Below are 72089 nucleotides of genomic sequence, written 5' to 3'. Positions count from 1 at the left end.
TGAGTTAATCAGCTTAGACATCTCAAATTCTAAAATTAAGTCTTGTTTTCATTTTTAAAATATGCTATGGTATTTAAAAAATATTCTCCATTATAAAAGCAGATATCTGTGGTGTAGAATTAAAACAATTGCTATCAGGAGCTAGATATGGATTATGTTATGTTATGGATTGTTAGATATGTTATGATATGATATATTAGATATGTTAGATATATTAGATATGTTAGATATGATATATTAGATATGTTATGGATTGGGTGCTTGTCTTGCATATATTAGATATGTTAGATATATTAACATATCTTGTCTTGCATATGTTAGATATGTTAGATATATTAACATATCTTGTCTTGCATATATTAGATATGTTAGATATATTAACATATCTTGTCTTGCATATGTTAGATATGTTAGATATATTAACATATCTTGTCTTGCATATATTAGATATGTTAGATATATTAGATATGTTAGATATGATATATTAGATATGTTATGGATTGGGTGCTTGTCTTGCACCTGTATGAGCCAGGTTTGATCACCAGCACCATATATGGTTCCCTGAGAACAACCAGTAGTGATCCCAAAGTGCAGAACCAAAATCAATTTTGAGCATCATTGAATGAGACCCAAACACAAAAACAAGGAAGCAAACAGATAAAATAACAGAAACAATTGTTATGAGAGAAATCATTTCTTTGTATCAACTATAATGAGATAATTCAACCATTCTTGCAAAAGAGTTTACTCATCAACCTCCTTGAAGACAATGGCTGTTATGGATTTTTATTATAAAATATCATAACATGTTGTGCTCCAATGTTTCACTATTTTCTCTTCAGACTTCTATAGAAATTGCAGTATCCGGTTAATATTAACAAGTTAAAATTATTACTGGAAAATAATTAAAGTTTCTCTACAGTATCTCAGTTTCTTAGGCTTTAGAGTTGCAGTGCACATTTCTATTCTTGTAGAAGACAAAATTATTCCAAACCTGAATTAGATAGAAAGGTAGGAAGACCAATCATTGTTCAGAAAGGATAATTAAATTTGCAACAGATAAAAGATTATAAACAGTTTTAAAAATTCACATTTTAATCTCAAATAAGTAATAAAGAACAAAAATGTTCAGATAATGGGTCCCTGATTAATAACTTGAAGAATGAAATATACATTTATATGATAGAGAATGTGAGCCTTAGTGTTTTTTAACATTAAAAACAAGCAACAAGATTTGAGCAAAAATAATTGAGAATAAATTGATAAACTACTTGGGATCAAGTCTAAAGAGGAATCTGATGATTGTTGGTGTGAATTTAATGAGAGTCCAAGTCTTTTTTAATTTATCCCATTTCTTCCATTATATATAACACTTTTAGTCACAATTATGGCCTCTATTGTTAAAATAATTAAGTCATATTATTTGTAAAATTGTTTTTTGTTTAAATCAGCATATCATCTAACAATGAAGAGTATATCAAAGTCTTATGGGATCTATAATCAAGTAGGTTTGTAAGAGTCTTAAAGAGGTCATTAATAATTAAATGTATGTAGGGCCCCACTCCATAGTTACCCCCCACTTTATTATGACAAGACAAAAATGATTACAACCCACCTACCAGGCACTCTATTGGCTCCAACTGCTTCATGTCTTGTAAATATTAAGAATCTTTATGAGCATTATCACATTTTAGTCAACATAAATTACCAAACTCTCCCACCCTCATCTTCTAGAATTTATTTGGAGGGTCTTCAAAAAGAAATCAGGCTGAGTAAAGAAAGTTTATTCTATTTGCTTCATTTTGGGGGTGTTTGGGGGCCATATCAGATAGTGCTCAGATATTACTCCTGACTGCACTCAGAGACCAGTACTGTTGGAGCTCAAAGGACCATGTAGAGTGCCAAGGGTTGACCTTGAGTGGTCTGTATACAAGTCAAGTGCCCTACATGCAAGTGCTCTACCTTTCCCAAACACTCTGTTGATTTTTGTTTTGTTTTCCATCGAGTTACTCAATACTCTCTCAGAACATAATCAATAGATGCAATGAAACTTTGCACACTTTAAGTTCATCTTAAGAACTTTTTTCTTTTTTTTCTTTTTGGGTTACAGCTGGCGATGCTCTGGGGTTACTCCTGGCTCTGCACTCAGGAATTACCCCTGGCGGTGCTCAGGGGACTATATGAGATGCTGGGAATCGAACCCAGGTCAGCCGCGTGCAAGGCATATGCCCTACCCGTTGTGCTATCACTCTAGCCCCAAGAACTTTTTTTTGATGAGTAAACCAGGCAAACAGCATGTGTAATTAAATGGTTAATAAACTAACTGACAATACTTAAAAGACTAGGTAGCCAAGAAAATAATTGGTTTTTATAAACTTAATAAAATGTGCTGATATAATACTGACGTGCAAGACAGTTATGGGAAGAGATGTTAGGACTTTGGTGACATTTCTCTCTTAAAAATAAGAAAAATAGGTTTTGCTAATATTTCACTTGCTTTCTGATAGTTCAATCCTGGCTCAGACCATGTGTCTCACAACAGATAGGATGACAAGAATGTGAGAAAGGAAGGGTGCAGTCCACAGCCAGTGGTTCCTTTCTTTAAGTTCACTTACGACACATTATAAAATGTTATAGTTAAGATTACCAGAAAATAATATTTAAATTTTGGGAACACATTCTGCAGTGCTCAAGGTTTAGTATTGGCTTCGTGCCCAAGAATTACTCACTCATTGCAGGCTCCAAGACCATATGGGGTGACTGGGATTCAACCTGGGTCAGTCACGTTCAAGGCAAGTGTTTTCACACTGTACTATTGTTCCAGCCCAAATATTTGCAATTTCTATTAATTATCTAGTATGATATAAAGTAGCTTTAAAAGTCTAAATTAAAGTTATGTCCTGAATTGTAACACTTCTCCTAAATCAATATATCAAATACTTTATTCTTTTCTGTCCTATCCCATGTACCTTAAGATGATATCTTTGTAACAGAATGATTAGATGAGTTCATGAGGATGGGGATTCTGGTATAATGGGAATTATTTTTAAAAAAAAGAGACACCAGAGTACTCATTCTCTTTATACCAGATAAAACCATGTGGTCATAAAAACAGATATTATAAGAGTTAAGGAAAAATTCTTATTAGAATCTGACCTTGTTTGCACTGTGATCTCAGATTTCAGCTTCTAGAACTGTGAGGAAAATTAATTTCTGTTGTTGAAGCTACACAATCTTTTGTTTTGTAATGACACTCTAGTTTCTTAAACACTTGTTTACATATATTTCCTATAAAATCATGAACTAAGAATAATTCCCAAGTGTAACACAATAGAGAATAAAATGGTGTGGTTGAGACCTCAGTTCTACAACAAATCCCCCTTCAACCATCTTGGATGTTAAAAAAAATGTTACTCATAAAAAATGTACACACACATACATCATTTGTAAACTTAGTAAATCTCTTTAAAACTCTTTGGGATAATAGAGAGATAAACAATATATTATTAACATTACTCTCCTATTGCATGCTTATGTTTCTATGTACTTCTGCCAGATGAGTATTTTCATTCTTTCCATGGATGATAGAATACAGATATTCTACAGCATAGAATAGTTGATCTAAGAAGTGTCAGATTTCAATTACGTTATGGATTTGTCAATAGAGAAATTAATGTTGTCAATGATCTCCCACGGGAGACTTATGTGAGCCAGAGAGGAGAGAGATGGCCACTTTCTCCAGATCACCTCTGCATCCTGGGACTGACTGGGAAGGTTAGGATTGATGAAGTTTGCGATGAGCCTCATGTGGCATGGACCTTAAGTACTGCCAGCCCCACAAGTTTGCCATCAAGCCACATCTAACACTCACTTAGTATTATTGGTATGGGAGTTAATCCCCATCTGGTTTCTTGGAAAGCCACAGTCTCAGGCTGAAGCGAGGAATTGCTCTTTGCAGGAAAAGAAAACCAGTCTTAGGCCTTACCTTTCCCTGTCTACCTGCCTACGTTGTTAGGAATCCAACTTGCTAGGAGGTAAACCAAAAGATGATGACTGCTTTTAAAGCTGTATATTGAATCAAGTAGTCTTTGTTCAGGGTCTTGACGAAGAAGTCTGACCATATCATAGGTGGGCAGCTGGGTGTTCTTTTGATGTTCCGTAGAATCCAGTTTGTAACAGCTCTAGTCCAGCGGTCGTCTCCAAATCAAATTACATGTCCGGACCATCTAATTTTTGATGCCTTGGCAAATGAGAGCATCCCTGACTCTTGATCATAGATGAGATCGAAACTCAGGATTCCTTCTCTCACTTGAGTGAAATGTGATATTTCAAGCATAGCTCTTTCAATTCCTCTTTGGGAGACCCGAATAGCATTCTCATCCTGTTTTTGTAGGTCCCAGGTCTCTGAGGCATATGTTGGTGCAGGAAGAACAGTGGAGTCGAAAGGATGTGCCCAGAGCAGGAGGTTCTTCATCTTCTTAACAACTTCTTCAATGCTTTTGAAGACGTTCCATGCTGCTTTCTTCCTCCTGTGCAGTTCAGGTACCAGGTCATTCGTCATGTTGAGTTCTCGACCTAGATAAACATAACTGCTGCATTCAGAGATGTTTATTCCGCTGAGAGCAAATGGAACATCAGGAACTAATCTGTTTCTCATGAACATTGTCTTCATGAGATTCAGCTGTAGTCCGACCTTTCCACACTCATGGTCAAAGTCGGCCAGCATTCGTGTGGCTTGGCTAATGTTTGGTGTTATTAGAATGATGTCATCAGCGAAGCGGAGGTGATGGAGTTGCTGACCATCTATCTTCACTCCCATTCCTTCCCATTCCAGTCATCACATGATGTTCTCGAAGGTGGCACTGAAGAGTTTCGTTGAAATGGTATCACCCTGAGGATCCTCTCTCTTAACATCGATGATAACTTCCTTGTAGAATGGTGAGATTTTGTGGTGAATCCATAATACAGCTTATGGAGAATCCTGATATACTTAGTTTGAATGCCCTGTTTGGCTAGGGCTTCGATGACTACTCAGTCTCAACATAATCAAGGGCCTTCTTCAAATCAATGAATGCTAGACAGAACAGCATCTTGAACTCTCGCAAAACCTTGGTCACCATGTGGATATGGTCCATCATGCTGAATCTTTTTCAGAGCCTGACTTGCTTGCATGGTTGTCCTACATCTAATGTTCTGCCAATATTATTCAGGATGACTCAAATGAACAACTTGTAGACGACGGACAACAGACAGTTTGTTGGTTGATAGTTCCCAATGTCATGGATGTCTTCTCTTCTTGTACAACAGAATGGTCCTGCTGGTTTTCCACTGGGACAGAAACTTGCATTCAGACAGATAGCATGTGAAGAACCAAGCCAGTGTATTAATGAGTACTGACAGCAGATTCTTCAGGTGTTCAGGTCTGACCTTGCCTGGACCGGGTGCTGTACGCTTCTTTACCGATGAAATGGCGTGTCAGATTTCGGAAGGAAGAACACTGGGAATCACATATCCATCCTGGAGAATTTGGTATGTGGGCAGGTGGACATGGCTATCAATGAGATCCGAGTAGAAGTTGTGGATAACTATCTCCATTTCCCTTAGGGAAGATATGATAGGTCCATCAGAATGTTGGAGGGCAGTCATATTGGTCTTACGGTTGGCAAAAGACAGGCAGGCATCGTGAATACTTTTCCCGGCTTCTGATGCATCGGCCAACACTGCTGCTCTTCTCTCTTTGAGCTTTTCCTTTATCGCTTCTCTGCACAGCTTTTTTGAGCTCCCACTTTAGCTTTATAATTGCCTGAGGCTCATGCCAAACCATGTTTGCAAATGAGCTCGAGAGTTTCTGAAGACAGGCGTCATTTTGTGGCTTTCTCTTGGCATTCCTCACACTACATGGAAGTGTTGAACCAGTCAATCGTATTCCTCGTTGATGTTGTCAACAACGGCATCTTCTCATATTGCCACAATAGCACCAAAGAGCTCCCAGTTGGTGGTCATTCTGGGAGTTCTCTTCTTAAACTTTGCAGCTCTTTCTCCCTGCTTCATGAAGTTTCCCCCTCAATGGTTCACCACCTCATCATGGTGAGGGTGTGGCAAGAGTGCCAACTGGCAAAGAGGAAAACAACATGCTGCCCACATGAGAGAGCCTGGCAAACTACCCATGGCATATTCCATATGCCAAAAACAGTAACAAAAATGGGCCTCATTCCCCTGCCCCTGGAAGAACCCCTTATATGGCAGCTTTGAGAAGGACAAGCAAGGAGAGGCTGTTAAAATCTCAGGGCCTAACTAGGTTGCCAAAACGAAGAAGGACTAAGATGACTGTTTGCACTTTTAACATACATACACTGACACAGAAGTATCCATCAAGGTCCTGATGGTGAAAGTGCAAAAGATCAAGTAAGACGTCATTGAATTGACCAACACATGAAGGCAACGTTCACATCATGCTGTTTTTGACACTGGAGAAGAACTCTTCCTCGGAACATGCGACAAGAGGCGTCGGTGGTGTTGGTGTCCTCATCTACACAAATGTGGCCATGAGCATTGATTAGTTCGAATGCTTAACAACCTGAAATGGACACTTACATTTGAATAAATGTGGCTCATTGCCGGCAGTTTCTATCTTCGTTGTCTATGCACCAACATCAAACTACGACAAAGAAGAAATTGAGGAGTTCTACATAGGGCTGGAGAAGTTATATAAAGAATACCACACATTCAACAAGGTCATTGTCAGTGATTTTAATGCCAAGATAGGACCAGGAAGATTGCCTGAAGAACTCCACATCGGGACCCATGGTCTAGAAGGGAATGAACAGGATGAGAGACTGTCTGAGTTCATCATGTTGACCAAGACCATCCATGGTAACTCGCATTTCCAGAAGGCCAAATCTAAACGTGGACATGTGAGTCTCCCGATGGACAGTTCCACAATGAAATTGACCATATCATATTCCATCGATGGTTTTGCCTGACCGATGTCACTGTTGTCCCAAAATTCTAAACAGGATCAGACCACCATCTTGTTCATGAAATGATTATATATTCCACCAAAATTTCTGCATCTATCAATACAGTCCCTGCTTGTTAACATGAGAAGGTTATATAAATTCTCTATTTGATTGATTCAATTCACCCACCTGGAAAATGTGTTTTTAAACTGAGAATGATAAAAAATTAGCATGACAAAACTACTCTGCAGTACTATTTCAAAAGCATTAAATCAGTTCTATAGATATTCCGAGGTATACATTGCCCTCAATTAAAGATCTTGTAACATATTACTCTTGACAAAAGTTCACTTCATATTAGAAATCAATCAGAAAACATATTGAAAAAGCACAGAAGCACCATGAAAGCGGGCCATAGCATTACAGGGCCCCATGGGAGAGAAGCTTATTGAGAAGGCAGAGAGAAGATGGTGTGGGCAGGGAGCAGAGAAGCCATGAAGGAGAGAGGGAGGCAGTGGAGAGTGACAAGTAAAGAGAACTGGGAAAGTGAGATGGTCTCGCAACTCAATGAGAGAGTGGAGAAAGAACGTGTGAAAAAGAAAGACAGGAGCATAGAAGAAAGAGCTGTACATAAAGTACATCTCCCTATCAGTCCATGCACCGGCAGGAATTTTAGTTTGCCATGAAATTCCAATAGTCAGAGCATTGATTTTGAGGTCACTTAAGATCTTCAACAGGGGAATATCTAGGATCAGATGGTCAGGTTGATCAAGTGCCTTCGGGGAATGCAAAAAGAATCCCAGAGGTATGCAAGGTTTAGGTTTCGATTTTAAGTTTCCCACCTGAATCTATCCATGGACAATCACAGGAAGGAACAGTAAATAATCAGGAGTCCCGAAGAGGCACTGATGTCCAAGCACCAGTCCTATACTTCCAGGAAGCAGCGTGTCTGATTAGAGAGGGAGAGAGCATCGAGGCGGGCTCCCACTGGAAAAAATGGGAGGAGAGAGGGCCAAGCAGGTGTTCCCCATTGCTTCCATTCCCCAGATTACCCTTGTGATTTCCAGATTTATGGAGCAGCTCCAGGTTTACCGAACAGGGCAACCAGGTGAAGAAGAGGTCATGGGACAAAAGCAGACAAAAGTAGATTTCCCCAGGCCAGGTCCAGAACTCATGAAGTGATAATTGTTGACATGGACCAAAGTGAGAAAATGAAAGAATGTCTGTGACCAGAATAAGGGCCGGTTTCAGGAGCCATCGTGACAGATCAAGGATCACACCTGGCATAGACAGAGGGACAGACGTGAATAAAGTTAAGAAATAGGAGTTTGTTGGCGTGAGCGCCTGGGTAGGCCCTGCTGGCCCTTGGAGAGACTGGGTAGAGTCGCACTTGGAAAGGCTCAGCAGGATTTTAAGTTATCTTGGGCGGGAAATTCGAATAAAGCCCAGTGGGACTGGTGTGTTTGGTCTGGTTTTCTGTTATCTGTAGGGGGTCAATGTGAGGAAGCATGGAATGCAGCCTGGGAGCTTCCTGGCTCCGGCAGGCCCTAAGTCCTGTCTTTTGCGCTGTGGGTCAGGGGATCTTTCATTCTGGGAATGTCATTATTTCATCACTGGCTGCCATTTGGTCTGAGCAAATCTTACACACCAGAGATGCTTGAAATGGTTTGCTCTGTCCCTGTCATTTTCAAGTTTAGTTGAATCAAAATTGTGCTGATGGAGGACAGAGCTGTAGCACAGTGGGTAGGCTGCTTGCCTTGCATGTGGCCAACCCAGTTTCAGTATCTGGCATGTCATATGGGGGTGTATTAGGGGATTAGTTCCTAATACAGAGCCAGGAGAAACACCTGAACAATACAGGGTGTGACCCAAAAAGAAAATAAACCATGTTGAAAACCGAGAAATGGAAACACCACCAGTGATTTCAATATTGTCAGGTAATGTTTAAGCGTTGCATTATATCCCCAACTTTAGGTGTGTTTTCTGGGTGCTGAGCCATGATTAAAGAAAAAATTAAATAGTTTTTAAGAAGTAGAACCATGGCAGGAAAGAGGAATTTTATGGTAATGCCATTACTTCCCATTTTGTTCTCTGTAGCTACTAGTGTCACATCTCCCAGCTGTGTGAGTTCCCTGTGGGCCTTTTCTCAGAAAAGCACTGATTGCCACTTCAGAGCACCTCCAATCAAGGGCCCAGATAATGAAGGCTCACAACAGGCTTATCCCATGACTCAAGGTGGGACCAATTGGTGGTTTTTATAGTGTGGTCTTAGGCTTTCCTCACAAATTCTCTGAATGCAGTATATTTCTCTGGAATAACAAAGTTTTATTTTTCTTCTTTTTGATAAATAGTTGTCACTTTGTAGAATAGACAGGGACAGTAATCATCTAGAAAATATGAAATTGTCTATGCTATAAAGAGGGAAGCATGTCATCATATCCTACCTAGATCCCCTCAGCTCTTCTGAAATCCACCTAAAAACTCTTCTTCACAAACCACAGGTTTCCTGACTCTCTTGCGGTTGACCTATGGCTTTAGGAAGATCCTCTGCCACAGATAAGGCTGTTCAGAAATACCTGTGGTTAGTATATCCCTAAATAAATAAGGAACATTGGGTCAGTATCTAAATTTCTTTGTGCCTCATTATTCTATACAGTCACTAAGGGGTTCTTAGCTGTGAATCACATCTGTCCTAATTGATAACCTATCACAATCAATTATCTTTCTTTTCTTCTCTGACTCACTTCCCAAATATGTTTTCTACAACATCATTTCAAATAAACTACTGTAGCACTGTCTGTAGCACTGTCATCCCGTTGTTCATTGATTTGCTCAAGCAGGCACCAGTAATGTCTCCATTGTGTGACTTGTTGTTACTGTTTTTGGCATATCGAATATGCTACAGGTAGCTTGCTAGGCTCTGCCAGGTAGGCAGGATACTCTCAGTCGCTTTCCAGGCTATCTGAGAGGGACAGAGGAATCAAACCTGGATCAGCCATGTGCAAGGCAAAAGCCGTATCTACTGTGCTATCACTTCAGTCCAAACTACTGTACCCACATTTTTTATCATAGTGTGTCTTGGAGCAAATGGATTAATGGTGGCCCCTCCCATGAAGGTGGTATTTACTAGGACTAGGATAAAACATAGTATTTGTCTGTACAAATGTGTGTGAACTCCTTAACCTAATATTCCTCATCTCCCCACATTATTTACAAAATGTTTAGACAAAAAAATGATTTGTCTAAAATTGGTGGTAATATCTAGGCAATGGGTGTTGAATAAAAGTGCAGTTCCCCTTTAGAAATTATCCACCCAAGAAGTCAGATAATCAGTCTTGGAGAGTCTGCACTGGGAGTATGTCCTAAGAAACCACTTGTCAATCACTGAGGAAGGTCTTCCAAATGTGACTTGCTCCTCAAACATGTTGTATCTTTCTAAGTTTTTACAGTCCTTGGAACTTCTGAACCTCTGACATGATCTTTACCACCTCACACCAGAAAGGAAGGTTTGGGGGACATCTTTAAATTGAAGATTTCAGGAATTCATCTAGGAAACTTCTACATATAAGATCTGGAGATCAGAAAGCAAATCCATAAAGAACAGTTACCATGAGGGTGAGGCTTCCTGATAAATGGATCCTTTGGCATAATAAGGAACTTGCCTGTACTTTAGGAATGATTTATTGAAGCCTTTCTCATCTGAGTAGCTGCAAGCTGCAGCCCTATATAGAAATTGAAGGCAACTCCCTGCCAGACACTCATAAACCCCTACTAAGCAAGAAATCAGTGGGAAGCTCAAGGAACAGTGTTTTTGGTCTTCCTTCTAGAAGTGGATATTCAAACCATGCACTCAGAGAAGAATAAGCATTGAAGTCTCTTCACCCATGACCCAGGACTTAAATTTTCCATTGCTTTCATCTTTATTCAGTTTGTTTGTTTATTTATTTATTTATTTATTTTGGTTTGGGGACCACAACTGATGGTGCTCAGAGTTTACTCTTGGCTCTTTGCTCAGAGATCACTCCTGGGGGGCTCTGGGCCATATGGGGTACAGGGGATTCAACCTGGGTTGGCACTGTGCAAAGCAACTGACCTGACTGCAGTACTCTCACTGCCTTAACATGTTCAGTCAGATAAAAAGATACTAAGCCAAGTCATAGTTTCTTACTGAGCACCAAAGCAAAAACAGAGAGGAAAATAATCTAATGGTTTAGCCTGACTTAGAAAACATTGGCTTTTAAGGAGAAACTAGTCTAAATTGTAAATATTAGAAAACATGCTTTTTTCTAGTTTCAACATATGACATATTTCCAATACATTTCTTGAAATTAAAGTCAAAAAATAGGTATGGCTTAATATTTCAGAAAAATAAAGAGAGAATCAAAGGGAGTAGTTGGGAATAGACTCCCATCACTTCTGTCAAGTCAACTAAGAAAGTTTCACATGGCAAAGTGCTCTAATAAATATCCACTGAGCCTTCTGCCACATCAATAAGGCTGTAAAAAACTGTAATCTTGTGTCTTAACTGAGGTTTCAGAATTTAGGATGACTTTTAAAAAATTTTCCAGTTATCACCCATTCTATAGAGTTGCCACATTCTATGAAACATGTAAGGTTCACTAACTTATGAATCAGCTTTCTAAAATTAAATCCCAGGCAAATATAGAATTTCCTTTGAATTGTACCAAAAAGAGACTTCACAGAGGAAGGGTGCCATTTTGGTTCTTGAGCTTTTATCCATAAAAAGTCTAGTTCTAATTCTAGCATTTATCTATGAAATAGTTTACTATAGAATAGAGCTCTGAAATTATCCACACAGGTTATAAACAGAAATGAGACTAATGCAGAGGCTGCAGGAGAGTGGATAGCTCTAAATTAGGTTTCATAATTGAATCCGAATGGCCTTTTCATTTGTCTCCTATGATTTCACCATCAATTACAAACAAGTGCTGGGATTACACAATCTTGCTTATACTTCTCTCCATTGTATTTCTTACTCCTGCACTCTAATGACACTAATATCTAACCAGTCATGCTCTGGTTTGTCATTTCCTTCTGAGGACCCTTGGCAGAACATAGGTAGAGATAACATTTGGAGGAAAACTACCAAAATTAGCAGCTCAACATAGTTGTTATATCCACATAGATAGTTTTCCAGGTCATCATCCTGAATGTAAACACTGCCTTCTGATTGGTAAATCCTAGTCAATTATTTAGGGACCTTAAGACTGTCGTCTGAAGCTGTTAGATCCTAGATTGAGGCCATGAACTGAGTTTAAACATGTTACCACATAAGGAATTCCACAGAAGTTTCTGGAGGCTAGGCTCTATGGGTAAATTACTATTGCAGGACCAATGCAAATACTGTGATTTTACCTCTGCACAGCTAAGTGAGACAGGGCTCTCAAACTCTGTCATGCTATGAACAATCTACCCTTGAGTTTTGATATGTCAGTGACTAATAAGAATGTAACAAACCCCTAACAATTTAGAAGCTTAAAGCAAAATACTTTTTTTTTTGCCTACAAGCATGTATAGGTGAATCGCATGTATAGTCTGAGATAGTTCAGGTTATGCCCTGTTTTTTCAATGGTCACACATTCACCTGAAGTCTTCTGATGGGTAAGCTGATCACTTACTGCCTAGGACAGGGATTTCTAAACATTTCCACTAGTGAAACTTTTTTTTTTTATTAATTGAATCACATAGCACAAAGTTGTTCATGATTAGGTTTCCGTCAATGTTCCAACACAAGTCCCTTCATCAGTGTGCATTTACCACCAGCAATGTCCCCAGTTTCCCTTCTGACACCATCCCTCTCCACCCTGCCTCTGCCTCCCTCTATGGCAGGCACTTTTCTTCTTTTTCTCTCTCTATTTCTTTTTGGGTACTATGGTTTACAATACAGGTACTGAGAAGTTACCATAGTTGTTCTTTTCCCTGGCTTCAGCACTCAGTTCTTTTCCAATGTGATAATTTCAAACTCCCATTGTCAAAATGGTCCATTCTCTACCCCAACTTCCTTCTCCCCCCACCTCTTGAGGCAGCCTTCCAACCATGGACCCACTCTCCTGGTCCTTGTTTCTACTCTCCTTGAGTATTAATTTCATACAGTTTCTTTGTATTACTCAAATGAGTGCAATCATTCTATATCTTTCCCTGTTCCTCATTTCATTCAACATGATACTCTTCATGTAGATTCATTTAAAATTTAGTTTTTTTACTTTATTTTCCCTAACAACTGCATAGTATTCCATTTTGTAGATGTACCATAGTTTCTTTACCCAATCATTTTTTTCTCAAGCACTCAGATTTTTTTCAGATTCTGGCTACTGTAAAGAGTGATGTAATGAACATAGACATGCAGATGACTTTTCCACCGTTACGTTTTTGGCCCCTGTGATATATTACCAGAAGTGGTATTTTAGGTCATATGGAAGCTCAATCTCTAGTTTTTTGAGTATTGTTTTCAATAAAGGCTGGCCCATCACATTCCCACCAACAATGAACGAGGGTCCTTTTCTTCACACTTCCACACCAGCATTGGTTGTTCTTATTCTTTTGGATATATGCCAGTCTCTGTCATCTGAGATGACATTGTTGTTTTGATTTTCATCTTTCTGATAATTAGCAATGTAGAGAATTTTCATTTTTGGCTATTTGTATTTCTTCTTTGAGGAAATTCCTGTTCATTTTTTTTTTTTTTTGCTTTTTGGGTCACACCTGGCTATGCACAGGGGTCACTCCTGGCTCTGCACTCAGGAATTACCCCTGGCCATACTCAGGGGACCATATGGGATGCTGAGAATGAAACCCTGGTCGACTGCATGCAAGGCAAACACCCTACCCGCTGTGCTATGGCTCCAACCCTCCCTCCCCCGTTCACTTCTTCACTCCATGCTTAGATGGGGTTGGATGTGTAGCATGAATGAGTACTACCAAACACCTCAAACAACAGGTTAGTTTTTGATAAACTTTTGGTCATTGTGCATACAGAAACTCTTTACTGTTAATTTTTATTTTAACAACTCCCACATTAATTTATGTAATCCACAGTATAAGAAGCTAGTATCTAAGATAGCTTCACTCACAAGTTCAGCAACTGACCCATAGCTGGAGTCTCAGCAGTAACTGAGTCAAATATTTATAACACTCAGAAAGTTACAAGCTTGTCATAGGACCACGGGAAATTTTCAAATGACAGTTTTGGTGTAGTTTGGTATCAATCAAATAAAAATAAATATTAATACTCAGATTTTAATTTCATAGTCGTACTTTCAGCCATATTAAATAAAACACATTTTCCTTATGTAATTCTCTGTGTTGTTCCATTTGACTCTTCTTGACACATCTGTCCTCCTCTATAGCCACAAAGCAACACAGAGCCGTGTCTTGTAAGCTCCTGAGGTCATGCGTTCAGCTAATATGCCACAGTCATTTATGCTGCCCATAAAGGAAAATGGACTAGGCTCTTGTGTAGGGAATACCTGATGTGCAGAGAGAGAAGCAAGTCTGCTTTTCAATATCTACTATGTATCCAAGATATGCTGAGTACAAAGGAAATGTCTCCCTGATGCCTATCTATATTTCACTTGTTTCCCCAGGAATTACCGACATTTTAAGCGATTCTTATTATTTAATAACTTAGGGTTAAAGCAAATGCCAATAACCTTCAAAACAAACAGTAATCAGTTATACATAAATTGCCCTATAGTAAAGAGTGTTTCAAGGTAAGAAGAAGACTGCCATTTGCTCTAGCAGAGAGAGAGGGGAAACAGAGCAAAGGAAATTATTTATATTCCTATGACAGCTCCACAAAGCTTTCAACTAAGTGTTATGTTTCCTTCCATTCCCATAGGTTGCCGATATCATTATCACTTATGAAAAAGTGGTGATTGTCAACCTATGCTATTTCCCTGATTTTTTCTGTGAAAATGGAATATCTTAATTGGATCAGGAGATATGGAGAAGGAACAAAGACTACCTGCTTCCTATACTCTGACTTCAAGCTTGATAAGCCCGCATCTGAGAGTACAGACATACCTGATTATCTTCAGATTCTAAGCCTCCCCACTACTCATTCCTGGGAACAAGAGCTACCATGGACATGACCATGATTCTATGTATAAGTCTCTGGAGATGTTTATGAAGATAACAGGCTACACAGGGAGAGGGGACTGTAAACTAGATATATAACTGACTTTCAAACTCAAAGAAGTTGTGGTCTCCAACATGGTTTCTTCATTTCTGTCATTATTGTAACCAAGACATTTCTTCTAAAATAATGATTATTTTCGTACAAGTTAGATGGTTTCTAGAATGATTGTTTTTCTTAACTTTAAATCTAAAGATCCTATATATTGATCTCAATCATATTTTTATTCATCCTAAAACTGTTCTTGAGTATTTACTATGTGCTAATCAATGTTTTAGGAGTTAGAAAGCAAAGGTTTTTCTAAATCCAATGTCTTTGACTTCTTGGTGTTCTATTGGAATAGTAATTTATTAAAATTATTTTTACATAAACTGCAATACTTGCTCTAAAGAAAACTTAAGTCAATAAGGGAAGAGAGAATAGGATAATCTCCCAGCTAGTTGTTAGGAAATGTTTCTCTGATAAACTGAAATTTGATCAAAGACCTAAAGGAAATAAGAGTATGTTTTTTGGGAGTGAATAATTCCAGGAAGAGAAAATGTCTTTATTGCTTGAATTTACAAAATCACTCAGGAAAAAGAACTTAAAGCCCAAATCTGTTCTACTTATTGCATGATAACTAAATTATTTTTAACATACTTATATTTATATTTTTGCTAGAAAACATTAATGAATATATTTTGACTAGAAAAAGTGTGAAACATTAGGGTCAGGCCTGCCACCCCAATACATTCTCCTTCTCCCTATGAAGAGAAATGGTGTCCTATTTTTAGTCTGGTGTGAATAAAAATCTCTTAAAAATATATCCATTCATTAAAAGAATAAAAAGCATGCTGTGTTCACTCTTCATACATGTGATCTACAGAAAATGAGAGTAAAAACCTAGAGATCAATCTCAGCAATCAAGATCTCTCCAAACACTTGCTCAAAGAGAACTAAAAGTCAGTTCTCTGCTTTCTAAGAATGTATGTGCAACAGACCAAAAGCAACGCCATTGACACTATCTGCAGATGTAAGTCCTGCAAAATATCAGAAGGTCTAGGTGGATTGAATCATAAAAGAAACCGAACACTAGGTGGTACCCAGTCTGGAATGAAGTGGAAATTTGTAAAAGACCCTCCTGGAACTCTCACACCCATGCTAAAGATCAGGCTGGCCACAAACAGTCCCCTGAGGCAGCCTCACTATTTAGTTGTAATTGTGTGGTTAGAGACTGTTAGTCCTCTCTTTTCTTATCATTTCATCTTAACAATCTAATGATTTTTCCTTTGCCTCTGATTTTCCTTACACTTGCCCCATGACCTATTTCAATAGCTTTCTTCCTCACCAATATTAGTATTGTTTCCCTCATCATTTTGTTCAGAAAATGTTTTTTTGAAATAAAATCCAGCACCCCCATTCAGATAATCACCAAGTTGTTAGCCTCCCTCGTGTGTTAGGGCACCTGCTTCTCAGGCTCTGTTCACAAGTCCCCACTCACCTCAGTGACATGAGTGTTTTCGTGTCCCCAGCTGGGCCCAGCCTCACAGTCCTTAATCCCAAACCCACTTGGAGTGCAGGTACTTTCTCAACCTCATCAGTTCTCATCAGTACATCAAAAGGATCAAAACAACTATCAAGTGGCATTCATTCCAGGGATGCAATGATGATTCAATAAACAGAAACCAATTAATGTAATACATTATAATATAAAAGGAAATATGAGAGTCATATGCTTATTCTAATGGACTCCAAGAAGGCTTTTGACAACATTTAACATTCATTCATATTTTAAAAAATAACTGGAATAGAAGAGACATATCTCTCCTATTTACAACAAACCACAGTGGATATAATACTCAGTAGTGAAAACAAAACACCTTCCTTCTGAGATTAGGCACAAGGAGAGGATGTTTATTTTTTTCACCATTATTCAACATAGTTTTGGAAATCCTCCACAGCAATTAGGCAAGAAGAATAAATCAAAGAAATGCAACTAGTATATGAAGAATATAGACTATTGATATTAGCCAAGGATGTGATAACATTGGTAGAAAATCCTAAAGACTCCATTAAAATCTCTTAGAAACAATAAGACAGCACAACAAAGTAGCAGACCAAAACATAAATACAAATATTTGTTTCACTTACATATGCAAATTATATACTAGAAGAGAAAAGAAATGAAACTATACTTAAAATAATTTCCCAAAACATCCAGTCTTGGAAAAGTTAAATATTAGAAAACATGAAAGGTAAAAAAGAATAAATAAAAGTAAGAATACTGGCTTTTCTTTCCTTAAAAGACAAAATTATATACTATTTTAAAAATATTTTAAAGTTATTGGGGCTGGAGCCACAGCACAGTGGGTAGGGCATTTGCCTTGCACGCGGCTGCCCCGGGTTCGATTCCCAGCATCCCATATTGTTCCCTGAGCACCGCCAGGGGTAATTCCTGAGTGCAGAGCCAGGCGTAACCCCTGCGCATCGCCAGGTGTGACCCAAAAAGCAAAAAATATATATATTTTAAAGTTGTTATACTTTCATTAACAATAAACATTTAAATAGCATCAATATTAAAACTTTATAGGGAAATCTGACATGAATCAATCATATTCCTAACAAGTTCCCAACCCAGGTATTTATTTTAATGTAATTTTAGGGATTATTTTCACATAAATATCATACCAATATCATTCTAGGATCAACTTTCAGGCAGGAAATAAACTCCAACTCATTCTGTTTCATATTGGATTGACCTGTGCCATATCTTCCAAATCATTGTTTCACAATATACAAAGAAGCTTACCATGCACATTTCCTCAATTTTGTCTGCTCTAGCAGTGACAGTCTCTTATATATCAGCCAATTAGCTTTCTTTCTCTTGGCTCAAAAAGCTCTTCCTATTAGCAGGTGGAATATCATCTTCTTTTCCTATATCTTTAAATCCTACCCACCCTCTAACCTATAACATATCTCTGATCTCCTCAGCCCTTCATTACTTCTTCAGGTTTCAAATTTCTATAGTTTGATTATCTTTACCATATTCAATGATTGTTTCACAATATTTTTATCAGTCCAACTCCATTTTAAAACATTCAAATGTGGAAACTATAGTTATGCTTGACCTTCAAGCAAAGCTCTAAATCTTATCCCATAGTTACTGAGTGATCAATAATGGAATAGTAATAAGAAAGCAGATGGGAATTTATGGTGAATTTCAGTACCTGTTCTGCATCTCATCTACCTTTCAAAACCATATCTGAGTACACAAAACTAATCCTCATTAACTGTTGCAAAATTGCATGTGGACATCCATAAACATGAAGCCATCTGTAGTTCATTGTTCAACCTATTAGTCATCATAAATGAATATGTATGACTGATAGTATCAGCACCTATTTTATAATGTTTTAAAGTATATTCAAATTTATAAGCAATATTATTATCTTATTAGTGGAATAAATTTGTAGATTTAATGTTATCATTATAAGGAATAGCAAAACAGTTTTTAAAAATATAGATGTTTTGACAATTTGTCTGAAATATTAACCATGAAAAGATCTGAGTTAGAATTGCTTCATAAAATACTAAAACATGCATATTAGATGAATAATATCTGTGACCTTTCTAAAGCAATGTTATTTATCTTTAAATGGGATATTTATGCTGTAGAGTTAATATTTCATTTTGCAGATTCATTCATCATTGAGGATGCAAAATTATTCTTAGTATGTCAAACCTACACCAAAATTAATATAAAGTCTATGTAATTTTTCAGCTGGACACAGCAAAGACAGTTTTATAGTCCTATTGCTATAATGAACCCAGCCTAATGACTGCCCCCCCACCATCACCACCATTTCTACCAATACAGCCTATTAATAGCAAGAGCCTTTAATGGAACAATAGTGCAACAAGGAAATGTCTTTTCAAGAAATCATAAATATTATTGATTTATTTTTCTTTCTCTTCCTTAAGAAAGCTAACTGGGAGTATGTTCAATCTTAATGCACTGATGCAATAGAGATTTGTTTTCTCTGAATCAGTCAGAGAAAGTTTATCTCAATCCATCATCTGTGAACAGAATTTTACCTTCCTGCCCAATGAACTTCTGGAAAGACTGGATTCTATCCCCAAGCGCCATCTATTACATGACTCTTAATACACCACCTGGAAAAATATTCAGCTTTAATTAAACTTGACATTCTCCAAATACAACGTTATTTAAGCAGCAAAAACTGAGTTTGTTTTCAATAGGAAAAAAAAACAGCAATTAGTTAAAAAGGGACCCTGTTCAAGAATACAACCTCCCAAGTGTGATGTTTTGGGAGACAACTAATGAGAAAGGAAGAAAACAGAGAAATGTTTACCCAAAATCCTTGTGGAAACTAATTCTAATTCTCTGAACCAAAGAAATCATGAGAACAGAAGAAAATAAACGTAGGAAGTTCTTTGTAACAATAATAATGATGTTAGCATGGTTATAACTTCACACTGCAGAACAATTTTAAATTTTTTAATTTAAATTTTTTATTTAAATTCAATTTTTTTAATTTAGAATACTGTTTCACACACTTTTATCACACACATAAAATAAAATGTCCTGACAGGTTAGCATGATCCCATAATAACCAAACCATATGGCTCTGATCTGCCCCTGTGTGGCTTCCAGGACTTGCTCATGAGGGTCTCCCACTACTTGGTTTCCTACGTGGGGGGGAGAATTTCTTCACGTCTTCCTAACTCACCTCTCCTGATTTGCCTGCTAAAATTCTGAATCCCAAGTGTAAGGTTCTACCCTAATAATTGAAGACTGTATCACTCTTTCCTACATCATCTATCAATTCCATGAAGACATACAAAACTATATTATTTTCTAATTTGTTGTATTATACTTTAGGTAACATGATTGCAATAACACAAATGTTTGCAACATTTGTATACAAAACTACTGCACCACCCCTCCCCCATCACTACGAAAGAACCCAGTACTCTCCAGTAATTCATTTAGGGGGTTTCTCCTTCATCTCATAAAAAATTGCCCTCATTCACCCCTACTCCTTGGTAATCTATAACTAAAGGTGAAATGTTTGTCATTGTGTGGTACTACTTCCTTCTTTTGTCTCTATATGGACCAGATGGGTGAAATCATCTTGTGTGTGTCAAATACCAAAACAGTATTTAAAGTTTCAGTCATTGTCTGAATTCTATGTCTGGGATGGATTCATGGAAAAGACAAGGTTGAATTATGTTTGTATATTAGTCAGATACAAGCAGTCAATGAAGTAGAGATGAAAAGGGAATGTTTATGATGGGACAGTTATCTTTAGCAAAGTGCAGAAGTGCAGAGCAGGGAAAGTTAGGATGAAAGTGAAGGTTTGCATGGAATCTTTATGTTTTCAGAAAAAATATATACTATGTTTAAGAAGAGGGACTTTTTCATCTTTTTTGTTGAGGACAATTTATTTTTTATTTTTATAAAGTTGTTCACACTACTTGATTACATTTAATATGCAAACACCAATCCCACCACCATTACATCTTCCTATCACCATATTTTGCATGTTTCCATTCTGAACCCCAAACCCTGCCCCAAAGCAGAACCAAAATAATTTATTTAGTATTGTTTGTTATGAATAATACACTAAAAATGATCCAAAAAAGGTTTCTTAGAGCAAAGTGTGTGAAGATTGTTGTATTTCACCCAGGAGCCATTAAGCCCTTCTACAAGAGATTAGTAACATGTTAAAAGATGAGCTGTGTGTGTGTGTGTGTGTATACACACATATCTGTATAAATATATTTCCCCCAAAGATTGATTGCCTTCTACTTTAAGCACAATCAAATATGGTATGCTACTCTTAGTATGTCAATGGTGTGAAGTATGAGATTCTCGGCCAGGAAGAGATTCACTCATGGGTGAGGCTCATGGGAGTGTGTGGAGACCAGCCATGAGCCTGGTGGTGGTTGAATCCTGGAGGTTTTCCGCTGCTTGGGCTGGCTCCATTGGGGCAGGGAGGGGACCTCACTCACTCCACACTGGGTTGCCCTGAATGAAACACCAAGGCATGGGGTCTGGTGGCATGTCTGTCTTTTTCATCTTCTAAGCCTTTTATTTTCCTAAATTCCTCAGAGCACTTTCTATGCATATAATCCAAATTTTAAATATGAATCAAAGGACATATAAATTCTTCCCTCAATATGAACTTTGATGATACAAAAGAAAAATCTCAGCTTTCCTGGGGACATCTGACATCTCTCCTGCGCATATATCACCCACATTGCCTATATTCACCAGAAATAGTCCTGAGTCTAGAGAGACCGATATAATTTGTTAAACTCTTCCAATTCTAAAGTTGCAGTTTGTCTCAAATTAAAATGTTGGTCTTCAGATTTTTTTTTCTTTCAAAGAAAGTTCATCTAACAAATCTCTGAACTTTTATTTCTTGGGGTGGAAGTGAAGAAAAATGTTTTTTTATTGAAACTTTCTTTGATGTGAGGGAAGTTAGAAGAGAGGAAGTACATGTTCAAGAGAAAACATGAGTTTCTTCACAGGGCGAAAATCAGAGACATAAAGACAAGCAAGTAAGATATGTGATTTTCATAGTCTTGAAAATATTTCAGAATAACTGGCTCAGATCATAATTCTTGCTTTTCATCTCTTCATGAGCAAGTTTCAGACTATATAAAAGTAGGTTAAACATAGTTAAATATATTCCATGCTTCAAGCACATTTAACTTCACAAAATATATTTTAAAGCTATTTGTAGATTCCATCGCAAAAGGATAGAACACAACACTCTTTGTCTCCAATAAAGGTCTATATTTGGTAATTTGTTTTGGGTTATATATAGTATACACATCATATATATGTTTCAAAAAACATATATTACCCTCTTAATACCACTCTTATCATGTTTCTTTACCAAAAGATATCTTAAGATCCACAGTGAAAGTATAAGCCATATGCTTGTTGCAGACTATAAAAAATTATCTACTTACATCTGTTTTTGGTTATGGTGCAAATAGTTCCAAAGCTAACTGGGAAATCAGATAAAATACTAAAATACTGACATGAAGGAATTGGAGAGCTGCCAAAGTAGCTAGGACTTGAGAGTCAAGAGTTTAGAGAGAAGTTAACTACAGAGCAATGAATTCATCTTCTCTGTATTACCTCTCTTTACCCAACAGACATCCTGAATCTTGTCATTCTGATGATATAGAATCTGAGAAAGTGGGCAGAAGGTTATGTCTAAGAAATAAGGACGCCACTATTTTGGTAATCTCACACAAGTGAAGAGATAAAAATCTCAGGTCTAAACCTAAGCTATCTGATATCAGTACTGGAGTGACAAAGATGCAAGAAAACACAGGTACATGTTCTCAAACTTCTCAAAGCTCCAGGCTAAAAAAATTTAGCACAAAAGCTAAAACTACTTTAACATTTTAACAATATTACTTTCTTATGAAATGAAAATTAGGAACATAACTTAAGATGGAGAGCACAGTAAATGTCTCCTGTTTCCATCCATAGGAATAGAGTACCAACGGAGCTTTGGTAACACTGCAACTGAGGATTAGCTCAATACCGTGACTGATTATTTTAACAGATTCTGTCCCCTCTCCATCTATTACCAGAAGACAGGGGCTAACATTCTGAGACTCTACTGTTCTTTTGTACAATGATTGATGTTTATCATTATCTCAGGCATAACAGAAAAAAGAACATTAGGAGGATAAAACAGACACTCAAGACAGACACATGCTTCCTCATAATAAAGGGGGGAAATCCAGACATAGATGTTTTAAGTAACCATAATCAGTATGGATTTAAAATGTAGAGCAATATGACAATTTTACTAAAGCACTGTAAAAGTCCTTTAGAATTTATCAAATTGAAATTCACTATATCACTGTATCACTGTCATCTCGTTGCTCATCGGTTTGCTCGAACAAGCACCAGTAACATCTCCATTGTGAGACTTGTTGTTACTGTTTTTTGCATATCGAATACACCATGGGTAGCTTGCTAGGCTTTGCCATGAGGGTGAGATACTCTCGGTAGCTTACCGGGATCTCTGAGAGGGATGGAGGAATAGAATCCAAGTGGGCCACATGCAAGGCAAACGTCCTACCCGCTGTGCCATTGCTTCAGCCTATAGTAACTGAAACATAATATGAAAACCCAAATAGATTTCACCATTCACTGAATATAATAAAAAAGAGATAAATAAGTTGAGATAGAAGACAAATAAGTGTAAAATATTCAGACTGAATTACCAATACAAAACTACTGAAAATCATACAAAAAGCCACTAACAAACTCAGGAAAAAGGAAAATAACTGATCACAGAAAGAAACAACATACTAATGCAGCAAGAAATAAAGAATATCAGAGAAGGTAAAAATATAGAAAAAATTTTTTCCAGAGCACTAATCCATGCTATTTTGTCAGTATACTTAATTCATCTTATTATGAAGGAATCTTATATATCATACTACAACCTATATCTTGTAAGAGATAGAATAGAATGAGGATGTGTTTGATCTTTCTTATCACTTAGTGGCAAAATCTTTAAAGTAATTGAGTTACACTATCTGTATATCCATTTTCACTAACCATAGTTATCAATTAACTTTAAATTACTGATGCAAAAAATTCTAGTCTTAACAAATTTGACTCTTAATTCTAACTATAATCACTACATATGCTCCTTCTTAAACTTAAACTATCATACTTAAACTATCATAATCACTTTATTTATTTATTTATTTACTTTTTGAGTCACACCCAGTGATGCACAGGGGTTACTCCTGGCTCATGCACTCAGGAATTACTCCTGGTGGTGCTCAGGGGACCAAATGGGATGCTATGAATCAAACTTGGGTCTGCCATATGCAAGGCAAACTCCTTACCCGCTGTGCTATCACTCCAGCCCACTTTTTAAAAAAAAATTTTTTAATGAATCACCGCTAGATACAGTTACAGACTTACAAACGTTCATGATTATGTTTCAGTCATACAATGATTGAATATCCTTTCCTCCACCAGTGCCCATTCTCAACCACCAATGTTCCCAGTATCCTTCCTGCTACCCCCTCATTCACCCCCCCCACCTCTGTGGCAGGCATATTCCCTTTTATTTTCTCTCCTTTGGGTGTTATGGTTTGCAATATAGGTAATAAGTGGCCATCATGTTTGGTTTATAGTCTGCTTTCAGCATGCATCTCCGATCCCGAGTTAGCTAAAAATAACTTTTGACATTAAAAATAAAAATCTCTTATGGAGTTAAGACAGATATAAATCATATATAATATACAACTCACATGTAACTTTAGTATTCATATTATTAACAAATGTATATATTTTGTATGCATATTTGTTATAACAATATATTACTTGAATATATTTTAATGTTTATATATTGAATATTATATTATGACCATATAAAATATAGAAATAAAATCAATTAATGTCTGTTAGGAAAAGTAACATGAAAATAATTCAATATATGGTTTTGCAATGTCTATACTGACTGCTGAATAATACTATAAGATTATATAACTAAAAAGTTAACAAAGAAAGAAAACAGTATATATGGCTTTCATAAGAAGGTAAATAGATCATGGCTAAATATAACTAAAAGGTAATTATTATTGATAAATACCCAATGAAATGCCAACATTAAAAAACAGAGAAAAATGCACAGAAAAGTAATTTGATTAACTCACAAATATATAAATCATATTTGAAAATATTCAATGTCTACGCACAGTTTAAACTAGTGGACACTAGAAATAAATGAAAACTTTCTTTCTACCAACAGAAATCTGAAACAACCCATAATATGCACATAGTACTGTGTGATGAAGCATTAAAAGTTCTTCTACAACTGGGAATGAAACAAGAATGCAAGAGATCAGCACTTGCACACAACATTGATATAAAAGTGAGGAATAAACATAAATCATGGTACTGACATGGTACTGAAGAAATAAATAATTTTTCAGACTATATTATTGCATATGTAGAAAACCAAGATCACATTTTTATAATTAATAAGTAAATTTTTAAATGTCCAGTTATTATTTAAACGATCAACTGAGGAATACAAATTAAAATACAATGAACAACTATAGCCATCAGAATTTCTAAAATAGACCAAAAAGGAATGTGTAATATGTTGGCAATTATATAAAAAAGCAGGAATTCTCATCAACTATTGTGTAACAATAAGAGACTAAGATTTCTTAGACTTATGGATTCTCTTATTCTCTTCAGATAGAAATTACGAAGAGGCAATGAAATATAAAAATTAGGTTTTAGTTGAAAATACTGTTACTTGAGTAAAAGGTACATAATCAAGGGAATAAATAAATTATAGTGTATTAGAGCAATAGAATAGCATATGAAAATATAAAACATGCAGTCCCATGAATGGATTCCACAAATTAAATGTTGAGTAAAGAAACCATACACAAATTCACATATACCATTAATTTTATTTGCAAAATTTTTAAGTCAAAATAAAGCTTAGTACTAAGTGTCATGGCAATAATTTTGTTTTTGGTAATAATTTCTAGAAAAATGGTATCTGGATACTGGTAACATTTTATATCTTGGGGTTGGTCGTTCTTATATGAGGGTGCTCTCGTTATGAAACTGTGCTAACCAATATGCTTATTACCTATATTTTATGAATTAATATTACTCTTCTAAAAAAAGTGTAGACTACCTCAGAAAGAATGAACCTTTTTTTCAGTGACTATCATCCATGTATGTAAAAAGAGTCTGCTAAGATATAAGAAAAAATAAGACATTTCAACTGAGAAAATTTGATTTTGGAATACATATAAATATGAAATGTGAGTAATAACACAGAATTTGAGAAAAAGTGAGTAGACATCTCTAATATTATGGAAACATGAATATCTCAGCACCAAGTGTGTTCTGATTCTCATATCTTTTGTATAACTCTAAGACTTTTTAATAGAATTATCAAAAGTTTATATCAGTCAGATAAGGACTCCATTTCTCTTTTTCAATTGGGACAGTTTGTCTTCCTTTCTGGGGATGCAATTAACAAAGATCTTAGAACCAAAATCAAATTAATTGGATTCAAGTCCTGACACCTATCTTGCAAGGTATAAGATTGGACAAATTGATTGCCAAAGTATGCAACAAGTAAACATTAATCTTAATAGTGGTCTTCACTGTGGATATTAAATTATTTGATGAAGTATTTGGTCCACAAGAAGTTCTTAAGTATTAGTTATTGTTTATAAGCTCATGATAATTTGGGAAGAAAGGAGTCACACCATGAAACTTATTCAAGAAACTCATACACAAAGAAACAACTAACTTCATGAGGTCTGATGAAAGTTGAGTTGTGTCCATTGTTCCATAGGGAAAGTCCCTTTCTATTACTTTATATTACTCATAGAAAGTAACATCTAAGGGTCAAAGATGCAAAGAAATTTACCTGTGAAGAAAAAACCATGGCAATGGAGAAACTATTAGTTGGTCAGAAGAAAAGTAGCAAAGAAAGTTTAGCTAAGCATGATCCAGACAATAAAACCAAAAAGGCTGAGTACATGTTTGGGAAACATCAGTGTGCCTCAATAAAGCAGAAGGTCTCTCTGAAGACAGATTCATAGCCAGCTAAAGCCCAGCCAGATACCAGGCATATCAGATGTGAACTGACCTATTAATGTTTTTATGCATAAGGATCCATGCAGCATCTTGACCTGGAGCCCTGGAACACAAATGGACACACACCATCATGATTCAGTTAGCATCGATAGTGTGCACAAAATGGGAAACCCAATCCCCAGTGCTGCCTTAGAGAGTATTCCAGTGCTACCAACTTCTACCGTCAGACAATTTGGGGCCCAAGTCTGGAACTGGAGTAAGGTGAATGAGAAGAAAGGAGAAGAAGGGAAGACAGGAAGGAGATAAGAGCTAAGGAAGTGGGATTCTTTCAAAAGTTTTTAAAGAATACTTTAAAACTTGCCAAATTCTACATACAACTCAAAGGATAAGATAACAAGCACATGTGATTCTTGTCCTTTAAGGCTCAAATTCTGAGTGGATAGAAACAATTAGAATATCATCTGACACATCCTTCAGTGGAAATTATTACACTATGCAGTGAGAAGGTAAAGGGATGATCCAGTCATCCTAAACTGTTATCTAGGTAAAAAGAAATGCTGTTGGAATTGGTGTTGAAAGCATGAGTGGGAGCTTACCCACCAGAAATAATAATATACACAAAGATTTGGATGTATGCGGTGTGCATGTTAGCTCTGAGATCATCACACACTCCATCTAGTTGTGCTACTTCCAAGCTGGTTAATGCTTACCATATACATTTAGGATATAATAACATGTTCTGTCCTGGGACCAGAAGAAGTGATTAATTTGAAATAGTGTTATTGCTGGGTTCCACAGACAGCGTTATGGAAAAAAGAAGGAAAAGTCTTTCCTTCTTTCTTTCCTTGGTTGCAAACTTGTCAGTGTCCTGTACAAGGGCCTGATTTCATTCCTTTAACACACTGAGTGTTGAATCCCACAGTGTAATTAATTGTGTTTAATCCTTCCTGGAATCTTATATTTGAAGGTGATGAGTCATTTACACCAACCAATTTTGTCATAAGATAGATTTTTGGTTATTGACTACTCAGAAACTCAATATAAACATCTGATATGTAAACTGATATCACTGGACTTGAAAATTAAGTTGATTATTTGCTTGAAAGTGCATATACCTAATTTTCTGTCAGTGAAGAGAGAAACAAAGAGTAAGAATAACCTGACACTCCTGTTATTGCAAAAGGAGATCCAGTGCCCTGGGGAACTGAAAAGCAATGAGAGGAAGTGAAAAGGTAGTACTTAGGCTTGCTGCAATTAGAGATTATCTCTAAAACTTGGAAACATTAACTTGAGTTGATATTTTTGCCATGGTATTGTGAATAATATAAATCTACGTTATATTAAACTAATAATATACCAGTCCACAAATGAATTATTAGAAATCTGTGAGCTTTAAAATATTAGGCATTGAGACCAAAGAGATGGTATGAAGGTAAGGCACTACCTCTTGGATAGACGTCGGAACATTACATGACTGAAACTCAATCATGAACAACTTTGTAAATGTTCATGTCACAGTGATTCATTTTCTAAAAGCTTAAAAAAAGAAATCAATAAAGGACACTTTTTTACATGCAATCAACCCTTGTTTGATTCCTGGCTTCAAATGTTACCCCAAAACATAGAATGAACCCTCAAACACAGAGTCAGAAATAGCCCCAAGTGCCTCTGGCTGTGCCCCTAACACAAATATATATTCTCATGACTATATAAGGCATTATCAAAATTTCTGAGTTGAGAGATACTACTATATTTCAAAAGATAAAATAATATTCCCCAAAATTTAAAGGAGGGATATTATAAGAAAAACATTTGTAAACTTCTAACATAATATGTAAAAGGGAGAATTGAAAGAGAGAAATTCCAGGAAAAAACTATTACAAGCTTTCACACATAATATAGATATATTCTACTACAGGTAATGCCAATGATCTTGTAAACTGGGGGGGGGAGGAGGGAGACATAAGATAAACCATAAGGGTAAGATCCTCCAGTGGTACCATATCAAAGAAATTTAAACTCAGTAAGCAACAAAAAAAGTACTGAGTTCTACATTTACACTGCAACAAGCAATATTTTGAAGATGTGAGAAGGACAAATGTTTAAAATCTCATAAAAAAGACAAAAGCCTATCATGCATCTTCTACCCTATTATTTAAGGAACTTCTCTTTTTTTTAACTTAGAGGAGAAAAATTGATATTATGTATTTATTTTTAAAATTTTTAATTGAAGAATCACTGCGATGTACAGTTACAAACTTATGAACTTTTGTGTTTGCATTTCACTCATACAGTGATAATTTACCCATCCCTCCATCAGTGCCCATTCACTTCTACCAATGATCCCAGTATCCCTCTCACCATCCCCACCCCATCCCCCACCACCCCACCCTGCCTCTGCGGCAGGACATTCCCTTTTGTTCTCTCTCCTTTTGGGTGTTGTAGTTTGCAATAGAGGTATTGAGTGGCCTTCATGTTCGGTCTATAGTCTACTTTCAGTTCGAATCTTCCAACCTGAATGGGTCCTCCCAACATCCTCTACTTGGTGTTCCCTTCTCTATCTGAACTGCCTTTTCCCCCGTGAGGCCAGTTTCCAAGCTGTGGGGCTCTTAGTAGGCCTCAGCTTTCTCAGAACTAAAGAAAATTTTAAAAGCCACTAATTTATCACCACAAAGTCTACCAAGGACTTCTCTACATCTCTTCACAATTGCTTGGTGCTGATCATCAGGTATTTGTACCTCCAAGGTTATTCAATGGTCTTTTGAAACTGTAATTTGTTTGGTTCAAGTTTTTTTCCTCTATTTTTTATTCAATTTTTAGTTCTCAGCCTTCGTATTGATGGGGTCCTTGGTGTGAGAGGTAAAGGACCTGGTTCCTGAGAAACAGCAAATTCACTCAAAGGTCCTGACCTCTGTGAAGTGTGTTCAGGCCTGTAAATAGGTCAGAATGACATTAGCGGTATATTTACAAAGCAGGGCCTTAAATGGGTCCATTATGTCTGGTCTAATGGAACTGCATTCCTCTAAGTGCTTTATAAATTGTGTAGACTCACAGGCCAATATCCCTCCAGGGCACAGGGAAGCTGGACTGCCATAAATAGCAACCTTGCTCCTCCCATCCCATCTTTGGTGATCCTAAGTCCTTGAGGGGGACACTGATATAGGAGGAACTTGTCCATTTGGCTAAGGCTCTGATATCCTTTTTCACTCAACTTTCCTATCTTAGAGAGCAAAGTACAAACTAACATCACCATCCTTCCCTCAGTTGACATTCCATGTATAGCTCTGTTCTCATTACACTAAGTCTTCTATACTAAGTTATGATGAGATCGGTTACAAAGCTTTCATGACTGAACTTCAGTCATGCAATGTTCCTGCACTGGAGGATAACATTGGTTCATCCTATCTCCTCTGCTGCAAGGAGTTTGAGTTTACTGAGTTACACACATCACAGTTTCCCAGGCAATCCCGTTCCTCTGTGTTTATGTTTAACTTCTCTTTTGTGCTCTGCTTCCCCTATCTCTTAATCACTTACATCTCCAAATCAGACCCTGTGACTTGTAAAGTCAGATTCTTATGAGATCTGGAATTTGTATTTGTAAGTGAAATATTTCTTTTCTCTTTCCTTTATATCCTTTGTAGTTCATTTTAGAGCAATGTCCTTTCTGTATAGATTCATAAATACAGTTGATGCTATGCTCTTGTTAGTTGAGAATTGACTCTAAATAATATTTACTCCTGGCAGTTGTCATATTTACTCAACTTAAGCCTCAGTTGTCCTTAGTTCTTAGTACACCAAAAGAAGGGTCCCTATGGAGGACTTGGATGGACCCAGAGCAAGCCATAAGCTACCCTGGCATCGAAACCGGCAGATTAAGTGCTATAAAACTTATGATAAGTTAAGAACACAGTTATGCACAAACTCTGCCATGATCCAAAAAGAATTTGACTGAATAACGACCCTGCTGTGTTTAGGAAAGACTAACCTGGCCTGAGGACTGTGGTCTGGGCTATATAGCAAGATGTCCCCAGGAGAGCCACCCTTTAAGCTTTAATATATCTCTTACTGTGTCTATACAAAATGACTAGAAAGATTATTAAGAAGTAAATTTAAGATGAGTGTTTAAATGGATTTGGACAAAGGAAAGGAGAAATATGCCCTTAGATGAAATTCTACCGTTGAGCAATTCTACCCTCCTGCAGGGTAGATTCTGTCCTTAGAAGAGCTTTCCTGGAAGGAAGGGTTTTTCATATGTTCATTGTGCTACCTCACCTACTTGTAAACCCCCAACTTGCTACCCCCAACCTTTGATGATATTTTATCTTAACTAATGCTGGGAGACAGGAAGTCAGAGGTGAGTGAGACTGGGAGGAGAGGAGTGTGAGTCTAGTATGGAGACTGCGATTGGAATAAACAGCGGCGACTGACCACCAGCCAGCCTGGTTCCATGCCCTCCTTCTTGTATCCATGATTGGCAGCAGTGGTGGGGAAGAAGCTCCTGGTCACTGAACACACACAGAGCATGCCCACACTTTTTTGAACACACATAACACTCATACACTCATCCCTCCACCAATGTACATTTCCCACCACCAACATCCCTGTATCCCTCCTGCCAACCTACCCCCAGCATACATCTATGGCGGGCACTTTTCTTCTGTCTGTCTGTCTCTGTCTGTCCCTGTCTTTGTTTCTCTGTCTCTCTATCTCTCTCTGTATCTTCTCTCTCTCTCACTCTCTCTCTCTCTCTCCCCCTGCCCCTCTGTATCTCTACTTTTGGGTATTTGTAAAACAGATCCTGAGGGGCCATCATGTTTGGTCATTTGCCCACTTTCATACTATGCTAATTTTAACTACTTCATCTCCTAGTTAAGTTCTAATACTGCCAATATTTTACCATGAGAAAACTGAGCATCTAGAAAATAAACTATAAAAGTAGAAAGAGAGAGATTGCTAATCATCATTAATTTCTTTGTGCAAAGCAGGAAATTCAGCTTTGAGAAAATTAAGCTTGTTCAAATTTACAGACTTAGTAACTTCTAGACATTCCTAAAGTCTATCCAGATTCATTCTTTCCTCAAAAGTTTTGTGACAGGGGGCTGGAGGAATAGCATAGAGGGTAGGGCATTTGCCTTGCATGCGGCCAACCCGGGTTCGATTCCCAGCATCCCATATGGTCCCCTGAGGACCGCCAGGGGTAATTCCTGAGTGCAGAGCCAGGAGTAACCCATGAGTATCACCAGGTGTGACCCAAAAAGAAAAAAAAAGAAAAAGTTTTGTGACATTTTGACTCTGTGTATTAAGGTTATATACAGAGAGTGATATAACTCAGAATGATCATTAAACTGATTTCCACTTTACAAATAGGGGTTTTAGCAAGACTAGTATCACATATAGCTTGTGGTCAGCACACTATAATTCAATGCAGATTTGATACCAACAAAGACTATCAACACATTGCCTGAGCACCCACCTGACTTTTCACCTGTTAAAAAAGTAAGTAGAAAAAAATCTAAAGAAGGCAAAAAAAGTACAAACCAGCAACAATCAAAATGCAATTACAGAGGAGTCATTGAGTAAAGCATTTGGTCTTGAATGCACATGACCTAGATTCTATCCTCAGCATCACAAATAGTCCCCTGAACCCTACTAGGAATGAATTCTGAGCACAGATCCATCATTAAGCCCTGAGCACCACTGGGTGTGGTCCCCAAACAAGAAAAACACACACACAAATGCAATTATAGGATAATTCTACCTGTGTATTTTATATGCATATACATTCTTTTATATATGTATATATATATGTATTTTCACATATGGAAGAACATTACTAATGTCTTTAAATTCAGAGAGTTATTTTACACAAATATTTAATCTAAATGTTTATAATGTAAACATTCTCAGTATTTGTTGGATAAATATTTCTCATTCCCTCTGGTTAAAAACAAAATTCTTATAAGATAGACAAATACCCATATTTCACACATGGCTTGGTTCAGACCCTGTGAAATTTCCAATTTTCACAAAGATGAAATTCATGAGACAACATCCAAATGTTACAAGAAGGAATAAAGTCACTCAATTTGCCGACTATGGTGAAAGTATTAGCCCATAAGACCCCAAGCTCAGGTTCTGTGTGATGTTGGTCACTAGTGATGTCATCACAGGTCAACTTTTGTTACTGTAACTGAAGACTGAGAAATGACAACATGGTAGAACTGGACCAAGGAAGTGGGGAGTAGTTAAGCAAGAAAGGTCCCAAGTCAAAGCAGCAGTGTGGCTGCCAGAGGAAAATGATCACCCTCCCTTCCTTTACTTTCTTACTGGACATTTGAGAGTGGGAGAGTGGAACATACCAAGGAGTACTCAAAGGCTCTATCCTGGCTCTGTGCTCAGGGAGGACTCCTGGTGGTGCTCAACGGACCATGTATGCCACATTGCAAGTTTTTCAAGCCCAGTACTAGCTCTCTGGCTTGAAGAAACCACGCTTTAATCTTTTATGTGAAGCCTAGATGCAACAGTTTCCTGGCTTCAAGGATTCTTTTACCTTGAGGTAAATATGAATTCAAGACAGCATGGTTTCAAGAAGTGATCAGCTATTAGGTCCTGTCTTATAACATTCCATTTTCTTTTTTTTTTTAACTTTTTATTAAATCACCATGTGGAAAGTTACAAAGTTGTCAGGTTTATGTCTCAGTTATACAATATTCAAACACCCATCCCTTCACCAGTGCCCATATTCCACCACCAAAAACCCCAGTATACCCCCCGCCCCCGCCCCTACCCCCTACTATATAACTAATGAATTTCACTCCATTTTCTCTTTACCTTGATTACATTCCATAATTCAACACAAAACTCACTATAGTTGTTGGAGTTTCCACCCAAGAGAGACAGACCTACTACCAAGGAAGCATTTGATAATTAGTTTTCCATTGCTGGAAATGATGAGATATGTAGCCCCACTGCTACCAGTACATAACTCTTTTTTTTTTCTTTTTCCTTTCCCCCCCTTTTTTTTTCCCCCTCATCCCCCTTCCCGCGCCTCATAGTATGGTGTACGCCACGCCGCGTTGGCCAGAGTGGGGCTTTTGCTTAGTTCACAGTTCAGAGAGGTGGCTGCTACATTAATAACCTTCAATATTTTAACAAAAACTTAGTTATTATTTGGAGATTCCCCCCCAAGTCAGACCTGTTCAAAAGGAACCGTTTCACATTGCTGCCAATTATAAATGTTAAGTCGCACGGACGCTGCTGTGTCCGCGCGGTTTTGGATTTCTGTATAAAGTCCAGGGAAAATTCTGCCAGAAATTACATAGCCCAGCTCACAGTCCCAGTGCATTGCAGTAAGAAGTCTGGAATCAAAGTCTTTAGGCGCAGAGGGTCCGCTTCACGCTCAGCGGCTCCGGATTTATCTGGGCGGAGGGCGTGCCAGTTACGCCCTCTTCCCTTGAGTCCCTGGGAGCCCCAAGTGTAAAAATCAAATACCTCTGGGTTTGGAGTCTTAGAAGATGGCGCTTGCCATGTGGGTGCCGCCAAGCCACCGTTTTCTGTGCAGGAAGACAGGGTGGGGAGGAAAAAATCCACCCCTAGGCAGCACAGAGTTGTAGCCCAGTTCGCAGTCCCAGTGCATTGCTATTAGATGCTGTGCTGGATGCCCGAATGTGTTACATCTCTGGAATCAAAGTCTTTAGGCGCAGAGGGTCTAACATTCCATTTTCATCTTCATCCATTTCACCTTCTCAAATGCCAGGGTGTTTCTTTTTCCTAATCTTAATCTTTTCCTGACCTTCCTAATCTTACCCATTTCCTCTTGGCCCTTGTTATTCCCTAAATCAGTGAATCCCCTAAAATAAACCTCAAACTCATGACATAGCTAAGATAAAGCTTCCTAAAAATGTTTTTAAAAAGGGCCCAAGAATTATTCTAGACAGATACTTGTTTTGCTAGAAGTAGTGCACCGAGTTCCTCTGACCAGTGTAGGCTTTAAAAAATTTTCTTGGCTCTTGCTTGAACATCTTGCTAAAGTATAAATTCTTTTACCTACTCAGTATTGGAGCCCCTTGGAGTCAGGGTCTAAAGAACATCTAATATGTTAAATTTCAACTTGCAATTAGTCACTGGACTTATAGCTATAATACATTACATAGGCAGAATATCCTAAAATTTTAACAAGTGCTAGTACAAATATGGCTTAAGACACGGGAAGTACTGCCTTTCAGAACAGCAACAACAAAAAAGATGCTCAGATGTTCTTGAAAATCACTCTGCTCTGGGTCTAAAAATTACCTTGTATACTCAGGAAAAGAAATAGGAAGTAGTTAGTTTTACCAACCTAAAATAAAATAGAGTGAAATGCAAACATAAAAGTTCATAAGTTTGTGACTGTACATCACAGTGATTCTTTAATAAAAAATTTAAAATAAAATAAAATAGACTAAAGAATTTGATTCCACTATTTAGTAGTGAAATGTGAAGACAAACCTACTATTAACCACCCCCCAGGAAGCTGCTAATAAACAACATTTAGAACTCTACACTCTTTCAAGGTTTCCAATTAATCAATTCTCCAGATTCTAAGAATATATAAATTATCTCATGTGTTTAAATAATCTTTATTTAAATTTTATGCACAGTTTCAAAGTGTTAAAAAAAATCTTTTACAACATCCTAAAGTCTCCAAATAAACTTACAGGGAAGCCTAGATCTTAGGTCAGTATTGACATATGGTTTTGGTGAACTCCAACTGAAAAAAATAAATATAGCTTATATATAAATATGACAATACAACCAACCACATAAGTTTTTTCAGTGGCAGTTCATAAAATAAGAGTCTCCATGATGTAACCAGGGAAACACATTTTACTAATGAGCACTTTTTATCAATGTTTTATTGTGTAGAGAGTCCATAAAAAAGGCAGCATAAAAATAAATTATCTGAGGATATAAGGTCTTCCTTTCAGAAATAATACTCTACAAAAGACTAATTCTGCTATCTGACTGTAGCTGGATCACTGAGGTCTCTTCCACAGAGCACATCTTCCCGTTTTACAGGCGATCTGGTTCTGGCAAAGATAGAATTCTTCCTCCACACTGAAGTTTCAGGACTGACTCCGGAGACATGCTTGGTGCGATTGCTGATCATCTACAAAGGCAAGGCTTGAAACAAACATACAGAGCAAAGGCTGAAATGAATCTTGACCTGTCTGTATGAAGTAGAAACTTGTCAATGAGGTGCTTGGATGACACCGCCACTGGAATATGGAGTTTAAATTGAGTTAAATAGAGAAAGGGAAGCGCAGAGCCATGTGGGGACGCTCCTTTCCGGCCCCGTGCGAGATCGACCCCGGAGGCAACTGAACCACTTTGGACATGAGTGGCGCCCCCAAAATGCTTCCAAACTGTGTGCTAGGAGCTTCTGGCCCAGGCGCTGCTGGCGGGGTATGCTCTTTTCTCTCTCAACTCTTTCTTTTTGAATGCAGTGAGGCAATAGCCGGTTTTTAGACTATGCAGGAAGCCCGGGAAAGCCGATGGGGCGGGACTTCCGGATCCGCCCTGTGCCGGCCGACATTTAAGCACAGAGCTATGTGGGGATGCTCCTTTCCGGCCCCGCGCGAGATCGACCCCGGAGGCAACTGAACCACTTTGGACATGAGCGGCGCCCCCAAAATGCCTCCAAACTGTGTGCTGGGAGCTTCTGGCCCAGGCGCTGCCAGCGAGTGATGCAATTACCAAAAGAATTTTCCCTGGACTTCATATAGAAATCCAAAACCGAGCGGCTGCTATCGCAGCTGCGCGACCTAATATATCTTGATTGTCAGCAACGTGTAAATGTTCCTTTTTGGCAGGGCTTACCGTGGGGGGAAACTCCAAACAATAGTACTGAGTTTTTTGTTGAAGGGTACAAGATTGTAGTGATAGAATTTTAGGCAGAATTTTCCCTGGACTTTATATAGAAACCCAAAACCGCGCGGCCTCGGCAGCCTAATGTCATCTAATCATCAGCAATATGAAATGGTTCCTTTGTAATGGGTTGGACTTTGGGGGGACCATAATAGGGTTAAAGTTTGTAGCGACATGTAATTTCTGGCTGTACTTTCCCTGGACTTTATACAGAAATTCAAAGCCGCGAGGCCGCTGCCATGGCCGCACAACCTATTGTCATGTAATCATCAACAATATGAAATGGTTCCTTCTTAACGGGTAGGACTTTGGTGGGAAATCCTAACAAGAATAGTAAGTCTTTTGCTGAAATATTGAAGGCCACCAAAGTGGTAGCCATCTCTATAGACTGAACTAAGCCATATCCCCACGCCGGCTGAGAAGAAATATCCTTCTTTCTCGGGAAGAAACGCGGCATGGCGTTAACCATAGTATGATGTCCATTAAGCTGACACGGACCTGGTGGCGTGGGAATCGGATACAAGGGAATAAATTATTATGTACTTGGAACAGCGGGACGCTGGTGGAATCTCGAGCCGGGGCCAATACCAGCGTATTACCTTTGGTTCCAGAAACTGCTTGCAGACATTCTACCAGGCTATCAACTAAGCCAGAGCCCCACGCCGGCTGATGATGGGAAATAACCATCTTTTTTGGTTTGTTTTCCCTTTGTCAGGCAACATGGTGATTACTAAACAGGCGTGATCTCGATGGCGTGGGACGAGGGGGGAAAATAATAGAAAAGTTATGTAACAAACAGCGGGACTTAATATCTTTACATTCTCAGCAATGGAGAGCCATCAAATGCTTCCTTGACAGTGGGACTCTCTTTTCGTTTTTGGGGGGAAACCCTAGCAACAATAGTGAGTTATGTGTTGAAACGTGGACTGTAACCAAGATAAAGCGTAAACGAAGTGAAACTTATCACTTACAAGGGCGGGGACTGGGAGGGTGGGAGGGGGTGGGAGGTATAATGGGGTGGTTGGTGATGGAATATGTGCACGGGTGAAGGGAAGGGTGTTTGAGTATTGTATAACTGACATAATCCCGAGAACTATGTAACCCTCCACATGGTGATTCAATAAAATTTAAATTAAAAAAATAAAAAAAAATATAGAGAAAGGAAGTTCTGACACGGAAACGTTACAGGGTCAGGAGTGACAGCACATATGTAAGCAAAGATGGCCAGATGGTAGCCATCTTGCCGTCCTTCTTGTCTCAAGACTAGAAGTGGTCAGAAAAATAACTTGCCTAACAATCAAAATGACCCTAAAAATGTCAGATGAGTCTAAACCTAACCAGCTAAACTTATCTAAACTTAATTAGAAAATTAAAAACTTGCTTGCCCACCTCATTAATTAGAACTATATAAAATGGGGAGGGAAGGCAAATTACCATTAAATGGACCCTGCTTTGGAGACCCCTCATATTTCTGTCTGAGAGCTGCCCTTCTGTCTGTCATGTTGAACAATGAGTGCATCATTGGTTTGCTCTCCACAAAATTTATTCACATTATTTATACTGAAACCTTTGATAATAATTAGGTGCAGAAGATGCCCCCAAATTATTCTGCAAGGTCCTCTCAATTTTTATATTTTGGAATAGATCTTCAGTACACCAACCACGTTAATGTTCCCCCATTGAACTTCTAAAATGATCTCCTATCATTATTTGCTAGATATTCACCATAAACTACTTACATTCATCGTTATCCTCGTGGATACATAACATAATCATTAGGATTTTCTGAACAACCACATCTATTCACAGCCTCCAAGCAAATGTTTCTTGCCTTCTGTTTCACTTGGGCAAGGCTTGTTAGTCAGATCTATGAAAATTCATATCATGGATTGGGATGAAGAGATTAGAAAGGGGTGTTGACTCACTTTATTATTGCTTGACCCCTCATGGAATGATTTATAGAAATGGAGATCATTTAGGACAAAAACATAGGAAGACAGCAGAGTCCTGTGGAGAGACAGAAGTGCTGAGACCAATGACTTACTTTAAGAGTTAAATCTAGTTATGTTCCAAATTAGCTTGTAACTTGAACTTTCCAGTTAAGACACAGTCATATGATTTCAACTATGTTATTCATATTTTTATCAAGCCCATTGGGTTGAGTATTTATTTACTTGAAGCTGTGATGGTTAAATCACTGTTCGTTTGTGGGCCATACCCTGTGGGATTCAGGACTTAATCTTGACTCTCTGCTCAGGCATCACTCTTGGTGGGTCTTGGGAGAACCAGAGATGATATGGGGATGGAAGTGGATGGGGTGTGTGCAAGGCAATTGCCTTACCTAATATACTATCTCTCCATCACAATGATGTTTCATTTTTATGTATCGACTTTACTGTGTTAAGGGATCCTCAGGCAGCTTATGAAGATATTATTTCTGGGGAGGATATAGAGCATGTCCTGATAAATTTAATTTATTTTTATTTAAAAATATTTTTAAAATATTTTAGTCATGGTGATTTGCAACACTGTCAATGGATGGGGTTTCATGCATACAAAGTTCCAGCATCACACCCCTCACCAGCGTGTTCACTCTCTCCCACCTTTAATTAGTCACCTAAGTATAGCAAACTCTCTGTCACCAATATTGTTGACATTGGGCACACCATCCATATTTTTAAGACTTCTGTAGAACAAAAATGTGGAGAAGGACAGATTTGCTCAATTTACCTGAGATTAGATTTCCAACTTCTCTTTCCCTGAGACATTGAAGCTTTGGACTCAGACCAAGACTTTTATCATTATCTGTCACACAAACTTTATGTTTTAGATTGAGATATATGCCACTGGATCCCCAAGCTCTCAAGCCTCCAGACTCCAAATTTTCTTATTCTCCAGCAAAAGATACAACTTAGGATTTTTTTACCATCTTGTAATTCAAATCCTATAATAAATCTCCTCATATGTAGATATGTGTATGGGCAGAGAGAGAGAAAGAGAGAGAGAGAGAGAGCGAGAGAGAAAGAGAGAGAGAGAGAGAGACTTACTGATACAAATTGCAATACATCCTACTGGCTTTGTGTTTCTAAAAACCCCTAATAAGAAACTGAACAAAACAATTCTAAAAGCTATCTGTTCCATATTTCTCATCAAAATTTTACCTCTTCATAGAAAGGATCATTCTAATTATTCCCCATAGTGAAAGCCTGATACAAAATATATAGTAATATCTTAAAAGTGTGATTTTTATTGATTTGTCTGGATTGTACCATTTAATAATGTGACTGAAAAATAAACATAAAAAATAAAAATAAACCCACTTTGTGACTTCAGTAAGCCTGATCATCCTTAATTCAGACATTTGTTCTGAATTCTTAATATTCTACCTAAATCCTGATCAACTATACACTATTATCTTATTATTAAAAATTCACAAGTTATACTGAGGTTGTATTCAAGAAATACCATCACTGTATCACTTTTATCCCATTGTTCATCAATTCGCTTGAGCAGGCACCAGTAACATCTCCATTTTTCCCAGTCCTGGGATTTTAGCGGCCTCTCCTTACTCATCACTGTCAATGATTGGAGGCTCTTTCAGGGTCAAAGAAATGAAATCTGTTATTGCTACTGTATTTAGTATATCGAATACGCCACAGGGAGCTTACCAGGCTCTTTCATGTGGGTGGGATACTCTTAGTAGCTTGTCGGGCTCTCCAAGAGGCAAGAAACACCATACTTATATTTTAAATTATTTAATATTTTATTTACATTTGTAAGTTATAAAATCTTCTGAACCTAAAAATAAAGGTATGGGCATTTCTGTAAATTGCTTATTTCTATATATGGAACAGATAGCTTTCCACCTATTTATTTAGGTTATTTTATGTAACGTTTAGCAATTAAAAACATTTTTTCTAGGCCTGAGAGATAATACAGAGGGTAAGACATTTTCTTGCATTTTCCTTACATGCAGCCAACCCAAACTTTATCCCTAAAGTCCATAATATCTCCTAGACCTACCAGAAGTCATCTCTGATTTCAGAGTCAGGAGAAAGCCCTGAGTACATCCAGGTGTGACTCCAAAACAAAAAAAAATTTTTTTCAAATTCTAAGACTATTCAGCATAGAGAGAACCATTATTTCACAATTACCTAGTAAGAGGTTATTTAAAATATTAATATGTACATGTGCAAAGAAGATGCTTTACCCTCTGCACTTTCTCTCAGCATGTGGCTGCTGAGCTGACCACATCATCCTCATCATCACCACATTGCTCAGAAAAGCAGCCAATTCACTTTGTCCACATGAAAATCCGTTGAGGAGTTGCTTTGTGAATAGCTTTTTCGATTTCTCTGAAGCTATAGCACTTCACTAAACATAATTATTTTGGTCTTCTTTGTGAAATGCTTGTGGGAAATTGTCCCCATAACAAGAAACTCCCAAGACTGGGATATTGGCCTGGTTAAAATGATTAGGTCTTTTTTTAGAGTAGAGTACAAATAGCATGCAAAATTGCATCCAGGAAAAAAATTGTATCCAGGAAAGAATAAACAGCTTAGGATATTTTAGATGCCTGCTGATTGGCTATGTAAAATACTCCAATATGTTCTCCATGTACCAATGTATGTTGATGTACTTACTTACTGTCCTTGATGTCTCTGTGTTGAGAGCCCAGTTGGAGGGATAATATTGTGGAGAATCAATAGCCTGTTAGACCACTGATGGCTGCCCAGGTGACCCTAGAGCTTTGACAGTCCATGTGTGCAATCCTAAGCTATTTGTCTCATTCTCTGTGACCAGCCTCTGCTAATGGAGGTCAAAGGTGTCAATCCAATTGTCATTAGACAAACGTTGATATATTCATGTTCCCATCTGATATATATTGATGACAACTTTGTCAGGAAGTATACCCAGCTATATAGATGAATGAGGTAGGGCTGGAGTAAAGTGGGTAGGGTTCTCACTTAGCAAGACTTGGATTCTATCCCCAGCACCCCATAAGTTCCCTTGAGTAAAGCCTGGAGTAATCCCTGAGCACAGACAAGAGTGAGCCCTGAGCATTGCCATGTGTGTCCCAAAAACACATAAAGAAATTTTTAAAAGATAGTCAAAATCCTAGCCCTCAAGGAGTTTCTCTTCTAAAGATTGCAAGCTATAACAAAAAAAAGATGCTCTCTGAGAGTGCGAGGAATTGTGAAGAAAACAATGCAGGCTGGTATAGAGTGACGTGAGTATGAAGAAAAGAAATATTTCACTAGCAGTCTGCTTTAAGCTATCATTTCCTGCCTCTCCCATCTGAAAACCTATGTATATGTGGGCCCTCAGTTATATATTTTGCTTATTTTATTGACTTGTTGGTTTACAACATTATGAAAATTGAGGTGTTTTATTTTATACCTCTGTAGGTTTATATTGCATGTCACGACAACTGTGGCAGGAGGCTGAAGGAATCTAGGTGACTTGCAGAGTCTCAGCCAACCAAGCTAGGTTTGGCCACAGTTTCTTTAAGTCTTTCAGAGAAATGCTAAACTTGCCACTTTGAGTGAGGAACCACAGCTGAGAACCGGAGCAAGTGATCATGAGGAAAAAGGCCATCTGAAGAAGCAGAGCTTTCCCCTATATGGTGCTGTTGCAAGAAAGAACAAATCATGTGATTTGCAGCAATTGCATGGAACTAGATGGCAACAATTGTGTTGGTTTAGGGGTTCTTCCTAGAGGGAGGTGAGTACTCTAGAGATGGATGTGGTGTTATAATTATGTAGTGAGAAACCATTATTAATAGTATTGCAAATCACAGAATCTCAATCAATAGAAGTTTTTTAAAGTAACATTAACTTTTCTTTTGTCTCTCTGTAAGCCTGCTCACCTAGGGTTTAAAAGGAAATTAACTCTCATTTGCTCTCTCAGTATTTTGAACATGAATTCTGAATTCCCCTGTCAATTTGTTTAATAAGACTGTATTTCCTGAAACCCTTGGTGTCCTGAATCAGCTACTGCACCACCAATAACTAGTGCTCTCCTACCTCTCAGAAGACCCTTCTCCTCATTGTTCCCACTTCTCCTTCCCTTTCCTTCTGGTAACATCCATATTTTTTACCAAATCAAGGAGTTAGTTTTGTTTTGTATTATTAGTTTGATTTGCTTTAATTATTCACCTTTCACACATTCAGAAACAAGTAATTTTTTCTTCTTCCTTACTTATTTCACTTAATTAGTAACCTGTAAATACATTCATTTAATACTCAAAAGGCATAATTTCATCTTTTTTAAAAGGCAGAGACTATTCCAATATTCCATTGAGTATATAGACCAATTACTTTATCTAGTCATCTATTGAGGCACATGCAAATTCCGTGTTTTGGTCATTGCAAATAAAGCTGCTATGGACAAAGAGATGCAAATATACTTTCTAGCGAGTGGCTTCATAGACTTTTGATGAAATGTCTAGGGTTTGTATTGTTGGATCATGTGGAATTTTCATTGTTATCTCATTATGTAAATTTCACGTGATTTCCCATAGTGGCTTACCAGTTCTCATTTCCCTCCTATAGTGTGTCAAGTTTCTTTTCTTCCACACCCTCACTGATACTTGTTCATTTCATCTTTTAACCCTCAGGTCAACAGATATTTCTCAGGTACAGTAGAAATAAAAACATTATTCATTCCACTGGAAATTTCCTGACACATCCTTCATTTTCCCCTATATATTTTTTTCCACTAGAAATACCCTTTTCCTTGCTTTGTAAGACTTCCCTAGGAATTCCGGTACTGCATTCTAGCATATACTAGCATAGTATAATTACACACATGCTCTTAGATTTTAAAATACCTGATGATCAGCCCTTCCATAAATGGGTGGTAGGTTTACCAGCAGACAGCTGGAGTCTGAAGGTCACAGCTATAATACATTGGCAAAAGGACAGAAGCTCTTAGAATCCCATATACATATAACTTCTATCAAATGTAGCCATAGATGCAATATGAATGGCTAACCAATCCCCCTGAAGTTATTTTATAAATGTATCTCTTCCAACAAGGCTCCAAGTATGGACTAAAACACCAGTGCCCTCTCATGGATGAGTGGTATAGCATCTTGAAAGGAACATGTGCTTCGTAATTCTCTCAATGACAGAGTTGGCACAACACAGAATACCTCTCAGTCACTGTTCTCCAAAAAAGTGAGGAATTTCATGGAGAGCTGTTTCAGAAAAAGTTAACTCTGCTTATTCTTCATGTACCTTAAAGATATTCTGCCTTTTACTTGCTGTCTCATTCCTTAAATAACTATATTCACATATTCTTTTATTTAGAGGTATGTGATATCATTCCTTTCTTCCAATTTTTATTGATAAGCCATGGTTTGCATTACTAGCAATGACAGTTTCATGTGTATATCATTCTAATACCCCTTACCAGAATATTCACTTCCTTTCATCAATTTCCCAATGTCCAAATCCCCACCAAGGGAAGCTAATACTATAATATCTATATTATATGTAATATCTCTATATAATATATAATATCTATATATCACTGTCACTGTATCACTGTCATCATATTGGTCATCGATTTACTTGAGCTGGCGCCAGTAACATCTTCGTTCATCCCAGGCCTGAGATTTTAGCAGCCTCTCCTCACTCATTTTTCCCAACAATTGGAGGCTCTTTTCATGGTCAGGGGAATGAGACCTGTTATTGTTACTGTATTTGGCATATCGAATATGCCATGGGGAGCTTGCCAGGCTCTGCCGTGCAGGCAGGATACTCTCGGTAGATTGCCGAGCTCTCTGAGAGGGATGGAGAAAGTATATAAGAGAATACAAGCAAGTATGTTAAAACCAAACACATGTTATATATTAATCCTATATAAAAATGTATAAAAATTATTATTCTAACATATTTTGTGTGAGAAATTAATTCCTAACACCAAATAACAGATAATGTATTCAATACTCGAGAGATTATTCACGTTTTTCATTAGCTATTTTACATAGGCAAAGTAAGTAGTCTAAAGTGAAAGCTAAACTATGGGGTCACTCTCTTTTAATACTTAATAGATATGCAAGCAGAAAAATAATGGGAGAAACAGTGGAACAAGCAATCACAATTTCTGACTGAAGTTAATCTGATATTTTAATCTATTTTTTCTTTTTCTTCAATAATTTTCAAAAAAATCTGAGGTTTATATTAACAAAAGGCATTATAGGGCTGGTAAGATAGTACAGCAGTCAAGCAATTACCTTTGTCTGCAGCCCTCCTAGCACCATGTCTATAGCACCATGTACAGTCCTCAGAGCTCCATGGTAATTATTCCTTAAGCAGAGTGTGAGGAGCAAACCTTGAGTACAACATGGTGTGGTGGGTTTCTATTTTTACATTAAATCTAAGAGACTTGTTTTTTTTATTTTGTTTTATGGCCACACACAGCTGTTCTCAGTACTTACTCCTGGATCTGTGCTCAGAGATCACTTCTGTTGGTGCTGAGGTAGCATATAGGGTGCTTGGGATAGAATGCATCTTGATCACTTAAAAAAGAGGTGCCCTTGCTACTGTACTACTTCTCCAGCCCCAACAGAAACTTTTGTTAAACAAAAATGCTAGCTAAAGACATTACCCACCTTTATCAACAGTTAAATTAGCATATAATCTTTCAAAGAATAGGTATAAATCTCATCAATATGTCAGGTAAAATCTTTTACCTAATCCTAAAAAGTGGGTTAAAGGAAGCAAGTATATTCTTATCAATTCTAGAATCTAGGGTTGCTGGAAGATCAAAACTATCCTTACACAAGCAGTAATGTTATTATTTGACATCACTATCATTATACTTATTACATTAATTTTTATTGGAGTCTATGATAACAAGCAAGAGGTAATATTTAATGGATTTTGTAGGACAAGAAATGCTTAACTTCAGGAAGCTATGACTCTCCATGGGGAGATTTTCTACATTGGGATATTTTATACTTTATATATATATACATACAGATATATAGGGAGACTTTTCTCCCTTTTGCTCCTTAAAGAATGAGAATAAAGGGGCTGGAGAGATAGCACAGCGGGTAGGGCGTTTGCCTTGCACGCGGCCGACCCGGGTTCAAATCCCAGCATCCCATATGGTCCCCTGAGCACGGCCAGGGGTAATTCCTGAGTGCAGAGCCAGGAGTAACCCCTGTGCATCGCCAGGTGTGACCCAAAAAGCAAAAAAAAAAAAAAAAAAAAAAAAGAATGAGAATAAAAAATTCATCTAACTACTTCTTTCCACAAGTATACTAGATTTTACAATGGGAAAACTCACTTTAATAGTCCCAGTTTAATAAAAGCAGAAAATTTAGAATTAAAAGATAGCATGAAATCTACCTTATGAATAACTTAAAGAGATGACCCAAATATATTTTCCTTAGCTTGAATGACAACACTTCCTTCAGTGAAATCACTTTAGGGGTTATAATAGTATTGCATATCCCTTGTAATGTCTTGTAGAGATAAATTGCCAGGAATTAAAAGTATAAACTCCCAAGGTAACACAGTAGGTAAGTGATAGCACCTGATGAACTCTACTCTGGGCTAGTTTAGACATAGCCAAATACCTTTTTGCTGATTATTTTTATATACTCTGCATCATTTTAATACAGTAGAGAAGTGTTTTAGTTATCAGCCACAGAGCAGAGCTATAGAGTCCTATTTAACAGTATTCCACAATTTTTATGTTATGTGGTCAGTGTATAGATGGGTAAACTACGTGACTTGTAGTCATGCATCATAGTTACAAGTGAAAAGAGTCATTTGTACATGAAATCAAGTTACACATACATCTTAATTTGTAATATCCTTTCTCAACTATGCAAAGTTTGTCTTCATCTTCATGTACACACACACATTTTATAGACACCTGACTGGTTCATAGTTCCATGAATAATAAGTTCTTTTGACTAAGAAGCAACTAAGAACTGTTTCTCCAGTCCAGTTTAATATCCTTTGTCATGGAAAACATAACAAAAGAGTGTCATATTTCAGTAGACTGTTTTTTTTTTACCCTTAGAGAAAAAATGTACTAGGAGAGAGTAATATGGTGAAAGAGGTAAAGTAACTTTCCACATACCTAGACATTGGGAATCCACTGGGAAATAAAAAAGATTAGCAAATGAATATTCTTTGCTAATATTTTGGTCAATCAATTGATAAAAAAATTTGAGTCATCACATGATAGACTAGCAAATGACAGTTTCCTCAAGTTCATATCTATTATTACAGTAACATATGACATAAATGAAAAAAGCTTTCACTTTAGAGACTTGAGACTGAGTAGTTAATAATGGAATACTAAAGTTGTATGAAATTCAGAACTTTTCTAAGCACATAATACTTCCCCACTCTTGATGAATGTGTAATATCTGTATTTTCTAAGCTTTATTTTCCTGGATGCCCTTCTGTTTCCCTTTGCTCTATGGCACAATTTCCCAAAGTGGGTGAAATTACATCTCTGGGGATCACATAAAGGTTCAGGTATTTTATAGCAATCCCCAGGTACCTGGACTTTTATAAAGACCCCCAGAGATGCAGAAAGGTACCTGGGGTACAACACGGAGGCCCTTTATGTTTGTTTACTTAAAAAAGATTTTCATGGGGCAGGAAACCTGAGTAATTTACTTTCTGAAAGGGGAGATGATAGACAAGATAAGTTTAGAAATTCCACTAAAGGAAAGAACACAGAGCATATTATCAAGGACATTGAGCTATAATTCTGGAGAAAGTGTTATTGAAGAGTACCTAAAAGATCTGATTCATTATCTGTCTCTACCCTGGTAAACTGAAATTTATTTTTAACATTTATTTTTATTTCACAAAAGACCAATAAGCAGCTATAAATTAGGCAGATACTTTTTAACTTCACAAAGAAATTCTTAACTGCTACATTGCTTTCTGCCAAGTCCTAGCTGGATTCAAGGTCAATGATTAACATCTTAGCATTCAGACACTTTGACATCTGTGAATATGTTGACTGAGAAGACTGGACCATGTGATTTCTAACAGATGTAATTTGATTGCTCAGCTCAGTTCTTCCCTCTCTTGAGGTCTGATTTTTGTCTTCATCACTATATTAAGTTAATGATATTCTCTCTTAAGTCATAAAAATGCTCTGATGAGTCTTATCGATCCTAAATTTAAAACTGAACAGATAACCAAAGTAAGTGTATTATGGAAAGCGTTTAACCTACTCTATAAGACATACATCTATCAATCTAGAGACAAGAGTTCATGTGGTACATCTCATTATAGATCACTTTCATTTGTTTTTACATTATTAATTACTATATAAAAAGTACCACAACTTACTCTTCCACTCTGCATTTATTTTTGTTAGTCTCTAGTAAGAATAAAAACCATTATACACAGGAATTATTGAAATTCTTACCTTAAAAATTCTTAACTATAAAAGAGTTGAGAGAAAATGATGAGATATCAACAATATATATTCACTACCAACTGCCAACCTTTAAACAAGTCTCACATAATTCAACTCAGTGTTTAAAAAGTATTTAACTTTCTGTGTAGCGAAAGATACAAAAGTCCCAAGAAATAAAATTATTGATCTCTGGAATAAAAATCATGACTAGGGAGTCAGGCAGGCTGGACACAAATATTGACATCAAGGTTTACCAAAGAATTATGTGTTATTGGAAAAATTACTAGGCAAGTCTAAGTATAAATTTCCTCATAGACACAATTAGGATAATATACCTTGGTTATTGGGGGGAAAAACACCTTTCCTATATGTTTAAATACAATCCCCAACGAGACACTGAAAATAAGTTTTCATTCACAAAATTCTGTTTATTTAGCCCTATACTCAAATGAAGAACAACTATATAGTGACATATTATTTGTTGTTAGGAAATCTTTCTAGAATGATATAGAAATATTACTTGGGAAAATCCTCTCACGTGGTCAGATAAGATTTAAAAAGAAGGTGGAAGAAAAGCATTACATCATTACTAAATAATCAAAATCCTCAGGCAGGAAAATATATGTTCTAGAAACTAAGAGCACATGGACTATGGTGAGGAATTTGACCGAGATGGTAAAGAACATGGATTGTCTCTAACTACAGTGGAAATAATATTTTAAAGTTGATAGTAGAAGCTTTGAGTTGCTCTCACTCAAACAATTCTTGGATTCTCCAGGCTTGGTCATTTTGACCCTTCAGCAGATTTATCTTTGCTGCTGGTCCTTGCTTTATTTTCCACATTATTTTTAAGGATTCACAGAGCACCTAACATATAAGTATAACAAGAGAAATCAGAATTACACTCAGAAATAGGTAAATAGAACACCACCTTCCCTTCCTCTTTGATAGAACCTAAAATTCTTTTCAGTACAGTCCTTTTATCCCAAAATAGTGAGTAAAATACTTAATTGTTTTAGACAAAGTATTGATAAATATAAAAACTGTCAAAATATAATCAATGATGACTGGTTAAAGAAACTTTGGTACATCTACACAATGGAATACTATACAGCTGTTAGAAAAGATGAAGTCAAGAAATTTGCATATAAGTGGATCAACATGTAAAGTATCATGTTGAATGGAAAGTATCATGTTGAGTGAAATGAGTCAGAAAGAAAGAGACAGACATAGAAAGATTGCACTCATATGTGGAATATAATGTAACTGAGAAGTACAAGTTGGCAATGATGCAACTTCTGGCAGATATCTCTCTGGACTTAGTTACTAAAATACTAAAATACAGAAACTCAAAACCGAGAGGCCGCTAAGTGTGGTCACTCGACCTCATACCTCTTCATTCTCAGCAATGGAAAACAAATTATCTAATGCTTCCTTTTCAGCAGGTCCGACTTTAGGGGAGAGACTCTCCAAACAATAATAGTGAGTTTTGTTGAAATATTGAATGCAATCAAAGTGAAAGTAAAGTGAAATTTATTAGTTACACAGGCGGGGGGGCTAAGGGGGGACTAGGGGCATGGGGGAGACTAGGGGTGTGGGGGTGCGGGGTGGAGCTATACTGGGATTCTTGGTGGTGGAATATATGCACTGGTGAAGGGATGGGTGCTCAAGCATTGTATAACTGAGACTTAAACCTGAAAACTTTGTAACTTTCCACATGGTGACTCAATAAAAAATTAAAAAAAAATAAAGTATCATGTTTAGTAAAATGAGTCAGAAAGAAAGAGACAGATATCGAAAGATTGCACTCATATGTGGAATATAAAGTAGCAGAGAGGTATGAGCTAGCAATGATGCAACTTCTGGCAGAAATTTCTGTGGACTTAGTTACTAAAATACTAAAATACAGAAATCCAAAACCACGCAGCCATAATAGTGACCTCATATCTCTTCATTCTCAGCAATGGAAAACAAATTATCAAATGCTTTCTTTTCAGCAGGTCTGACTTTGGGGGGAGAAACTCCAAACAATAATAGTGAGGGGTTTTTTGTTGAAATATTGAATGTAATCAAAGTAAAGAGAAAGTAAAGTGGAATTTGTCATCTACACAGGCGGTGTCGGGGACTGAGGGGTTGGGGGATGGGGGAGGTATACTGTGATTCTTGGTGGTGGAATATGTGCACTGGTGAAATGATGGGTGTTTGAGCATTGTATAACTGAGACTTAAACCTGAAAGCTTTGTAACTTTCCACATGGTGATTCAATATATATATATATATATATATATATATATATATATATACTCAATGAGTCAACAAGTGTTAATGACTGGTTAATAAATCTCTTTGTGTTTTGAGAGAGAAAAGAAACAAAGGGGATGAGACCCTCTGAATTGAAAGGTAAAAACTGGTCACTACTAGAGGGAAAGTTTTTAGAACTTTTTCTTACATCAAAATTTTGCCTCAGGTATCCTATTTGACGGGGGAGTGGGGGCAGCCAACATAAGCTTTCTGAATCCTTGGATTGATTTGGGAACACAAACATTTTTAAAAATTACTATGCTTCTGGATTGGAGCGATAGCACAGAGGGTAGGGTGTCTGCCTTGCTGGTGTCCGACCCAGGTTTGATTTCTTCGTCCCCCTCAGAGAGCCGGCAAGGTACCGAGAGTATCCCCGCCCACACAGCAGAGCCTGGCAAATTATCTGTGGTGTATTTGATATGCCAAAAACAGTAATAACAAGTCTCACAATAGAAAAGTTACTGGTACACATTAGAGCAAATTGATGAACAATGGGATGACAGTGCTACAGTGCTACAATGCTATGTTTCTGATTCATTAGACATTTATAAATATCACACTTCTTCAGTGATTGACATGATACTTCTTCTTGCTTATTTTTCACAGAGTTTGATTCCTCCTCCCCTCTCAGAGCCTGTGAAGCTACCAAGAGTATCTCGCCCGCACGGGCAGAGCCTAGTAAGCTATCTGTGGCATATTCGATAAGCCAAAAACAGTAACAAGTCTCACAATGGAGACATTACTGGTGCCCGCTCAAGCAAATTGATGAGCAACAGTATGACAGTGACAGTGGCAGTGATTTTTCACAGGGCTGATTGGTTTTTTACTGAGAAAAAATAAATAGATAACCTATGAGATGGTAGCTTAGGTGCTGGAATTGAGGTTCTAATCTCCATCACTTGTATCTCTTGTCTTCCTGTTGATCTTTGGTTTGCTCGAGCGGGAGCCAGTAACATCACCATTTGTCCCTGTCGCATGCCAGTGTAGCCCAATGATATATGCTCACTCCAGGGACAGGAAGTGCCTCAAACCGTTCATTCAGGGTTTTGACAAAGTCTGACCATCTCATTGGTGGGCTGCCACGCGGTCTTTTGACGTCCTGTGGAATCCAGTCTGTAACAGCTCTAGTCGTTCAGCGGTTGTCTCTGAATCGCATTACATGTCTGGCCCATCTGATTTTTGATGTCTTGGCAAACGAGACAGCATCCCTGATTCTTGACCTTCAACGGAGGTCAGAACTCCGGATTCCTTCTCTCATTTGAGTGAGACATGATACTCCTAGCACAGCTCTTTTGATTCCTCAATTGGTTGATAATCAATCTCCCTCATCTGCTTTAATATTCTTAAAGATATAGTCACTGAGTAGTTACACAGATCAGATTCAGTTGCTCCTTCAGTCGTTAGCTAGTGGCAGTAAGAGAGACAATTATTTAGCCAATTTGCTAAAATCAGTCTGACTGTCAGTCAGGCAGCCAAACATGTAGGCTTATGCTTACACCTGTTCTTACAGCTAAACCTCTTTTTCTCTCTTAGTATTTTAGATTATCTTAAAAGAGTTGTAAGTGTAAACTAGGTTTAAAAATTGTTTGTTTCTAGTGACCTAGAGTTAATATCCAACCAATTATAGGCAAGGTTTCAACATCTTTTAACAGTCTTTTGAAATGCTTGAGGCTGGAGAAAACTAAAGTTCTATGAAGAATATATTGATTTAGATGTCGTAAGTGCTTGGTAATGTGAGTTACATAATAGGACTTATTATATCAACTATAGTAGCAATTTAAAACTTTAATAAGTTAGCACAATAGAAGCTTTGTTTCCTTCTGCAAAGAATAATACTTTATTCCAAAAGTTTGGGCTGACAAAGGCTATTCGATACACCCAGGCATACATAAACAACAGAGGATTTCGTAGTAAGTTTGAATGGGCCAAGCCTAGAAGGTGTTCACATATTTACCCCACTTTTTTTTGTCTGGAACTCAGTCATGGATCTATATAAGCCACCAAGTATCTAAGGGAACTGAGCCGTTCATGGACATTTGGGAAACAGAATGAAATCTAGCCATCTAATAAATAATCAATTTATAAATAATTTAAGGTATTCATAAGTAAAAATGAGCTGGTAGAGTTATTCATTAGAACATTACTTGTAGTAGTGTCAGAAACAACCTTCAGGTCACTTCCAAATTATCTTAAACCAGAATCAGTCAGTAAATGTCAGTTTCTTTTAAACTTCATAGTCTCTGGTTGCTAGAGGTGAATGGGGCATGTATGTGCTTTCTCAATTTCTCTTTCAGGTACTAGGTTGCAGTCCAGGCAACTCTGAAATTAACTTCCATCAAATGTGCTAAACTTAACAAGTAAGTAGAGTCTAAATGAAGACATATAACATCTCCAATGAACTGAGACATCAATTTTCTGTCCTAGGTACTTCAAACAACAGAAGCCAAAATGTTCAGAAAGAAAGTTTGGCTAATTTTTTTTTTGGTGAGGTGACAAGGTGCTCTTTGAGGTTGAAAACACAGAAAATGAGTACCAAACCCTGGATCTTGAGAGTTGTACTAGTGGCAGTACATGACTTCCTGAAGAAATTTCTTTACTTCATTTAAGCACCATGAGGTACATAATTTTCCTAAGTAACTACCTAATTTGAATTTACCCATTTTATTCCTTATGTTGGTTAACAAACTCTCTGGTATAGGTTTCAATTAGAATGTTTGAAGAAATAAGTAATCAACTTGAGTGGTGATATTACTAAAAATAAATATAATTAGAAAACACAAACAAGCAAGTCCTTATTCCACAGTATAAGGTAAATTGTTTATGGCTATAACAAATTATTTTCAGCAAATGCCAAAACCAATAAGTTAGGGGTATCTTTTTAAGAAAACCTGACAATTCTATGTTTTGTCATTGTTGTGACTATTCTGTAATCTTAAATTAATTTCAAGGGCAAACTTGTTAGCATTTGTCCTTCAGGAAGTACCCTTAATCACTCTCTTACTATCCTTGTAACTTCTTGCATTCTTTTTCAACCAAGGTACAACAAACAATACCCTTTGTTAATTCCTATTTTGCTCTTGGCCTTTAATGGATTTAAGTCAATCAGAATGAAAGGGACAGATACCAAATGAGCTCTCTCATATGAAGGACTTAAGATACACAGGAGGCAGCAACAAAGATCCAAAGACAACATAATGGAGGTACTGACACAATTGAGTTGGGAAGTGGGTGAAAATGAGGAAAAGGACATGTGAACATTGGTGATGGGTGTGACTTTGGAATAGTGTCCACGAGAAACCATTGCAAGCCCACAATAAACCCTAAAGTTTTAAAAATAAAATGTATAATTTCTCTAAAAGTAACCCTAAAAATATAAAAATAAAATAAAGTGGATTCAAGTATCAATTACTAGTGCAACAAGAGGTAGTTAGTTTAGGTAGGATGTGGAAATTTATAATGCCTAAGTGCTGTCAATATGCAAATAAGTTCTTAAAAGTATTTCTTCTTTGTTGGAGGCCACCAGTTAGCTTTTCCCCACAGGCTTTGCATGGAGTGAAGGAATCAAATTCTCCTCACTTTACAAAAAAGGCAGGTGAGGCCAACTTGCAACTCATAAGCCTTATTGTTATGAGACAGTTTTTGTATGACGTATGTGAGATGTTTTAAATTTTAATTACTAACTGAATCTTAAAATGTGAATAATTCTATATCTAACATCTGAAATTAGTTGTAGAGATAGTCAATCCAGACCTGAACCTCTCCAGTGCAAACTTTGATGAACTGAGTAATAATGACTGCCCATTTGGGTTAGGCACCTTTTCCAATCTGGCATGGTCCCAGGTATCCGACTATTTTAGTGACTTCTATTACTATGTTGTACATAACTCCAAAATTGAATAGTTTATTTATTTTTTTATATTGCTTCTAATTTTGTAGGTACAGGCAGTCATTTGAAGTTTGGCTTGGTCTAGAGATGCAAAAAATGCCACTACAGAGCTGTCGATGACATATTGATGCTGTCTTAGGATATAACGGGGGGATATAGATCAGAACATAAATGATAAGAGGTGGCCGGAAATATAACACAAAGGGGATAGTACTTGCCTTGCACATAGCTGACTGGTTCAATTCTCAGCACCACATATTGTTTCGTGAATAAAGCAAGGAATGATCTCTGAAGACAGAGCCAGAAATTAATCCTGAGTACCACCAGTGGTGGCCCAAGAAATAAAGAAGCAAATGCAAAAGAACTCTGTGAAGCACGGCATTAAAAAAGAGTGGACCTTCTTTTTTTTTTTTTTTTTTTTGCTTTTTGGGTCACACCTGGCGATGCACAGGGGTTACTCCTGGCTCTGCACTCAGAAATTACTCCTGGCGGTGCTCAGGGGACCAGATGGGATGCTGGGATTTGAACCCGGGTCGGCCGCGTGCAAGGCAAATGCCCTACCCACTGTGCTATTGCTCCAGCCCCAAGAGTGGACCTTCTTACATCGAGACGGCCTCCTCTGTAGCACATGTCCTGAGAGAACTAGCAGTTAGAATCTGCTGAGAGAAGACCCCAACAAATTCACATGAAAGATCTGGAAAATAACCAGAGTGCCCAAAAACAGATGACTGGTTAAAGAAACTTTGGTACATCTACACAATGGAATACTATGCAGCTGTTAGAAAAGATGAAGTCATGAAATTCGCATATAAGTGGATCAACATGGAAAGTATCATGTTGAGTGAAATTAATCAGAAAGAAAGAGACAGAATAGAAAGATTGCACTCATATGTGGACTATAAAGTAGCAGAATGGGACACTAACACCCAAAAGTAGTAGAGATAATAACTAGAAGGTCTGCCCCACAGCTTGGAAACTGGCCTCACATGCTGGGGGGAAAGGCAGCAGAGACAGAGAAGGGAATGCCTAGTAGAGAACGCCTAGTAGAGTTGGGAGGACCCACTCAGGTTGAAAGCTTCGTACCAAAAGTAGACTATAGACCGAACATAATGGCCACTCAATACCTCTATTGCAAACTACAACATCCAACAGGAGAGAGAACAAAAGGGAATGCCCTTCCACAGAGGCAGTATGGGGTGGTAGGGGTTGGGAGGGGGTGGTGGGAGGGATACTGGGATCATTGGTGGAGGAGAATGGGCACTTGGTGGAGGGATGTAAACTAAATCACCCCATGGTGATTTACTAATAATTTTTTTAAAAAAAGAAAGAAAGATGCATAGAAACAATATCTTGACATAATACTGTAAGAGAAAAGTAGTCTTATTTAATTTTCTTGGATATTTCAGACTTTTGAGCGAAGCCCCCTTTAGGCCCCTAACCCAAAGCATGAATAAATAGCAACAGTAACACATCTTGCCTTTCCTCTTTGCTTTCTGTCCTTCTTTGTTGAGTATGTTTTGGGGTGGGATAGTTAGTTCCATCTTTTGATAGGTAAAGAGGAATGGATGAATAGGATGACAAAGAAATAATGGCAGCCATTCTTAGAAATGATCGATCCATAGCAGTATGAATCATGAATTAATTTGTAAGGTCATTTTAAGTTCTCTGAAGACGAAGAATTATTTAATTTTAATTATCAATATTTTAATCCTAAAGGAACTGTCACAGTTCTTTGATTATGTTAAATGGTAATTAATGTTAAATAAATGAAACTCTGTTTGTCAAGTCTCCCAAAAACATGCATTGTGCTATCTTTAGTATTCTACAAACTTAAGTCATCAATTTCTAAGTCATTTGGATATCTTTTGTCCTTCCTTTATTTCTTTGGAAATTTTGTAAAATATAATCAATTATAAACAGAGACAAGGAAAGAGCAATTTAAAGTAGTGACAAGTCCCAATTTTATATTAACTACTGAGAAATTAAATTTTTCAAAATAACTATACAAATAATTAGCATGTTGTAAGAGTCAATATCTGTAACTAGTTATTTCCATTAAAAGGTCAAAGTCATTTGCAATTAGCATATAAATTAATTCATAAAGATGAATGTATAAAAGTCTTGAAAATTCAAATAAACAAACACTTGTTTGGTCGTTATTTTATTATCTGGAATCTAAAGATGAGTAATATATTACATTCTTAGAGAAAAACCTCATATTAAAAGGAAAGAAATGCACAAATGAAAAGTAGACGGCAATGAGAAAAAAATTTAATTTTCTAACAGTTTTAAATTCCACTGTGAACACAGAGTAATTAGTATAATATGTACCCTGAAATCTGCTTATTCTTTTCATTTTATTGTTAGAAAATGCCAGGAATACTAATTTTATTACCTGTATAAATATGTACCACTAGCTAGTGTCATCATTTCTAATAATTATCAGGAGTTATTCTTTACCATTTCTGGAGCCTCAAAAATATTAGGCTTTTACCATCAAAGACAGTCTCAACTATTCATTATTTAACTTCTCAGTGTGCTAGAAGAAAAATCTCTGCCTAACTATTAGAACCCTAAATACAGTTCTGACATGGAGAATTACTTTAAAATTACTTTAAAATGTATTGCGAGTGTCAACGGCACTCGAGCCATATGACTTCCTAGATTATTTAAGCATATGGGGACAGTAACATAAAGAAAGAAATCAATGAGAAATGGATTTTTTTCCTGAAAACTGTAGAAAGCACAAACTTCCCTCTATTTCCCTTTTCAAATATGGTTTTCATTCTTAAAATGTCATCATGTAGCTATTCTCTGTATTTTAAGTATAAATTTTATTTTAGGTACTTGGTTTACCAGGATGTTAATTGCAGGGTTTCACGCATACAATATTTCAGCACCTCAACCAAACTTGGGTTGTTTCCAGATATTGTATTGTAAATAGGGCTACAATAGACATATGATGTCTTTCTAGAATAAAGTTTTGGATCTCGGGTTAAATGGGAAGAAGCAAAATTGATGAATCATATGGAAATGTTATCCTTAGTTTTTGATTTCAGTTCTTTGTTTTTGTTTTGCTTTTGAATCATAGCACTGTAGCACTGTAGCACTGTCATCCCATTGTTCATTGATTTGCTTGCGCGGACACCAGTAACATCTCCATTGTGAGACTTGTTGTTACTGTTTTTGGCATATCAAATACATCATGGGTAGCTTGCCAGGATCTTCCGTGTGGGTGGGATACTCTGGATAGCTTGCTGGGCTCTCTGAGAGGGATGGAGGAATAGAATCCAGGTGGGCCACATGCAAGACAAACGTCCTACCCACTATGCTATCACTCCAGCCCTTTTTTTAAAAAATCAAATCCAGCAACATTCAAAGCTTACTTCTGGCTCTGTGCTCAGGAATCATACCTGGCAGGGCTTGGGAAACCATTTGGGGTCCCAGGAATCAAACCCAGGTCAGCTGTGAATAAGGCAAGCATTGTACCCTCTATATTATTTCTCCAGCCTTTCTCACTTCTTAGATTTTTGAGAAGTGTTTATACTGTTTCCCAAAATAGTGAATGAGGATTCCCTTTTACCCACACTTGATCAATTGTATCACTTGTCATCCTGTTGATCTTCGATTTGCTCAAGCAGGCACCAGTAACGTCTCCATTTGTCCCTGTCAAGTGCGAGTATCCCAATGATATCTGCTTGTTCCAAGAACAGGAAGAGACTCAAATTGTTCATTCATGGTTTTCATGAAGAAGTCTGACCATCTCATTGGTGGGCAGCCATGTGGTCTTTTGGCGTCCCGTGGAATCCAGTCAGTAACAGCTCTAGTCCAGCAGTCATCTCTGAATTGCATTATGGGTCCGGCCCATCTGATTTTCAAACCCTTGGCAAACGAGAGTCTGATCTTCTACAGAGGTCAGCACTCTAGATTCCTTCTCTCACTTGAGTGAAACGTGATACTTCTAGCATGGCTCTTTTGATTCCTCTTTGGGAAACCTGAATAGCGCTCTCATCATGTTTTTGTAGTGCCCAGGTCTCTGAGGGATACGTTAGTGCAGGAAGAATGGTGGAGTCAAAAAGATGTGCTGAGAGCCGGAGTTTCTTTGTCCTCTTAATCACTTATTCGACGCTCTTGAAGGCGTCCCATGCTACTCTCTTCCTCCTGCTCAGTTCTGGCATTGAGTTGTTCCTCATGTTGAGTTCTCGACCCAGGTACACATAGCTGCTGCATTCAGAGATGTTCGTTCCATTGAGAGAAAATGGAACTAGTCAAGTACTAGTTTATTTTTCATGAACACTGTTTTTTTTTGAGATTCAGCTGCAGTCCGACCTTTCCACACTCACGGTCGAAGTTGGCCAGCATTTGTGCCACTTGGCTAATGTTTGCCGTTATGGGAATGATGTCATCAGGGAAGTAGAGGTGATGCAGCTACCTATGGTCTATCTTCACTCCCATTCCTTCCTACTCCAGTTGCCACATGATGTTCTTGAGGGTGGCAATGAATAATTTCAATGAAATGGTATCACCCTGAGGTACCTCTCTCTTTATGTCAATGATCACTTATTTGTAGAATGGTGAGATCCTGGTGATAATGTGAGATACAGCTCACAGAGGATATTGATGTACTGAGTTTGAATGCCATGTTTGGCTAGGGCTTCGATGACCGCTTCAGTCTCAACAGAATCAAAGGCCTTCTTTAAATTGATGAACATTAGACAGAGCAGCATCTTGAACTCTTACAAAACTTCAATGAGCTTGGTCACTGTGTGGATATGGTCTATTGTGCTGAATCCTTTCGGAACCCTGCTTGCTCGCATGGTTGTCATTTATCTAATGTTCTGCATATTCTATTCAGGATGACTCGAGTGAACAACTTGTAGACGACAGATAACAGACAGATTGGGTGATAGTTGCCGATGTTGTGGATATCTCCCTTCTTGTACAATAGAAAGGTCCTGCTGGTTTTCCATTGGGATGGAACCTTACATTCAGACAGGTAGTGTGTGAAGAGCCGAGCCAGTGTATTGACAAGTATTGGCAGCAGATTCTTCAGGTGTTCGGGTCTGACCTTGTCTATACCGAGTTACCGAGTGCTGTACGTATCTTTACCGATGAAATGGCATGTCAGATTTCGGAAGGGAGGACGTTAGGAACAACATATCCATCCTGCGGAATTTGGTATGTGGGCAGGATGACGTGGCTGTGGAAGAGATCTGAGTAGAAGCCGTGAATAATCCTCTCCATTGCCTTTCTGGAAGATGTGATAGATCCATCAGGACGTTGGAGGGCAGTCATCTTGGTCTTGTAGTTGGTGAAGGACACGTGAGCATTGCGAATACTTTTCCTGGCTTCTGCCACATCGGCCAACACTGCTGCTCTTATTTTTTTGAGATCTTCCTTTATTGCTTCTCTGCACAGTTGTGTGAGCTCGAACGTTAGTTTGTGGTTGCCTGAGGCTCAAGCCAAACCACATTGACGAATGAGCTCGAGAGTTTCTGAAGACAGGCATCTGTTTATGGCTTTCCCACTCTTGGCATTTTTCGCGCAATCATGGAGGTGCTGAACCAGTATATCTATTCCTCATCAATGTTGTCAACGATGGTATCCTCCCACATTGCCACAATAGTGCCAAAGAGCTCCCAGTTGGTGGTAATTCTGGGAGTTCTCTTCTTAAACTTAAACTTTTAAGTCCTTTCTCCCCATTCTGTGAAGTCGAATTTTGCACGAAGGAGACGGTGGTCCAATCCCATTTGGAATGTTGGGACAATAGCGACATCGGTCAGGCAAAACCTTCAATTAATATGATGTGGTCAACTTCATTGTGGAACTGTCCACTGGGAGATACCCATGTCCAACGTTTAGATTCGGCCTTCTGGAACTGTGAGTTACCATGGATGGTCTTGGCTGACATGATGAACTCAGATAGTCTCTCACCCTGTTCATTCTATTCTAGGCCATGGGACCCAATATGGAGTTCTTCAGGCGACCTTCTTGTTCCTATCTTGGCATTAAAATCACTAACAATGATCTTGTAGAATGTGTGATCTTTAATAGAACTTCTCCAGCTCCATGTAGAACTTCTCAATTTCTTCTTCATTGTAGTTGGATGTTGTTGCGTAGACCATGAAGATAGAAACTGCCGACAGTGAGCCATATCTATTCAAGCATAATCATCCAATTCAGGTTGATAGGCATTCAAATGAATCAATGCTTATGGCCAAGTTTGTGCTGACAAGGACACCAACGCCACTGACACCTCTGTTGTCACATGTTCTGAGGAACAGTTCTTCTCCAGTGTCAAAAATGGCACAATGTGATTGATGCCTTCTTGTTTTTGTCAGAACAATGACGTCGTACTTGATCTTAAACCATCAGGTCCCCGATGGATGCTTCTGGTGCTTCATATGTGTGTTGAAAGTACATACAGTCATTTTAGTCTTTCTTCATTTTGGCAGTTTATTTCATCCCTGAGATTTTATCAGCCTCTCCTTGCTCATCTTTCTTAATGCTGCTGTATTGGGGGCTCTTTCGGTGTCAGGTAAATGAGGTCCATTGTTGTTACTGTTTTTGGCATATTGAATATGCCACGGGTAGCTTGCCAGGCTCTGCCACGTGGGTTGGGTACTCTCGGTAGCTTGCCAGGCTCTCCGAGAGGGATGGAAGCTTTTAGGGCGGCCTCCAATCACTCTAACAGGTGTCCACATGGTTTATACCATATCTAATATGGCGCAAAAATTATGGAAAATGAATATTAAGTGTCCTATGCTGTGTCGCGTGTGTCCAGAAAGCAGCCTGGAGTGTGGCGGTGGTTGGGTAGTTGAAGTAGTGGAGGTCTGCCATTGAGGTATTTATATGTCTCCGGCAGGGTGTTGCGTCTGGCTTTGATCCCTGGAGCACTGGAGATTGGAGGAGGCAGACAGAGGATGTTGTTTCCAGCTCTCGTTGAGCCTGGAGTCCAACTTTGCAAAGTTCATCTTTACCTGGTTCTGTGGGGTTTCACTCATACATGAGGTTTGGCCCAAATGTCCAGAAAGCAGCCTAGAGCATGGCAGTGCCTGGGTAGTGGAGGTCAATGGGGCGAAGCTACCATCTTTGGGATTATGACTGAATGCCCTTTTACCCACATCTATGCCAAATGCTGGTATGACTTCATTATTATTTTGTCTTACATTTCCCTATGATAAGTGATACTGAGCATTTTTTCCATGTACTTTGGCTCTCTGTATACTTCGGTGGAAGTTTCTTTTATCTCTTCTCCCCATTTTTTGATGGTATTGATATTTTTGTTACATTTTACAAGGGCATTGCACATCTTGAATATTAACCCTTTGTCAGGTGTGCAGTGAGGAAAAGTGTTTTCTCCCAGTCTGTGGGGTATTTTTATATTCTGGTCATCATATATCTTTTGATATAGGCACTTTTGTTTGGGGGCCAGCCACACTCAGTTATTTTTAGAGTTTGGTTTCAGGAATCACTCCTGGAACACTGATTGGGGTGCCAGGAATTGAACCTAGATTGACCATGCGCAAAGAAAATGTCTCACCTGCCATGCTATCATTCTGACCCTGGTGCAGACATTCTAAATTTGATATATTTTCATTTGTTTAACTTTGGTTTTGTTTGTTTGGCCAGTGGTGCTTTTTGACTTTCTGTGTTTTTGACTATTCTTTTAGATACCATGTCATGAAGGTTTCTTGCCTATGTTTTCTTCAATATAATTTAAATATATATACATAAGTTAAAGTCTTATATCAAGGTATTTAATCCATTTGAGCTGAATTTTGTGCATGGAGAGAGAAAGTAGTCTGAATGAATTTTTCACCTGTAGCTGATTAATCTCCCCAACATGATTTGTAGAATAAATGTTCTTTGATTCACCTCATATTCTTTGTTCCTCTGTTGAAAATTATCTGATTATATATAAAGATTTGTCTCTATGTTATCAGTTCTATTCTATTGGTCTGAGTGTCTGTCCTTATTCCAGAACCACATATTTTAATTATTATAGCATTATAGTGTAGTTAAAGTTAGAGATAGAGGAATCGCCCATCATAATTTTTCTGAGGGTTTCTTTGGCTACACAGGTTTCTTGTTTGTTTGTTTGTTTGTTTGTTTGTTTGGGGAGTTGGGCCACACCCAACAGTTCTCAGGGCTTACTCCTGGCTCTGCATTCAGAGATCACCCTAGTGGATTTTCAGAGACAATATGGGATGCCAGGAATTGAACCCAGGTTTCCTATGTGCAAGGCAAGTGCCCTGCCTGTTGTACTTTAACCAGGTAGGATTTATCCCAGAGATGCAAGGATGGTTTAATATATAGAAGTGGATCAGCATTTTAAATAGTAGGAAAGATGAATATCATATGACAATATCAATAGATACAGAGGAAACATTTGACAAGATCCAACTCTCATTCATAATGAAACTCAATAAAATGGAGATATAAAGAACTTTCCGCAATATAGTTAAAGCCACAAACTTACACTGTCATGCTCAATGTCAAAAATGAAAGTCTTTCATCTAAGATCAGGTCTAAGACAAGACTGCACACTTTGGCCATTAATATTCAAAATAGCGTTGGAATTCTTTGCCATGGCAATTAGAGAAGTCACAGCATCACCATTTGCAGATAATAGGATAATTATACTTACAAAATTCAAACATCTCTGCAAGAATGCTCCTAAAAACAATAAATATATAGTAAAACAGCAGGCAGAAAAAATAAGCATGCAGAAATTCGTGATATTCTCTATATAGAAATAATAAAATAGAGATAAATTTAAGAAAAAAATTCATTCATAATTATTCCTCATATAAAGCAAATATCTTGTAATTAGTTAAATAATAGAGATAAAAGACTTATAAAATACTAGAAATCATTACTAAAAGAAATAAAAGATGGGTCAGAGATAGTACTGCATGTAGGACAGTTCCCTTGCAGACAGCCAATTTAGGTTTAACTTTCAGCATCCCATACTGTTCCCAGAGCCCCAGGAGAAAACCCTGAGTTCAGAGTCAGGAATAACCCCTAGCACTGACAGGTGTGTCCCAAAATCAAACAAAAATAAACTAAAGAATACCCAAGGAAATGGAAATACTTGTGTTCATGGATCAGAAAATTAATACTGTCAAAATGACAATCTCTTTCAAAACATATTATAAATTGGGTGCACTCTCTATAAAAATATATATGACATTTTAGTTTAATTTAATTTTATTTTATTGGCTCTGGGGCCACACCCAGTGGTTCTCAGGGCTTACTTCTAACTCTGTATTCAGGGATCATATTTGACAGGGCTTAGAGAACCATATATAGTTCCAGGTATCAAACCTGGGTCTGGCCACAAACAAGGCAACAACCCCTCCCCACCCACTGCCTCTGTATTATCATTGGCTCAGTCTATTAAATTTTAGAAAGAGATAGACCAAATGCAGTTTTTCCCTTTTTATTTCAATTTTACTTTATTTTATGGGAAGAAGGGGACAAACCTGGTGGTATTCAGGGGTTACTTCTGGTTCTGCACTCAGAAATTACTTCTAGAAGTCCATGGGATGCTGGGGGTTTTACCCAAGTTGACCATGTACAAGGCAAACCCCTGACCTGGATTCGATTCCGGCATCCCATATGGCTTCCCGACCTCTGCCAGAAGTAATTCCTGAATGCAAAACCAGGAGTAACCCCTGAGCATTGCCAGGTGTGGCCCAAAGATTAAAAAAGAAGAAAGAAAGAAAGAAAGAAAGAAAGAAAGAAAGAAAGAAAGAAAGAAAGAAAGAAAGAAAGAAAGAAAGAAAGAAAGAAAGAAAGAAAGAAAGAAAGAAAGAAAGAAAGAAAGAAAGAAAGAAGGAAAGAAAGAAAGAAAGAAAGAAAGAAAGAAAGAAAGAAAGAAAGAAAGAAAGAAAGAAAGAAAGAAAGAAAGAAAGAAAGAAAGAAAGAAAGAAAAGAAAGAAGAAAGAAAGAAAGAAAGAAAGAAAGAAAGGAAAGAAGGAAGGAAGGAAGGAAGGAAGGAAGGAAGGAAGGAAGAAAGAGAAGAAAGAAAGAAAGAAAGAAAGAAAGAAAGAAAGAAAGAAAGAAAGAAAGAAAGAAAGAAAGAAAGAAAGAAAGAAAGAAAGAAAAGAAAGAAAGAAAGAAAGAAAGAAAAAGAAAAGAAAAAAGTAAAGAAATAGTTGACTCTGATAAGCAACAGAAAATTAAATTAATACTTCAAATCTTCAATCTATTGAGTATTATTTTTTCAAAACAAGTAGTGCTCATGGCTTATTCCTGGATCTGTATTCAAGGAGTTGGATGATGAGGATCAAACAATGTTGACTGCATGCAAATCAAATGGATTAGATGCTGTACCATGTCTCAACCCCTATTAACTACTTTCTTAACAACAAAAACAACAATATTCTCAAATTTCCTATCCCCACTTCTGCCTTCTCAATATCAGAGTTGTCCATTGGTTTGGGAAGTCTTTGGTCTTTGTTTTTTTTTGATTGTTTGGGGTCCACAGCCAGTGGTACTCTGGATTTTCTCTGGCTCTATGCTCAGGGATCACTCCTGACAGGATCAGGGGACCATATGTGATGCCTTGTATGGAACCCTGGTTATCCATGTGCAGAACAAGCATCCTATGTGCTGTACTACTGCTGTACTATTTTTCCTTAGAGGCCCCATCACTCTAAGGAACAACATCTGTCTGTTCCAAGTGTTTTCTCATTATTCATTCTATATATTTTAAAACATTCTCAATATTTATATGCCATCATCTCCATGATTCCTCTCACCAATTAAGTTTAACTCAGACTCTATAATCCTTACTTCTTTGTACTCGTTCTTTCTTTATTGTGTACAATATCTGCAACAAATACTAGATAATGTATCTCTCCTTCCATCTGAGAACTTCAATGAGATAGTTTTTGCTTGGCTGAATGAGTAAATAAAGCAGTAACTATCGTGAATACTGAGTCATATGTAAATAATTTCATTCTTGAATTACTTTATTTATCAGTATGTGTCTATTGTTTAGGAAAAGAACCCAAAACAAACATAGTAGGAAGGTCCTGATTTTTTATGCCGTCTCTCTTGCCCTTCTTTCATCGAGATAACTACTTCTACTTCATAAATTACAATACTTGGGAACCAGAGAGATTCCACAAGAGGATTATACGCAGTCAATTTTAGCCAATTCTTGACATCATATGGTCCCAAACATCTGAGGGTCAAGCCTGGACCTCTATTTTTATTTATTTATCTATTTATTTTTTGTATCACAGCCAGCAATGCACAGGGGTTACTTCCAGCTTTGCACTCAGGAATTACTCCTGGCGGTGCTCAGAAGACCATATAGGATGCTGGGAATTGAACCTGGGTCGGCCGTGTGCAATGCAAATGCCCTACCCACCGTGCTATTGCTCCAGCCCCAAGCTGGACCTCTAAATCCCATATATTTTACCGATTTACATCTTTGCATTCTGGGTTAGTTTGAGAATCCCCAAGAATCTTTATCACTTTTTATTTTCCCATACAGGAAGCATCTAGGACAAAGTCAAACTATAGTGTACTGAGATCAATCACTAATTATTTGCATTCATCTTTAATCTTGCTTATGTTTGCATGACAATATGCTTGTAATAATGAATAATACTTTGTTGATATGATCAAGTAGAAAGTGTAGAAACTTCAAGCAAAAATAAAATGGCTTTAATTTAATTAATAAGCTATAATCACTTTTAATAAGCACACACTTCCAAATCTTAATGTTCTTTAAATAAAAATAATACATGGCTTACATAAGAAATGACAAGGAACAGTAAAACAATAGCTGGAAATGCTCACGTTGGACAAGAACTGAGTGCTGAAAGTAGGTAAAGTGATATTCCTGATAACCTTTCAGTACCTGTATTACAAACCACAATGTCCAAAAAGAAAAGAGAGAGAGTGTGTATGTGTGTGTGTGTCAGAGAGAGAGAGAAAGGGAGAGAAAGAGTAAGGGGGGTTGGGGAGTGATGGGAGGCAAACTGGGGACACTGGTGCTGGAAAACGTACATTGGTTGAGTGATCGGTGTTGGAGCACTGTATCACTAAAATCCAATCATGAACAGCTTTGTAAGTATCTGTCTCACAGTGATTCCAGTAGAAATTTTTAAAAAATATACCAAAAGACATGAAGGGCATCCAGATAGGAAAGGAAGAAATCAAGCTCTCACTATTCCCAGATGATATGATTCTATACTTAAAGAATCCTAAAACCTCCATTAAGAAACTCCTAGAACAATAGACTTGTATAGTAAAGTTGCAGGCTATAAAATCAATAACCAAAAATCCATGGCCTTCCTATACGCAAACAGTGAGATAGAGGAAAATGACATTAAGAAAACAATGCCATTCACAATTGTGCCCCAGAAAATCAAGTACCTCGGAATCAGTCTAACTAAAGAGGTTAAGGATCTCTACAAAGAAAACTACAAAACCCTACTCCATGAAGTAAAAGAAGACACAAGGAAATGGAAAAGTATTCCCTGCTCATGGATAGGAAGACTTAACATTGTCAAAATGGCAATACTCTCCAAAGCATTATATAGACTCAATGCAATCCCTATAGGACACCCATGAAATTCGTCAAAGAAATAGACCAAGCAATCATGAAATTCATATGGAACAACAAACGCCCACGAATAGTTAAAGCAATTCTGCGGAAAAAGACGATGGGGGGCATCACCCTCCCCAACCTTAAACTCTACTACAAAGCGGTAACAATTAAAACAGCATGGTACTGGAACAAGAACAGAGCTACAGACCAAAGGAACAGGGTGGAATATCCCTACACACCACCCCAATTGTATGAACACCTAATCTTTGATAAAGGATCAAGAAATGTGAAGTGGAGTAAGGAAAGCCTCTTTAACAAATGGTACTGGCATAACTGGAAAACCACATGTAAAAGAATGGGTTTAGACCTCGATCTGACACCATGCACAAAAGTCAGATCAAAATGAATTAAAGACCTCAACATCAGACCATAATCCATAAGGTACATTGAAGACAAGGTCGGAAAAACCCTCCACGATATTGAAGCCAAAGGTATCTTCAAAGATGACACGGAACTAAGCAATCAAGTAGAAATAGAAATAAACAAATGGGACTATATTAAACTAAGAAGCTTCTGCACCGCAAAAGACACAGTGACCCGAATACAAAGGCAATCTACAGAGTGGGAAAGGATATTCACCCAATACCCATCTGATAAGGGGTTGATATCAAGGGCATATAAGGCACTGGTTGAACTCTACAAGAAGAAAACATCCATCCCAATCAGAAAATGGGGCGAAAAAATGAATAGAAATTTTCTCAAGGAAGAAATACGAATGGCCAAAAGGCACATTAAAAAATGCTCATCATCACTAATAATCAGAGAGATGCAGATCAAAAGAACTATGAGATACCACTTAACACCACAAAGACTGGCACACATCCAAAAGAACAGAAGCAACAGCTGTTGGCGTGGATGTGGGGAGAAAGGGACCCTCCTACACTGCTGGTGGGAATGCCAACTGGTTCAACTCTTCTGGAAAACAATATGGTCGCTCCTCAAAAAATTAGAAATTGGGGCCGGAGCGATAGCACAGCGGGTAGGGCGTTTGCCTTGCACGCGGCCGACCCGGGTTCGATCCCCGGCATCCCATATGGTCCCCCAAGCACCGCCAGGAGTAATTCCTGAGTGCAAAGCCAGGAGTAACCCCTGAGCATCGCTGGGTGTGACCCAAAAAGCAAAAAAAAAATTAGAAATTGAGCTCCCATTTGACCCAGCAATACCACTTCTGGGAATATACCCTGGAGAGGCAAAAAGATATAGCCAAAATGACATCTGCACATGTACGTTCATCACAGCACTGTTTACTCTAGCCAAAATCTGGAAAAAACCCGAATGCCCAAGAACAGATGACTGGCTAAAGAAACTTTGGTACATCTACACAATGGAATACTATGCAGCTGTCACAAAAGATGAAGTCATGAACTTTGCATACAAGTGAATCAACATGAAAAGTATCATGCTAAGTGAAATGAGTCAGAAAGAGAGAGACAGACATAGAAGAATTGCACTCATCTGCGGAATATAAAACAAAAGAATGGAGGCCTAACACCCAAGAATAACAGAAATAAGTACCAGATTTGCTCCATGTATTGGAGATCAGCCTCACATCCTGGGGGAAAGGGAAGCTCAGGTATAGAAGGGAATACCAAGCAAAAATGTGGTGGGAGGACCCGTTCGGGATGGGAGAGGCGTGCACGGAGCTGACTATAGACCGAACACATTGGCCACCCAAGACTTCCATTATTAACCACAATGCCCAAAGGAAGAGAGGGAACAGAGGGGAATGCTCTGCCAAAGAGGCGGGTTGGGGAGGGGAATGAGGGGGAGGGGGTGGGACGGATGATGGGGTCATCAGTGGAGAACAGGCACTGGTGGAGGGATAGATACTCAAGCTGTATATGACTGAAACATAAGCATGAGAATATGTAAACCTGTATCTGTACCCCCACAGTGATTCATTAATAGAAAATTAAAATTAATTAAAAAATAAATAATAATAATAGTGAGTTTACTATTGAAAAATTGAATGTAATAAAAATAAAGAGAAAGTAAAGTGAAAATCATCAGCCACACAGGTGGGGATGGGGTGGGATGAGAGGTATACTGGGGTTCTTGGTGGTGAAACGTGTGCATTGGTGAAGAGATTGTATGTCTGAGACTAAGCCTGAAAGTTTTGTAAATTTTCACATGGTATTCACTAAAAAATTAAAGGAAAAAATATATCAACATGTCTTTTAAGAAAACCAATGCTTAAATAAACAATACTGTATCCAAACATTGTAATATTTAGTGCTAGGAAGAAATAACATCAAATCTATAAAGGGAATGGGTGAACATTAAATGCACATCATCAAGTAAAAGAAAACAATGTGAAAATACTCTATACTTTGCAATTCCTCCTATGGGACATGTAGAAAAGACAAAACTGTGGTGATGGTGAAAAAATTGCGGTTGGATAGGTGAGGGGTGGAGGGAGGAATGGAGAAGCAAAGCCCAGTGGATGTTTAAAGCAATGAAATTTATTCTGTATCAAGCTATAATGATGGATATATGACATTACATATTTCTCCAAAGATATAAAGTGTACACCACCAAGAAAAAATTCTAAAATAAACTTATGCCTTGTGTTCATTGATTATAATAAATACAGCATTCCAATGAGAATGCTCATGATAGAGGCCTTATGAGGGGATTGGGTCAGAGGGTAAATATCTGTATCTTATGTTTAATTTTGCTTAAATCTAAAACCATTGCCCAAAAGTAGAGAGAGAGAGTATGGGGAAAATTGTCTGCTATTGAGGCAGGGGGAAGGTTGGAAAGGGGGTAGGGTAATACTGGGAATATTGATAGTGGAGAATGCACTGGTGGAGGGATGGGAGTTCCATCATTGTGTGACTGAAACTCAAACATGAAAACTGTAACTGTATCTTATGGTGATTCAATTAAAAAATTAAAAAAATAAAACCATTGCAAAGATGAAGTCTATTTTTGAAATGTAGACTAACAACTAACACAGAGCTCTCGAAGTCTTGCCTCAAAGAACTTTTTATAAAAGTTTGCCTCTAGAATTCTAATATTTTTAGTGAAAGAATGGGTAATATAATAGAAAATGAAAGTTATTCTTTCACTGTTGGCACTACAGGAATAAGCTACTAATTCTAAGTTAAATTCAGAAAAAAAATTTTGTTTATTTTCAGTACTACTAATATATAGGGAGTAAATGCTTCACCTTGCTCATTACTCATCACTTAAGCAGGCTCTCCTTTAAGACCATGATCAGAAACTCGAGAATCAGAGGAAAGCAGGGAAAACAAGGAAGGTTTAGCTGAAGGGTCACAGGAAACTTAGGTAGTTTTGATAGCACTCAATTGTCTCAATTTCAAGAGAAGATTACAACTAAAGTTTTTATCTAATATACTTTTGTTATGATACTGAAGGAGAAAAATCAATGGAAATAAACACCCACCTCATCTCTTTAATTTATTTATTTCTTTTTAAATAAACTGGCATTACTGGGGCTGGAGAGATAGCACAGCGTGTAGGGTGTTTGCCTTGCACACCGCTGACCTGGTTCGATTCCCAGCATCCCATATGGTCCCCCAAGCACATCCAGGAGTAATTCCTGAGTGCAGAGCCAGGAGTAACCCCTGAGCAATAATAACCAGGTATTAGCCAAAAACCAAAAAAAATAAAATAAAATCTGGCATTACTAAGGAACAAGTTCTCCATGCTTTGTTTTGTTTTGTTTTGTTTTGTTTTTTGCTTTTTGGGTCACACCCAGTGATGAACAGGAGTTACTTCTGGCTCTGCGCTCAGAAATTAGTCCTGGCAGCACTTGGGGGACCATATGGGATGTCAGGGATTGAACCCAGTAGGCCACCTGTAAGGCAAACGCCCTGCCCGCTGGACTATAGCTCCAGCCCCCAGTTTTTATTTTCTTCTTCATGAATCTCACACTGATTCATGATATGTGACCTCTGCCATAAGAAGTTTCCCAAGGAGTAAAAAATTCTTCCTTTCTTACTAGGGTTCTAACAACCTAATGAGGGTAGGTCAGACTATGTGGATCTAAAAAGCAGACATCCCTCAGCTGGGGTACCCTAGCCTACTCCTCAGAAAACTAGTGGGGAATTTAACATTTATTATGATTTTACTGGATTTAGTGTATTTTTTTCTTTTTTGGGTCACATTCAGCAATGCTCAGAGGTTACTCCTGGCTTTGCACTCAGGAATTACTCCTGGCAGTGCTCAGGGGAACATATGGGATGCTGGGAATCAAACCCAGGTCAACCACGTGCAAGGCAAATGCCCTACCCGCTGTGCTATTGCTCCAGTCCCTTGAATGTATTTTTAAAACATGAAATTTCCATTGCACCAACCCAGATCAGTGTTTCTCAGTGTGCAGTCCCCAGAGAAGCAGTATTGGGATCCTCACAAACTTCTATGGAATGTAAAACATTGAGCTTGTTCACACACTTACAGTGAATTCAGAACCCTGAAGCTGAGTCTCAGCAACCAAGGGTTAACAAGACTCTCATATACTGTCTTGCCACATATGATGACTACTTATCTTTTAATAAAAGTCTTGAGCAGATAAGGAAAATCACATTGAATTTACATGTGACACCCATTTAAGATTCTGCCTGGTTAGGTGTGAACCGTGGTCAGTAAAGTTAGTCATCGAATATGTCCAGTTCTCTGACTTCTGGTCCTTTTTGGTTTAATGAAATCAGAACACTAGATCCTATATATGAGCTGTAAAGGAAGTATTTGTGTGTTACCCTGAATTTCTTTCTCCTCCTTTTTGTAGCAATGTTCAAGAAAAAGAAGCTCTCCCAGACTGTTTCTCAGAGCAAGGAAGCATGGAAGGAGTTCTCTCTAAATTTGTTGTTATAAGACACCTCAATTTTGTGATTATTGCAGCTACAGCATAGTTCACATTATTACCACATTTATATTAATCCACATCCATTTTATATTAATTGCATCATTAGTATATAATTATTTGATTTACATTCATTTTAAAAGGCTGCTTTCTTTATGGTCCATGTTCCTATTCCATGTTTGTTAATAAAAACAATAAAAAATATATCTAGCACAATACGATCCTCATACTTTCCCCTTAAATGATTTACCTTCCTCCATAGTGTTTAAATTCAGCATGAGTCTCCTTGATTAGTTTTAATTATTTACTGTGATAGATATTTAAAGGATTCTGGAACAGCCGGGCAATTGAGCACATATAATTTTCTTGATTATTT

This window comes from Sorex araneus, chromosome 1 (assembly GCF_027595985.1).
Source record: "Sorex araneus isolate mSorAra2 chromosome 1, mSorAra2.pri, whole genome shotgun sequence".
NCBI lineage: Eukaryota > Metazoa > Chordata > Mammalia > Eulipotyphla > Soricidae > Sorex > Sorex araneus.
Note: the sequence above shows the minus strand (reverse complement) of the source record.